Raw genomic sequence first — 72089 nt, 5'->3', positions numbered from 1 at the left:
TTGTTGTCCCTTTTGCAAGTATAGTTGGGCTCTAGTACCAAGAAGGGTATTCAGACCTCCCAGGATACCATAATATTCTTTCCTGCTTTGTTCTGAGTTCCGTTGAATCATAATGTCCTTCGCCTGTTTAAGCAAGCCCTCTAGATGGAGGATCCCTTTTGTCAGCTGTTTATTACGGAAGTGGGTATATGCGATGATTTCCCCTCGTATTACGGCTTTCCCCGCCTCCCAAAAAAGGTGTGGGGTGTTCATATGCTGTTTGTTATTAGCAGCATAAGATGCCCATTTCTCTCTTAAAAAAGATTGAAAATGAATGTCATCTTTAAGGTACCCGGGGAAGCGCCATAGCTTATCTTTATATGCTGAGATATGAGAATGGAAGAGTATAGAAATGGGAGCATGGTCAGATATAGCCTGGGGCTCAATATCCGCCGAAGCGATTTCAAAGAAATGGTCATGAGATAATAATATATAATCGATACGGGACAGTGTCCCGTGGGAGCGTGATATGTGGGTGTAGTCTTTTTCGGTTGGATGGAGTGCGCGCCAAACATCAAGGAGTCCCAGTTGAAGACACAAGAACTCGATCCCTTTTTTCTGTTGCCTCTTAGTGGGGGTCTGAGGAGGTTGTTTATCCACCAGGGTATCATGTACACAATTGAAATCTCCCACCAAATAAAGGGTTCCCTGGGCATGGACATGGAGCAGGGTACTAAGCTGCACAAAGAACTCATGGCTGTATTCGTTTGGGGCATAAGTATTACAAATGGTAATAGGATGCTGGTTCCACACACCAATAAGAATAATATAGCGTCCCCCTGGGTCAGGTATGGTTTTCGTGACCTGGAGGTTAGCATTTTTATGAATCAGGATTGCTACTCCTGCTTTTCGCTGAACCGCCGCAGCGTGCACACAAGAACCCACCCACTCCCGGCGTAACTTAAGGTTTTCCGGATCTGTAAGGTGTGTCTCCTGAATGCACGCCACGTCAGCCCGCAAATGCTTAAGGTGCGATAATACTTTCTTCCGCTTTACTGGTGACCCCAGACCATTGACATTCCAGGATATAAGTTTAGCCATAGCCCATTAATAGTAGAAGATCATAAACACAGTTATAGAATCGTCTATAGATAGAGGCAGGGCCCCCAGCTAGCCCTCCCCCCTCTGTCTCTCCGGACACAAACTGCATAGAGTACCAAAAGTCAACAATTTCACACACACACCCTATCACATACAAACATTGCATGAGCTGAAGTTGAAAAAACAATATGAAAGATTCTTGCTCCCTACCCACCGCATGATCCCCAGTTCTTCGCGATGCCTCCCTCCCCCCCACCCTCCACCCCCCCTTCCCTGTAACCCGTCCCCCAACTTCCTCCAACCTCCCCTGCATTGTCTGTAAAGAAAAACTCCTCTCGGGAGTTATGGAGGCACGTGTCCTGTGCTCGAGCACCATGCCCGACAGATACATAAAGTACGCTCACAAATGTAAATACCATCGATGGTAGATGTGCGTGGTCGGGCTGGGTCCGGGTAAATAGATATCCCATTGTAGGGTAGGGATACAGACTCCATGAGTATATAAAAAAAAAAATAAAAAATCATAATATAAGCCCAGTAGCGCCGCACCATGGCGTCTTATCCGCTGTCGAAAAAGAGCCGGATCCCTATTACCACTATATAGAACATCAAGTGGTAGGAGGTTAGGCCCTTGTAAAGCCAGAATCGCTGGATAATAACCAACACAAGCAGTAACGCAGTCAGGCTCCCTTTAAAGCTTTAGAGCTGATGTCCCCTTCTTAGTCCGGTATGGCCACCAGATATGCTTGAGCCGCTTCCGGGGTTGTAAATGTATGTTGGGTCTCTTTGTGCCAGACCTTCAATGTGGCCGGGTATAGTAAGGAGAATTTGATTTGTTTGTTGTAGTATTGCGTGCAGATTGGCGAAAATCTGCGCCGTTGTTCCAAAACCCTCACGGAGTAGTCTTGGAAAATCCTGATTTTCTGATTATTATAGGTAAGATCAGGGTGGCTCCGATATGCCCGCCAAATATCACTTTTCTGGGCATAATTTAGCAGTTTTGCGATAACCAGCCGTGGCCGAGTATCCGAGGTTCGTTTGGCCCCCAGGCGGTGTGCGCGTTCTACAATAAGTTTCCCTTGTAGAGTCGGGAGGGCTAATGCTTCAGGTAGCCATGTTTCAAGCAGGCCCGCAAGATCTTTATCGTCGATTGATTCAGGGAACCCCAAGAATCTCAGATTTGAGCGCCGTGCCCGGTTTTCGATATCATCAAGTTTCTCCGTCAGGTCAGCTATGAGTTTTCCTTGCTTCTCCACAGTCTGTAGCGAGGCTGTAACATCATCTTCCAAAGAGCTGATCCGACTTTCTGCTTGATCGAGACGCGGGGTAATTTCTCCGATTGCGGTACTTACTTCAGTAAGTTGAGCATGAATGCCTGCTAATTTATCATCGAGTGCTGTACGGATCACCCCCTCGATTGCTGCAAGGGTGAGCCCTGTATCTTGCTGATCTCCGCTAGTTTCGCTGCCGGCCGCCATTTTAGCATCTGTCCCGCGGGTCTTGTCTTTATCTTTTTTACTGCTCCTCGCAGCCATCGCGGGTGAGGAACGCTGCATATATTTAACAATGGACATAAGCGGCGTCTACCGTGCTGTGGGCGCCGAGTGGGAGCGTAAAAACCGGATAAGATGCGGGTAGATGGGCAGCGGGTGCACGGAGCCGTGGAAGTCGCGTCTTCCCCGGCTCACCACATCACGTGACTCCCATTTTGTCTTTAATTTAAAAGAAATATGAGAATTAATTATCTGATTGATGGGTTAAAGGTCAACTATTATTAAAACTCTGGTTATATTTTGACTTGACCTATAGTAAATAAGCACAATTAATCATAGGATGATTTTTCCCTGAAATAACCTTATCAGCTTCCCCTTTTAGTAAACTTATGTTGTGGCTAAGAGCAAGGGGTAATACACCCCTGGATTGTTTTGCGATCCGGGGATCAAATATCTCCAAAAATATGCTTTGTCTTATTGCAACTGTCATGGAAGGTGATACAAATGGTGTTCACAAACAGGCCGATACAGTAAAGTCCGCGGGAGAGCAGGCAAACTCCCGCTCTCCCGGTGCGCGCACCGGCCACTCGCCAGTGCGCACGATTCTGTATTTAAATTAGGTGGTGCAGTAGAAACGGGCAAAAGGAGGCGCTAGGGACACTAGCACGTCTCTAGCGCCTCCTTTTGACCCAGAGCGGCGGCTGTCAGTGGATTTGACAGCCGACGCTCAATTTTGCCGCCATCGGTTCTCGAGCCCACTGTCAGCCACGGGCTCGGAAACCAGACGCCGGCAAAATTGAGCATCCGGTTTTCGGCCTGACAGCCACCGGCCCATTTTACTTTTTTTTTTTACTTTTTTTACCCTTCGGGACCTCCGACTTAATATCGCCATGATATTAAGTCGGAGGGTGCATAGAAAAGCAGTTTTTACTGCTTTTCTGTGCACTTTCCCGGTGCCGGCAGAAACTAGCGCCTACCTTTGGGTACGCGCTAATTTCTGAAAGTAAAATGTGTGGCTTGGCTGCATATTTTACTTTCTGTATCACGCAGGCATACCTATTAGGGCCATCAACATGCATTTGTGCTATTAGGTGCCGCGGGTTGGACGCGCGTTTTCCGCCCCTTACTGAATAAGGGGTAAGGGAAAACGCACGTCCAAGGGCAGGTTAACAGGGCGCTCCATCGGAGTGTACTGTACTGTATCGGCCTGAAAGTTTTTTGGCATGGGCTGCAGGAAATAATTTTGGGGTCATGCAGAAAGCGGTGGCTTCATTAGCACTCTTTGGTTTGTCCATGGATCAGTCAACAAAGGGTTACTTATCAACACAATTAGCCCATTTTAATCTGGTACTCTAAATCCCAAAACACAAATATCTTTAATCCTCTCTGGAGCTGGAATAAAACTGGAAGATCCCGTGCTAGAAATGTGAAGCTGTTTTTCAAGCCTATGAAAGTGATTTTGTCACTTTGCTTATATTTTCATAGTAAAATTGACAAACGTAGCTCAAACAAGCCATGCTGCTTTATGCCAACATATGCCATGAGAGGAAAAGGTGATCACTACTTTGGGCTACATGCCACTGGCTGCATTTTCTTATGGCAAAATCCAGTTTTATTTTATTTTATTTTTATTAGAGTTTTAAACAAATAACATTGAAACAATGTTTTCAGAAAAACACAGAAAGAAATTAATTCCAATATAAATCATACTAAAGACTAACAAATTTTATCCGAATATTATAAGTATGATGGGAGAGCAATACATTAAAGCAGATTAAACAAGAAAAACAATTCTATTAATATGATTACAGCACAGTGAAAAAACTTGCACCTTTCTTTATATAACCAACTCTCTCTTGAAGTTATCCTTAGGAGTGAGAATCTAAATATAATCTTAATTGCTCTGGCTCCACAAAAATATATTTATTATTTTGAAATACTATAATACATCTACACGGGAATCTTAGATAGAACTTGGTTCCTCTTGAAATTATTTCACTCTTCATCTGCAAAAATGATTTTCTCTTCTCTTGCATTGTCCTTGTAATATCAGGTAATACTCTAATTTGTTTACCATAGAATTGCAAATGTTGATTACGAAAATACAGTTGGAGTATCAGATCTCTATCAGACACCAGTGTAAAGGTCACCAACAACGTTGCTCTAGTTTCAATATTTGTCTCATAAGATTTTTCTATATCTGACAGATTATCTACAGATTTAAGAGCCTGATCTTTTTCTTCCTCTTTTGATGGTAAGTATAATATTTTGGAAACCGCCGGAATTGATGTTTCAGAGAGTCCTAATATATTAATTAAATAACTTTTGAGTAAATCTTTGGAAGACATCCACTTCGTCTTTGCAGTAAAGGTTTCTGATTTTATCAAATTACATTGTATCTCTTTTACTTTTTTCATCTTTGAATCAATTACTTTTAACTTTGTTTCCACCTCCAAAATCTTATTTTCCACACACTGAACCTTCTTCGTATTTTCTTTCACTGTGGAGGTTAATTCATTTATTGCTCTATTCATTGTAATCAATGCTTTCCATATTTCCTCTAAAGTAATTTTTACTGGCATTTCCATAGTTGAAGCAAGCGTTACTTGTATTTCAGATTTCTTGACTCCTATCTCCAAAGGGCGTCTCTCCCCTTCCAAACGCCATTCCTCCTCGCACCGGCCCTTGGAGCCCTGAAGAACCGGGCTCTCCGAAGTAAGCGGCCACCCACCGCTACTTCTCGGAGGTGTTGGGGTCTTTGGAGTCGCTTTCCCATCAGCGTTTTCAGTTGTTCTTCCCCCTCTCCTTCTAGGTGTCCAAATGGCGGGGTTGGCATTATTGGTGCACCGGGACTGAGGAATGTTTCTTCTGCCATGGCGTCCACCGGCTGCTCTCCACTAGGCTCGCCTGTGGCTCCTCCTTCTGGCCCTGGGTGCAAGGATCTCTCAAAGGCTTCCTCAATCCATGGTTGTCTCATAGCTGCATTCGGAGTAGAGGTAAAGTTTTCTCTAATTTTGGTCTTTCTCTTCGTGTGCGGCATTTTGAAAGGAAAATTGCAATAGTAGGAAAAAGATCTTTCAGAGTTTTCCACGGAGCTAAGCTGCCTACATGTTCACTGTGCGGTAGCCATCTTGCTCTCATTCTCAAAATCCAGTTTTAAAGAGATATTGATAATTTCTTGGGGCACAATGGTATTCACCCTAGAGTTCTGAAGGAATTCAAACAGGAAATTGCAGGCCTGTTACTATTAATCTGTAGGCAATCATTTAAAACAGCCACAGTTCCTGTGGACTGGAGGGTGGACAATGTAAGACCAATTTTTAGAAAAGGTTTCAGAGTGATGCAGGAAACTATTAAGGGCAACTTTCAAACCGGCGCATGGGCACACATTTGTGCGTATACGTCGGCCCGCAACCAGGGATGCGTACATTTTATAACTTGCATGCATATAAGTGCGCATGTTATAAAATAGCCTGGCTGCAGGCACATGTGCACCGAATTTTAAGTTGGCGTGCAAATCCCACTTCTGCATAAGTCGGGGGATTTTAAAAAGGGGCACAGGCCGACACCATTCCCAGTTTTAACAGTTCACACCCAGTCCGCCCAGGTAAGAGATAGGTCCTCCAAACCTTTCTAGTTTAATAGCCTTTACTCTCGCCAGTTAGCCCTGACCCTTAAAATACTGCAGATCTGTCTAGTTTTCTTTATTTTAGAACTTACACCTCCTCCAGAGCAAAAGTAAATTTATGCAGCAGGGGACCTTGTATGTGTGCTCGGGTGCATAAGTGTTATGCGCACATCTCTGGTTCGTGCCCCGGAATGCCCAGGCTCTGCCCAGAACACACCCATTCCCTGCTCCTTTTTTAAATCTTTGGAGATGCGCGCACTGCGGGAGATAGGCACATATCTGGGCGGCTTTTAAAATCCACTTGGTGCACATGAGCCTGACTTATTTGTGCAGCGTCTAATTAATGTGTGTGCCAGGCTTTTAAAAATCACCTTATTGTGAGCATGATGCCGGCGTCAGCAAAATGATAGAAGCTATTCTTAAAAAACAAAGTTATTAGCTGCATTGATAGACATGGCTTAATGGGGAAGAGCCAAAGTAGTTTTAGCAAGGGGGAAGTCTTGCCTTATAAATCTATTAGATTTTTTTGAAGGTATAAATAAACGTTAATAAATGTGAGCCCATTGATGTAGTGTATTTGGATTTTCAGAAAGCATTTGACAAAGTTCCTCACAAGAAACTCCTCAGGAACTTAAAAAGTCATGAGATAGGAGGCAGTGTCCTTTTGTGGATTGGTAACTGGTTAAAAGTCAAGCAATAGAGAGAGCAGGTCTAAATGGTAAGTTTTCTCCAAAGATAAGCTGGAACCTGTGCTGTTTAGCATACTCATAACCGATCTGGAAAAGAGAGCATCACATGAGGTGATCAGATTTGCTCATGACACCAAATTATTCAAAGTTATTAAAACAGTGGGTTTTGAGGAACTGCAGAAGGATCTTGCTAGACTAGGGCACTGAACATCTGATTGGCAAATTAAATTAAGTGTGGAAAAGTGTAAAGTAGTGCACATAGGAAAAAATTATTCCCAACTATTGATACACAATAATGAGTTCTGCATTAGGAGTTACCAACCAGGAAAAGGACCTTGAAGTCCTTGTGGACAATACATTGAAATCCTCAGCTCAGTGTATAGCAGTGGTCAAAACTGCAAATAGGAATGACCTGCAAAAGAATGGAGAATTAAACTGAATATTATGGGGCCAATCTTCAGCCGCAGAGTGGCTAGTTAAGTTAGCCTGATAGACCTGTTTGGCTAACGTAACTGGGATATTCAGCAGCTAACTTTAGGGAAGCCCTACAGCATGACCAGAGTTAGCCACATAGGTTAAGTGGCTAACTCCGAATATCAGAGCTAGCTGCATAACTTATGTGACTAACCCCACTCCTCAAGGAAAGGCCTCCTGCCCTCCTCTGGCCCTCCCCTGATTTATGTTGCTTCTTTCTAGTCACATACGGTGATGAATATCACCATTTTTCAATTTAGACAGATAACTTTTCAGTTATTTCTCTAGATGGCTTTCGAATATCGACCTCTACATTGCCTCTGTATCAAGCCATGATGCAACCGCACCCTGAGTATTTTATGCAGTTCTGGTTGCCCCATCTCAAAAAAAGACACAGTGAAACTAGAAATGATGCAAAGAAGGGCATAGGGCAACAAAAATGATAAAGTGGATGAAATGACTGAAGAGTAGGGATATGCACACCAAAGATAATTGTTTCAGTTTGTTTCGGTGAGGATTTTCATTTGTTTTCGTTATATTTTATTTTTTGCTCATTCCATTTTGTTTTTAATAAGTTGAGGAATTTGTGTGCATAGTCCTATAACCGGGCACACAAAAAGCACTTTGTACTTTCATGTGGGAAGCTGCATATAACAACCGGCAATTTGTGTACACAACTTTTGATGTACATGCATGAAGTGCTTCTTTTGCATGCAACTACAAACCTGCACACAAACTTCCTTAAATGAATACAAATGAACATTTTCATTCTTCTTGGAGGCACTGCTGATTCAATTCACTCCATTCGGCTTAAACTGAAAATCAGCTTGCTCATTCCCCAGTCACAATGCATGTATTTTTAGTTAGGTTAAAACAATTCTTCTCAGGTATCAAGTGTTGAAAGCTCTGGAACAAAATCTCCCACATTGCTCTGACCAGTTGCTTCTGTACATTAGGAGTCTCTCACACAATGATCCTTGAATTCAAAATATGAAGCTCAAAAGTCTCTCAGACCGAAAAAAAAACATAGGAGAAAACAGTTTAAACATAATCTGCCCAGATCCTTGAGACTAACTGCAAAATGGATAACTGAGATTTTTACTCCCTTCAGTCAAACACAGTTACCACAGTTCAAATATAATCAGCTCAGCTACTCCTGGTCAGGATGACCTGGAGCCTTGAACTCCTTCCAAGGAAACACAATTGAAAACACTTACTTCATAAATACTCAGCTTAGCCATTCCTGGGCACACAATAGAAAAGATGTGAACCTGGTGTTTCTCCTTCCTGACTGAATTGCCTTCTTGTTTAACCTTCAGAGGGATAGCCGTTTTAGTCTGGTGTAGCAAAATATGACAGGAGTCAGGTGGCACCTTGTAGACTAACCAATTTATTGAAGCATGAGCTTTCGAGGACAGTGTCCACTTTGTCTATAAGGTGCCACCTGACACCTGTCATTTCTTGTTTAACCTCTCTTAATTGCAGGCATGTGTATATGGAGTCACTATCTATTCATCTTTTTAGAAACATCACATTCCAGCATCTCCTTTTTTTTCCCCATAGCATGCTGAACTCTGTCTTCTCTCTGTCTCTCTCTCTCTTTCTCTGTGGAAGGATTACCTGCTTTTTGCTGGCTCATTTCAATTCTCTTACTTTTGCACAAGTATCCATCCTGGCAGTGTAGGTGTGGTGATCCTTCGGGATCATCACTAAATGTCCTTAGTTCTCAGCCTTTCAGCTATGAGTAGGTTTTAGGTAGCAGAAAGAGGACTGCACCATTTTCAGAACTGCATCTCTACTGAGGCTGCTGGAGTGGTCAGTCCCGCTACCTGTATAAATGCAGGTTGCATTAGAGACAGGGCAGGTGTGCATTCTGTGCATTTGGGGGGCGCCCGTATGACATAGTGAGGGCAAAGGTAGCGCCGGCGCCATTTTGAAGATTGGCAATACGGCCCGCGTGCAGGAGGTCGCTCCCGGACCCCCGCTGGACTTTTGGCAAGTCTTGTGGGGGTCAGGAGGCCCCCCCCAAGCTGGCCAAAAGTCCCTGGGGGTCCGGGGGCGATCTCCTGCACGCGTGACGTCGGGAGCCAGGAATCAAAATGGCGCCGGCGCTACCTTTGCCCTGTCACATGATAAGGGCAAAGGGCCACCGGCGCCATTTCTCAACGCAGCCGTGGCCAGAGAGAGAGGGAGATCGCGCCGGGAGCCCCCCACTGGACCCCAGGTAATTTAAAACATTTTGGGGGGGTTCGGGAGGGTGGGGGATTTGTTTTAAAGGTTCGGGGTGGGTTTTAGGGTTTTTTTGGTTTGCCGGTTTTCCCGCCCTCCCCCGATTTACGATTTTTAACGATTTTTTTAAAATAAAAAACACGACGATCAGATTTCCCTCCCCCCCCAGCCAAAATCGATCGTTAAGACGATCGATCACACGATTAACACCCCTACTAAACAGTCAGTGCCCGCTTTCTTAATGTGTTCCCAGGCGCCCCCCATAGGGGCACCATGCAATATTTAAATTAGGGGGTCACATTAGCAAGGAGGCACTAGGGTTGCTTGCGCACCCCTAGCACCTCCTTGCTAACGAGAGCCTGATCCGTGTCAGCCATCCGCTGGTTAGGAGAACCAATGTTGAGTTTATCGGCGGCTGTTGAGTTTATCCCCTGGCTGTGCGGTGTTTTCCTAAACACCGCACAGCCAGGGGATTCAGGAAATGGATGCTTCTCTATTGAACGTCCGTTTCCTGCACCCGACTGCTGACAATTTTTTTAAACTTTTCTTTTTGGTTAAATTTGTTTACTTTTTCCTCCTACTTAATATTGCAATGATATTAAGTAGGAGGCAGTACAGAAAAGCATTTTATTCTGTTTTTCTGTACTGGTTTAAGGATAACTCAGCAATTAATGCCTGCTCCAGGCAGGCGTTAATTTCTGATCGCTAAATGTGCGTCCTAGATGCACATTTTTTTTTTTTTTTTGCATCGGGAGTGAATGCCTAATAGCCTCATTCACATGCATTTGCATGTGATTAGCGCTTTTAGATTCACTCTGCATTGAACATGCATTGTAGAGGTGCTAGTCCCCTTATTGCATAAGGGGATTAATTAGTGCCTATACATCCCGCGTCCCACTGCGGATCATACAGTGCGCTCAGCTGTATGGCCCCATTGTGAAGTAACACAAATCCCTGCAAAAAAAAAAAAGGCGCCTAGAACCTTGCCATACCATATCATAGCAGCATTGACTCTCAGGACTCAACCTTATAAAAAAGAAACAATGCAAATACTACACCAGGCCCTAGAACATTAATACACCACCTACTGGGATAACAGAACAAGCCAGATTGCTCAAACTTCCTACAGTCATATTACACACTAGCAGGCACTGCACCTCAGTCACACACAGATAGAACACAGATCAACTCTTACCTAATACAGAAATTTGGATTTATAATTTAGAAACAGAAAAATGTGCACCAGTTTGAAAGTTGCCATCCCTATGTTTTGATGCAACTTTATGTCTACTTCTGCTAATACAACTTATTATGGAATTCTTGTTGAACTGGAAAAATATTGTAATATAAGACTAATTCAATGGGATATAGCAGTTTTGGATACACATAAATCATGTAAAGTAAAGTATTCTCCATGCCCGTGATAATTCTTCTGCAAATGTACTCAGCAATGCGTCTTCCTGGGCTTAGACTTTTGCAAAATATTACTATTTTGCATCTTTTAGTGCCAACTTTCCAGGCATTGACAAGTCCACAATGATGCTCTTTGGATTCTTACAGCGAAAAGTATGATCACAGAAAGCCCCACGGACTCCAAATGTCTTTTTTAAATCCAGTAAAATAATGTTTTTCGTGCTTAGAAAAGCCTACATGGAGTCACTTTGTACTGTTCTGCATGGATCTTAAAAAGTCCCCTTGCCTATCCCTGCCACTTATAGAATTCTTGCTTCTTCTCACTCCCCCATCCCCCAACCTTGGCACTGTTGAAGGCAGAGTATTATTTGACTCTTCATAAGAAATGTGAAATATCTTCTATCTGATCAACTTTTTTGAAATGCCAGTTGAAAGCTCATCTTCTTTCTGTGCCTTTGATTTTTGCTTTAATCTCTCCAGCATTCCTTCATCTGATCCAATGTTTCTTTTTTAGAGCTTGGTAGTTACCTTCTCTGTTATCTCTGTTGTACTTACTCTCATTATCTTTTTCTCTCTCTCTGAACTATATCACACATTTTGTTATTGTTACTGGAAGGTGTTTTGTGATACATCAGAATGGAAAACTAATCATATAATGTTGCTTTTTATTATATACAGATGTGAGTCAAAGTGCTTCCTCATTTATCAGAGAATATAAGAATTGCCCTTCATCCTGTCTCTGTCAGTGACTAATCCAGGTCACAAGTACCTGGAAGATCCTATACAGTGGATCTAACTCCTGTTACTCACTCCCAGGGATATCAATAACTATCTTTAGTCTACTTTTTCTCCAGGAGCTTGTCCAAACCTCTTTTAAACCCTGCTATGCTGGTCATCTTGATCACGTCCTCTGGCAACAGATTCCACAGCTTGACAGTGCACTGAGTGACAAAAATACTTTCCTTGATTTGTTAATCCACTGGTTTTTAATTTCATAGGGTGTCACCTTGTTTTAGATTTATTTGAAGGAGTAAATAAGTAACTATCCATTATTTATTTACCCATTCCACTCCACTCATGATTTCTTACTTTTCTATCATGTCCCCTCTCAGTCGTTATTTTTCCAAGCCTGCGTAGCCTCTCATCATAGGGGAGCCCTTCCATCCCCTTTTATCATTTTTGTTGCCCTCCTCTGCACCCTTTCTAGCTCCATTATATCTTTCGTGAGATGTGGCGCCCAGAACTGCACAAAGGGCCAGATTTTCAAAGGGGTACGTGCGTACCCCCCGAAAACCTGGCCCAAACACCCCCTGCACGCGCCGAGCCTATGTTGCATAGGCTTCCGGCACGTGCAAAGCCCCGGGACGCGTGTAAGTCCAGGGGCTTTCCTGGGGGGGGGCGTGACAGGGGGGACGTGTTGCGATCCGTGCGTCATCGGGGGGGCGTTTCGGGGGCGTGATGTGGCCGGAGCATCATCCGGGGGCGGCGCCGTGGGCATGGTTTCGGCCCGGGGGCATTCCGGGGGCGTGGCCGCGGCCTCCAGACCAGCCCCCAGACTCGGAGGGAACGGAGGCAGGCTACGCGGCTTGGCACACGCAGACTGCCGATTTTAGGCAGCCTTGCATGCGTCGATCCCGGATTTTAACGGATACGCGTGGCTACGCGCGTATCTATTGAAATCCCGCGTACTCTTGTTCGCACCTGGTGCGCGAACAAAAGTACGCGTTTGCGCAAGTTTATGAAATCTACCCCAAAATACTCAAGGTGCGGTTGCCCCATGGCGCGACACAGAAGCAATAAGATATTTTCCGTTTTATTCTCCATTCCTTTTTGGATGACTCCTAACATTCTGTTTGGTTTTTTGACCATTCACTCATTGAGCAGAGGATTTCATGTATTGTCCTTAAGAACTCCAAGGTGCTTTTCTTGGGTAGCGACTCCCAATACAGAACCCAGCATCATGTAGCTGTAGTTGGGATTATTTTTCCCTATGTGCATCATTTTGCATTTTTCCACATTAAATTTCGTCCGCCATTCAGTTGCCTGGTATCCTAGTCTCACAAGGTCAATCTACAGTTCCTCATAATCCGCTGCTGTTTTTTTTTTTTATTATATTTTTAAAGTTTCAAAACAATATGACATGATAAACTTGCTACAGAAAAGGAAAGATCACATCCAAATTTGTAAATAGGCAATAATACAAAGATACTGAAATGTATATCTCCTTGATCTCCCCTCTATAAAGGAAAACTGGGGGAGGAATCCTTGGTAATGTGAGCGAATAACAATGAAATAATAAAGAATAAAGGAAAATAAGGAGCTTTCTACACTCTTAATCTATGCCAAATCATTGAATGAACTTAGTTGTGCGCATCTACAAATTATCTTAATTGCATTGGTTCCAAATAAACATACTTCACATTTTTAAATTTTAGGATATATTTACAAGGATATTGTGATATGGATTGTGCTCCAATTACTGCAACTTCTGGTCTCATCGCAAGACATTTTTTCCTGCACTCCTGTGTACTCTTAATGACATCTGGATATAACCATAGCTGCTGGCCATGAAATAATGAATTACCATATTTGAAGAAAAATTTCAAAACATTATTACGATCTTGTTCAAATGCAAATGATACTTTCAAAGTCCCCTTGCTGAATATCAGTCTCCTGAGTCATATCTAGTATTTCTGTTATATTTAGGGAATGTTGTTCTTCATTTCCATTTTCCATCTTCTGAAAAGCCCTTTGAGGCATAAGGAAAGCGTTCGTGATCAGGGGCATTGCCCCATTAGGAATTTTTAGATTATTTATCAGATAATTTTTAAAGAGGTCGACTAGAGGTACTGGGAAATGTATAACCCTTAAATTCAAGGACCTCAGTGCATTCTCAATATTCTCTAATTTCTTAGTTGCAATTTCTCTGAATGTGCCAAATTCTGCTGTACTTTCTCCACCTAAGTGATTATTTTTTCCATTTCCTCCAGTTTTACATCATGTAAAATAACCTTATTCTCAATAATCTTCCCACGTTTATTTGTCTGAAGGAGAACTTGGGTCAAGGAGGTAATCACAGTCTCTATTGATATCAATGCCGACCAAACAGTCTCCAAAGTCACTTTTTATGGTTTATCTAATGTAAATATAGTACCTGTGGTTAATGATGCAACACCTCCTTCATTCTCTGATGTTTTCTGTCCCACTGCATCATTTGAAGCCATGATTGAAGTAACTTCCAGTAGATGCAAATCCTCCCTCTGCAAACTTGGGGAGGCCTCCTCTAAAAGACCAATGGCCTCAAAAGCAATGCTTGGGTCCTTCGGCAGATTCCCTGTTGTTAATTTGTATCTTCTACTTACATCCAAAGAGGTTGAGGGAGGCAAAGAGATCTCCAACGAAGAACCATATGGTGGGGATGGCGTCTCCGGTACACCGGAGTTCAGCGAGATCTCATTGGCCATAGGGGGTGGCACTTGCTCCTCGCCTATCCCCTCAGCGGCCCTCGGTCCTGGAAGTTTTGCTGTTGAGAAAAACCCGTTGATTTTCTTTTGAAGCTGATCCGCAGATTCCATAGAAGGGACATTTTCACAAAGTTTTGCCTTCTGTTTAGAGTGTGGCATGATGTGCAGCAACAAGAGGTAAGTTTTGCAAAATGAGGAAAACAAACGACGGAGTGTCTCTCTCTTGCTCCTTAACGGTTGGCCATCTTGGATTCCTCCCATCTGCTGCTGTTTTAACAAATTTGAATAATTTTGTTTCATCTACTAATTTGATCACCTCCCTCGACATTCCCTTTCACAGATCATTTATGAATGTGCTAAACAACACATGTTAATTTACATCTTTTCTGTTTTGTGTTATTTACTGAAAAATGAGATGGAAACAAGTGACCCTCGTGTGCTGTGCTCCAGTGGTTGTAATACTCTTGTCTAAATCATTGATGTTCAACCCAGATTCACCCAGCCAGTCTGATTTTCAGTGAATCCACAATGAACATACATAAGATATAGCTGCCTTTACTGCCTCAGTTGTATACAGAAATCTTATGCATATTTATTGTAGATAATCTGAAAACCAGGTTGTTGGTGGTGGGGGGTCCTTAAGGTCCTGCTTGAGAATCACTGGACTCAGTGTACACCATTGCGTAAAGGATGCTTCAAGACCTAACTGAAGGTACAAGAAATAATTTTATAAACTAATTACAGTTTTTCTAGAAATGGAAAAAGAACTGTGAGATGAGGTTTATTGTGGTTATAACATAATGCACCTGGGACACAAGAATATGCAGATTCATTTTCATTTTGAAAATGTCAGGAAAAAGACCTGATAAATAAAGTTGATGATACATTGCAAAATCAAGCAGTAGCAGCCAAAGTTCAGGACAGGGATGGAAACAAATTCCATGTCCTCGATATTGTACTTTCAGTAACCTGTAACTTTACTATCATTATTATTTTATAATTTTTTTCTCTCTTTGCTTCCCCTTTTATTTTAATCATTCTGTGTATTACTTTGGCAACATGTAAAATTGCCAGGTCAATAAAGTTATCTGAATCCTTGACTACTACATGTATATACATTTTGTTTTATGAATTTGTGTTTAGTTATGTTGTATTTTTAGGAATTCAATTTGATTATGTATTGTTTTTCTGTTGAGTTATGTCTAGTAGTATTTTTATTTTGGCTATATCATTTGTTTTATGTTGTGTGATGTTTTGTGGACTTGTTTGCAATTGTGATTTTATAAACCTAAACTTGCATCCAATATATTAGGTACATTGGATGAAAGAAGCATTGAAATAAGTGTAACCCCTCTTCCAGTGGTTTTTATGAAGGTACTCAGTACCAGGACTTGGACCTTGCACATTTCCAGCACACCATATCATGGATTCTCTGAACTGGGGGGAGGATAGACCTCCAGTGCTCAAGATGTAGTGTAAATGTCTCTTGTTATGGGTGCAAGTTCTGTACTGAAGAGTACCAATAAACAGACTAGACTCTCAAGTAGGGAGTTCCAAAAATAAAATTACTGTTCATCTTCTTCAATGGTAATTAATTGGCACCAAATACATTTTCCTCTCGTTATACCCATAATCGTTGTATTGAAATACAAATCTAAATTAGTCTGTGCCTATGGTCTTTTAGTCTCTTCCCAGAGATCCTCTTTCTTCCAATGTAGAATATATCACTGACCAGGGTGCACTGTATGGGTTCTCCTTTTCCAAATACTTGTGGTCTACTGCTTGACTCTGAAATTTCCAAACCTCTCCTTTCCTATTTCTCCTTGGCAGAAATTCCTGTGGGGAGCCTCAGGTATTTCCTATCGCCTCCAGATGGTACTCTTTCACTCCCCCCACCTTCTCCTAGAAGTCACTCTGATCCCTCAGACTGAAAGATCCAAAATTAATACAAAAAGGGGGGGGGGAAATCCCCCCTATCCCACTTCTTCTCAGATAAAATCACCAAACACAAAAGTATTCAAAACACTGAAATCCATTATGTAATCACTGGGTGCGGGTCAGATAGGGGAACTAGAAAAAATCATATCCATCTTGTCCAGCTCCAAACCAAAAATGCCGCACTAAACCTAGGAATCACCTGCTGAGATGTAGACAGGAAACTACCATTGCAGCTTCTTCCAAAAGTAGATGTGCTGTGGTAAGATGGTACATTCCTCTGACCTATAGTGCTTGCTACTAACACTAGGCCAGAATCACCAGTGGAGATCAGATGGGATGTCTGCATAAGTAAAGAGATAAATAATAGAGCATGGTGTTTATTTTTGGCTAGTCATTAAAAATATGTTAGAAAAGTTCAAAAAAGGTTGACTCAATGAAAAAGGACGTCAAAGGCTTACACATGAAAAACTATTGTACAAACTGGGTCAAATTTCCTTACAGAAAAAGGAATGCATGGAAGTAGAGGTGAATAAAAATACAATGATGCCTTTTTAATGGACCAACAATGCATATTTTGATTAGATTTCATGAGCAAACACTCTCCTTTTTTAGGTCAAACGAGAATGAACAGAGATTTAATTACAAATATAAGCTCTAGAGGAGAACATATTTAAAGCTACATGGCAGATCACATAGAGTTTGTTCTCTGTGGCTACTGAACCATTAGATCTTATAACGGATGCCTACTGGACCCAGGATATTCCTCAAGAAAGCAGTATTTGTGACTTATTTTTTAGGATCAAAGATCCTAAGAACTCTTTTTTTTTAGACCACAAACTGTGGCTCAAAACCATAAATTACTAGGATCAAACTGGAATAGTTCCTAATAGATCCAAACAGCTTCTGGCTGTGCCAGTTTATTCCTGTCCAACAGCAAACTGCATTTCTCTTTGCCAAACAGCTATGGGACCTTTTTGGCAGGATTTTTAAAAAACTGGTCTAAGGATCCCATGGCATCTGCAGGCTACCAATTAACTATCACCACTCTGGGTTAATATGTTTTGCGCTGAGGGTGGACCCTTGACCTGGCGCAGGATTGGTACGGCCCTCTGAGGGATCCCAGAGGGCGCCTGCTGCCAGGAGGTGGAACACACAAGGAGACAGAGGCTGACAGGAGCTTCACCAATAACAGCCCGGGGGCTCCACGGGTTGAGCCCTTGGATTCCCGGGCTGCCTAGGCTTAGGTGGACCTCTGGGGTCTCCCGGAGAGATGATGGAGAGGTGTCCCCACCAAGAGAAGAGGTGCGCGGCTGTCAGTAAACAGGTGAGCTAGACCAGAACCGAGATTACTGGAGACCACTGGAATAAGACAGGAACTGAAGGTCCTCCGGGTAGGATAGGCAGCACCTAGTGGTCCAGCTCGAAAAAGGCCGAGGGTAATGTCAAAGCAGGCAGGCCTGGTGATCACGGGAGAAGTGAACAGAGTGTCTGAAAGGAGCGCAAGAGTCAAAGCCAGGGTATCCATCCGAGAATGGTCAGCCAAAGTGAGGGTCAGTTCCAGGTATCAGTTCAAGCGTGGTCAAAGGCAAGCAGAGGTCAGTTCCAGGTATCAGTCCAAGCGTGGTCAAAGGCAAGCAGAGGTCAGTTCTGGGTATCAGTCCGAGAAGGTACTACCTGGGTAGCAAGACGAGGAACAGAACTCAGGAACAGACACTGGAGCACAGGAAGGACCACGGGAACACAGGAGAAAGGCAGGAACACTGGAACAGGCACAGGAGCAAGGAACGCAGGAACACTGGAGCAAGCACAGGAATGAAAATGGCAAACTAGCTCACACAGAGGTGATGACCCGATTGTCAAGGCGAGGGACTGAGGAGCAGGCCCTCGCTTAAATACTAGAGCTAGGTGATGTCATCACTGCGCGCTGCGGAGCGGTTTCCCGCCCCTGGCCCTTTAAATGGCTGGGCGGTCCACGTGTCTAGGGACGGACCCAACGCTGAGGAGGACGCCGAGCCCCGACGTGAGGAGAGCTGGGAGGTAGAAGGCCCCAAAGGGCCTGGGGACGCCGCCACATGGCGGTGCGGACGCAGGGAATTGGCTGCGGCAGCAGGAGAGTTTGGATCGGGCCCCACTGGAGCGAGAGCGAGGTGAACAGGCCCAGGCGCGGGCCTAGCGCGGCCGGGATGCGCAGCAATATGTAAAGGCAGCTGTTACACAATGCATAAGAGGCTGAACTAGAAAAGGGAATGCGGGAGGTGATCACATTTACAGATGACACAAAATTATTCAAAATTGTTAAAAAAAAAAAAAGCAGCAGATTGTGGACGAACTGTAGAAGAACCTTCAGGCCGATACAGAAAGAAACGCAGGAGAGTGGGCGACCGCCCGCTCAGGCAAGTGTCCTGTGCGTGCGATACAGTAAGTAAAATTATGCTAATTAGGGCCTGCGGTAAAAGGAGGCGCTAGGGACACTAGCATGTCCCTAGCGCCTCCTTTTTGACAGGAGCAGCGGCTGTCAGCGGGTTTGACAGCCAGCGCTCAATTTTGCCGGCGTAGGTTCTCGGACCCGTTGACAGCCACGGGTTTGGAAACCGGACGCCAGCAAAATTGAGCGTCCGGTTTTCAACCCGCGAGCTGCGGGCAGATGTTTAATTTTTTAATTTTTAATTATTTTTTACTTTTGGGACCTCCGACTTAATATCGCCCAGGTTTGGGGGGGTTGGACTCGCATTTTCGACACGCTATTACCCCTTACTGAATAAGGGGTAAAGCTAGCGTGTCGAAAAAGCACGTCCAACCGCGGGTTAACAGTGCGCTCTGCCGGCGCGCACTGTACTGTATCGGCCTGCTTGTGAGATTGGGAGACCTGGCATCTGAATGGCAGATGAAACTTAATGTGGAAAAGTGCAACGTGATGTACATAGGGAGAAAAAATCCCAACTACAGGGAAACAATGCTGGGTTTCATATTAGGGGTTACCAGCCAGGAATATGGACAATACACTGAAATTCTCAAGTCAGTGGGCCAGAGCAGGACATCCAAATATTTGTCATTCAAGTAAAATGTACTTGTACTGTACTTACAAAGATTCACAACCACATGCGGATACTATGATTTTTTCTGAGTACAACTGTAAACACTACTCAGGCAATCCCTATGTTTACAAGGGTGAACATTTTTTAAATTTGGGAGAAGAGTCAACTGTAGAGGTGCTTGGAACATTAGGAGCACAATTTCTTCCATTCACTAATGTGAGTCAGAATACAGTAAAAATCTGGTTCTCTATAGATTTACAGTAAACCTGTTTCTGACCCTGTTTTAGCATGATAAAATCATGAAAGTTCAGAAATTGCATTGATTTCTTCTTCTTCTTTCTTTTAATAATTTCAGACCTGCTTGGACCTACTCCAAAGCCATTTTCTTCCCTTTAGATGCAGCTCCAGGGGTCTTCTGAAATGATGCTCCATCTCCACCAACCAAGAATCGGGGCCCACAGTGCATTTGACTTTTAGCTGCCTTTCTAGAAACTCTTTCATGGTGAGTCTGACTGGACAGCAAAATCATACAGGACTCTGAAACCTCCGAAATTTCTCAAGATTTCAGTCATCTTGTGAGAATCTCTTCTACAGTTATGCACGCAGATGAATACCTGGCATTAGCTTTACTGTCTCAAGTGACCTTCCTTGAGTTAGATTCTGGTCATCACCCATTAGGAATTTAAATAAGCAAATATTAAATTTGCTATAGATAATATCTGGTTATGAAAGCAACTTTGCATTCAGTCAGAATCTATTCAGTAAGATGGCCAGGGATCCTGCTGTAGCTTGGTACTTCCAGCTTCAAGTTGTCTGATGAGAATGTGCAGAAGCAACTCAAAAGCACCTCACTTAGCTGCCATTAAGCCTTTGATTCAACCTCTGTGTGTGGTCTTTTCCCCTAGAAAATCTTATTAGGTTCACTGTCATGGCAATTAATTATGATTCAGCTTGAGAAGTAGGAGGAGCCAGATATTAATATTCATACCTGAACCCAAGTTAGGCTCATTGAAATTGTACTAAACTCATCTCCTCTGCAGCAGACATATTTATTCATGGCAATTCACTGAACAACTGAAGTCATCTGTAAAAAAGAAACGTTCCTGGTACTGTCTAGGAGAGAGTCTTTAAACTTAATCTACAAACCAGATGCCTTTCAAAGTTTTAAACAAACCTATCTATAGGCCTCAAGCAAAATAAAGTCATTTTCTTTTGTAATTTTTTTTTTTTACTTTCCCATTCTCTTGGATTAGCTTGACAGCATAGCTAAAAGACTAAAGTTTGAAAAGTATCAAAAAACCATTATACAACAGTCTTTGCATTTTATGTGTGCATTCCATGTGGGAGTCTCGGGAAGGCAGTAAAGAAACTTTGGCCAGTGTTTCTTGGAATCAGGTTTACTTATGATGTATTAACATATTTTAAACATTACATAGCTTGAATCCACCAGACACCCTACATTTTAGTGCATAAAGTGGACTACAGTTACTGCATTTTTTTTTATCTTTCCTACATTCAGTTTCTAGTAATGGTTTACCAGGGGTTGGGATAATGAAAGCAATACCCTGTTTTGTGATGATTGCTGAAAAGTCATATGCCATTAAAGGCCTTTTGTTCACTGCAGGAAACTTAAATTAGCTCCATTACTTTCAGGTGAACTGTCCTCAGGTTTCACCAGACTGTTCATAACAAAATTGGCATCCACTATGGAGAAAACCAGTATATTTCATCAAGTGGCATGGTACAATTTTTGCACAAGAAAACAATAATTTCTAGACCCCATTTCCAGCCACAGCGCTTACCTCAGGCTAATGTTCTTTTACGTGGGTCTCCTCACTTTCACTTTGCTCTAATAATATGTAGCGATGTGTATTCATTTTTAATAAATTCAAAAAATGAAACAAAGGAATCCATTTTAGTTTTGTTCAGAACTAAATGAATCAAAACTAGTGTTCTATTACAATGCCCCCAAATCTGGGGTATTTCTGTATTTGTTGCATTTAAGAAAAAGAAAGTCTTCAGTGGAACTAGGCCTCCGACCAAGAATCTGGCAACAAGGCCTAGGCCCGAGCTCAGTCCAGTATTGAGGCTTGGTCCTGGTATTGAGAACTTGGCCTAGGTTAGGCCCTAACCCTGAGGCCTGGTCACAGTGCCTAGGCCTGGTCCCAGTACTGGGGCCTAGACTTGGTCCAAGCCTGATGCTGAGACCTGATCCCAGTGATGATACCTATGCCTGGGCTGGGATCGGTGCCTAGGCTCAGCATTGGGGCTTGGCCCAGAGGCCTGGTCCCAGGACCAATGGCCTAGGCCCAGTACTGATGCCTGGTCAAGGCCTAGGCTTGGGCCTGGCCTGGTCCTGAGGCCTGATTGTGGTGCCAAGCCTTAGGCCTGAACCTAGGCCTCAGCTCTGGGCCTAGACCTTGTTGCTGGGACCAGACATCTGGGCCAGACCCCAAAGCCAAGCCTAGGCACCGAGCACAGCCCAGGCATAGGTATCCACTGGGACCAGGCCTCAGCAATGGGTCTAGATCTCAGGTAGATTAGGATTTTGGCAATGGAGACAGACAGGAAAAGAGAGATCTTTCTAGCTTAGGTACATGATTTGGTAACAGCATGCATATAGTGGAGGAGATTTATAATGAAAACAAAGGAGCCAAAAGTGTGACTCCAAAATAATGAGCTTGGTAGAGACAGACAGTTGGCATCAGACACTGAAATACAAAAAGTAATTTGATGTAGAGTGAACAGGGAAGAAATAAGGAGCTCAACTATTGATGCATTGGATTTTAGACTGAAGAGGGGTGCAAATGAAGAGATGGTGGAGAGTGAATTAAAAACAACAAACTCGAGAGAGAGGAAGAGGTCAAGGATAGAGAAATAGATCTGTGTGCCATTGACTTAGAGGTGATAATTAAAATTGAATAACTTTTGTTTGATTCTGCAGTAAAGTGAGATTTTGCATAGTTGTATTTTGAGTTACCAGTATACTTTTTGCTGTGATCTGAATGGGAAAAGTAGTTGTCAGAGAAAGCATGATAATAGAAAATCATAAGAACATGCCATATTGGGTCAGACCAAGGGTCTATCAAGCCCAGCATCCTGTTTCCAACAGTGGCCAATCCAGGCCATATGAACCTGGCCATCTATGCAGATGAACAAATATCTCCAGAAAATGGGGGAAACAATTAGGATATATTTGAATCTACTGTAGCCCTAGGCTGGAAGTATGTCCCAAGTACAGTGGTATTACGTTTCTTAGTAGTCTTGGTTGGTGTAGTGAACTTTGGGGGTAAATTCTATAGATGGACCAGATCCCTCTATAGATGGAGTTATCTCTCCTGTGCTGTCCTGCTCAGTAAACTGACTCACAGCAACCTGTGTATGCTTATCATGTAAGAATTCCAGACATACATGTACAGTTGTGACTCCATACAGTGCAGTGTTTACAGAAGAGGAAAATATTTATAGATCCCATTCACAGCCATTGTCACAGCAAAGACTAGTAACTTCTAGGGATGTGAAAGACAAAACATTTTGTTTTGATTTATTTGGGGGATTTTATTTTTCATTTTTTTGGTTCATTTAAAGTTTATTTCATTTCAGTTGATTTCCTGAAATGAAATAAACATTATAAATTAAAAAAAAAATCCCAAAAAACACCTTACACAAATCTACCCAAGGCCAACTGTACAACCTACTAGCATCGCCCAGCCTCAGGGCTGCTGGTGCCATTTTTAAAGGACTGGCAATTTGGGCTGCAGGAGGTGGGTATCACTTCTGCCCTTTTCATCTAACAGGACCCCTATGGAAGGGATATGTGCAGGTCAGAGAAATCACTGGCCCCAGAAAACCTTTCAGGGGCGAGAGGGTGGTCAGAGGGGGCCTGGTATGCCCCTGGTTGGCCTTGGCTTAGTCTAGCAAGATAGGTCCAAGCCTTGTGGCTTTCTTGGGGGAGGGGTGCAGAAAGGAAGTCAAAAGGCCTTGGTGAAACCATTTTATTCTAAATACATTTAAAATACCTCAAAATTTGCAAGTATTTTCGTGCAAGGCCATTTTCACTTCATCTTATTTGGAACAAATCGAAAATGTTCTTTTTTTGGTTTGAATGTGCCATTCATTTAAAATAAATGTACATCTGTAGTAACTTCCATTATTAAACAGTCACAGCAGCTGCAATACATCCCAAAAGGCAGGCATTCAGATATAACAAACCCAAGAATCAATGCAGGCTCTCAGTCAGACAGGGAAGAATTTAGCAGTACTGTTTGAGACCCCCCTGCCTCCATGGGCTGATTTGCCTTTATCACTCTTACGCAGGGATTTCCTTAAATTCTTAGGCCTCTAATGCTTGAGGATCCTGACCCTCCTGCAGGAAAGACAGATAAAATAGTTATTCATAGTTCCTAGATGACAAACCAAGACATAGTTCTTGGATAGTTAGAGATTTTGCATTATTCTCCTGGGGATGGAAGCAAACCGAGACTAGGATTCTGGATACAATACCTCATGCTGGGTCAGAAACATAACAGAGGAGATGTTTACTTTGGAACTGCTCAGAGCTCCATGCAAACTCTACATTTTTCTACTCATGCACATAATTTAAAGGTACATGCACTCCATTTGCTACAGATTGCAGAAGAGATATCTGGAATGTTCTGGAGCATATATTTTAATGATGGTTCACACTGTTATATGGGTATGGTTCACACAGTATCAGGAAAGTATCAATGTACTTTTCCTATTATTGCCAGTTTACTTGACAGAGAGAAGCCAACAGCTCATGGAAGCCACTGCAAACAGATTATGGAATGAACATTTCCTGAAGCTGTTGGCATAATTTAGGAAGTGTTTGTTCATTGCCATTAATCTTCCTCTTTTGTAATCCTTAGTTCTAAAAGGCTAAGGTTCATTTCCAGGCTACCTAGAAGAGGAGTCATGTTCTTTGATTAAAGCTCAGGGATAAAGTTACCAAATTTCCTGGTGTTAACCAGTTTTGTAGCGTGACTCAGACTTTGAAAGTGCTTTGAACAAATTGACTGTGGGCATCCATTGCCTGGGGAAAGCAGTGGGGAGGAAGGATGAGGGGCAGATTGTTCAAGTGGAAGTACACTAGCTTGATCAAAGCTAATCATGGAGGTAAATGTAGTGATCAAACAACATCATTTCAGGTCATAATGGTTAAGTTCATCAAAGCGAATGTAAGATAAATATAGGCTTCCTCTCTATTCATGTACAAACCTAACAAAGTGAAATGTCATCTGGTGTTCCTGAGCAGAAAACCACAGAATACGTGGGATATGTTGGAGCAGATATTGTACTGTTTGTGCATCTGTGATCATTACATCTTCTTTTGTTATTTATTTTATTAGTAAAGCATGTTGGATAAAAGGGTAGTTTTCTAAAAAAAAAAATGGGAACAAAGATAAGCTATGATATATAATGAAGTAGATTTGTGTTTTTGCAATATACCCCCTCCACAGAAAGAAAAACTAGCTTTGTCATAACATTGAGAACAGCTGACTCGATAATGTAATTACAACAGCAAATAATATAGCAGTTCAACTACCCCAGCAAATGTTGGTTCATTCATCACAAACAAATTACAATAGCAGTGATAATCATCTTTCAAAATCCATCTCTCTCTCATCTCCATCTCATGAAACTTTCGGCAGCCCATCCGTGTCACCTATTTGCTCTTAATGGCCAGTGATTTCTCATTTCCCTACCAGTGTGTTACAACATTCACACTCACTGGTGTTTATCATGATATTATTACTGTTTAGCTTCCACTTCATTCACTGCACACTTTATTTCCAAAAGTTCCTCATTGATCCCCATCACCTCCCCTCCTCTGCTTTCTTAATTTTCTTCTTAAATGCTAGTGCACCCAATCTATACTTTTTATCAACATTTACTCTTTCTTTCCTTGTCGGTACAACCCTGTCCTACCTAGAGACTTGCCCTTTCATTATATGTTTCTTTGTTCAGCCTATAGATTACTTTGGTCTACTCTCTGACTCCTTTATGTTAGATCTCATCTCCACTATGTCTATTTGCTTCCACCTCTTATGTTCAATCAATTTTTCCCATCATCATCAAACATTTATCATACATTTATCATACATTTATCATTCATTTGTGTCATGTTTTCCAGCTACAGAGTTCAAAACATGTTACAACATTACAACAAATTACAGTCTGCCCCCCCTCCCCCTCCTTGGTCTGGACTATGAACTACCCCTATGTTTGGGGTGGGGGGGTACCACATGAGAAATTATATTTACTAATATGATTTATCTTCGGGTTCGTAGCCTGAACAGGGGAAGAGACAGGGTCCCGGTCATCCCGAAATCACAGTTCTATGCCTTTCTTAAACAACCTCTCACTTGTGGCACTACAGACCAGATAAAACCATCACACCGGAATAAAACAGTAATTAACCCTTTTACTAGTATTGTGTAAGTAGACAGTAAATCCAACCAGAACATTAAATGGGAAAAGTACAGTAGTGAAGTATAATATAAACTTGCAGTTTTTTTATTAGAACATAAGAACAAAGGCCATACTGGGTCAGACCAAGGGTCAATGAAGCCCAGTATTCTGCTTCCAACAGTGGCCAATCCAAGTCATAAGTATCTGGCAAATACCAAACATTAGATAGATCCCAAGGTACTAATGCTGGTAACAAGCAGTGGCTATTCCTTATTGATTAATAGCAGATGATAGACCTTTCCTTCAGGAGCTTATGCAAATTGTTTTTAAACCTAGCTATAACAACTGCCTTAACCATATCCTCTGGCAATGAATTCCAGAGCTTAATTGTGTGTTGAGTGAAAGATAATTTTCTCCGATTTATTATTTGTATCAAGCAATATAAAAATAACATTGGGTATGGCCTGTTAGCCAGGGCAACCAACATACTCATATGGATAGTAAAAAAGATAGGGAATGCTGTGATTTTACATGGAACTTGGCTATGAAGTGAAGCAAGAATAGATGTCTGTCTCTTTCTTTCCTTGGAGCGCAAACTTCTGTCTCTCCCTCTCGATAATTAGTTTTTCATAAGAAGAATTGATTGTAGGGCTGCCAGATGCATACCTCTCTTCCTGGCTCCAAGCTCCAAATCCTGGACATCCCTGCCCTGTATACACATCATTCCTTTGGCTTCCTTCTCTGCTAGCTATGTAATGCTTTTCTCTGGGCATACTAAACAGTACAGCCCTTTTCCCTACTTGTTAACACTGTGAGTGCTAAGGGTGTGCATTAGTTCCCTACGAATTGGGAATCTGCAACGTATAGAGCCCTGGTGGTCCCGCGGCGGGTCGCATGGAATGGAGGCAGTGCATGCAAATTTTCTCTCATGCATATTCATTGTGGATATCTTGAAAACCTGACTGGCTGGTGGGCCCCCAGGACAGGGTTGGGGACCACTGCTATTGAAAACTGGTAGTAGTTGTACTCTGGTTCAACCTCTATGTTCCCATAGTTTACAGAGGCACTGTAGGCTACAAAGTCAACATAGGTTGATATCGTAGATTTGGATTTGAGTAGCATTTTTGTTATTTCTGAGAGCTCTTCAAGTTCCTTTGTCATCAGCTGAAGTGCATAAGTACAGTTAATAGCTTCTGGGTATTCACTAGTTGCCAACGGAACCACCACACTTTCGGGGCCAACCCATTCCAGGGAGCCCTTTCCTGCACAAAGGAAAGGGAACTCTCCCCGGGTGTAGCCGGCCTATCTCTTAACGCCCGCCGACCCATGTTGAAATGCTGTTCACATGGAAACCTCCTCCACGTCGACTCGCCACACTTTGAAGGCTCATGCTCCACTCTAGGGGCCAACCCATTTTAGGGAGCCCTTTCCTGCGCAAAGGAAAGGGAACTCTCCCTGGGTGTAGCCAGCCTTTCTCTTAACACCCGCTGACCCATGTTTTATGGTTTTGAGATGTTGGAGTGGATTCTTGGGTATTGTGATGACCACTACCATGGGGAGGAGCTCCGTGAGGAACCACAGGACTAGGCTAGACTCTAGACATGCAAACACAGAGATTTGTCTTTTATTATACAGCAGAATGATACCACCAGAGGTGGCAGTAGTGAGGTGATCCAGAGGTAGCAGTTCCGGGGCCCTCGGCAGAGGAGACCTGTCTCACAATGATAGTATAGGGAGTGCAGGATGCAGGTTCCCAGTGCTGATCTGTAGATGAGACAGACTGACAATGTTAGATTACCCACTAATGGGCCGATACAGTAAAAGTCATGGGACAGAGGGCGAACGCCCGCTCTCCTGGCGCGTGCACATGCCACTCTCCTGTGCACGTGATTCTGTATTCAAATGAGGGCCCGTGGCAAAAAGAGGTGCTAGGGACACTAGCACATCCCTAGATCCTCTTTTTGGACAGGAGCGGTGGCTGTCAGCGGGTTTGACAGCCGACGCTCAATTTTGCTGGTGTTGGTTCTCAAACCTGCTGACAGCTATGGGTTCGGAAACCAGACGCCGGCAAAATTGAGCATCCGGTTTTCAACCCACGAGCCGCGGGCCAATTTCAATATTTTTTTTAACTTTTTTTAAATTTGGGACCTCCGACTTAATATCGCCATGATATTATTATTTTTTTTTAAATTTTTTATTTATGCATTTTAAACATTTATTACAAGAAACTCTTGCATTGTAATTTGTTAAGTACATAAATGGTCAAATGTCAATATTCTTAAACAGAAACCAGATATAATGTTCTATTAGTAATTTACACATTTATGCACCCAAAATAATAAAGGAAATACGAGGAGAGCATGCAATTTCAGGAGCCATTAGGAAATAATAATAATCAGACCATCGTTTACATTTCTATCGCACATATTGGGGTTATCAAGGGGCACTATGTGAGTTTAGGAAGGACCTTAACTGTAAAGGTTCCATAAATACATACATCTGTTGCTGATAATACATACAACATTTACAAGGGAAACAAAGTTTAAACTTAGCTCCAATTTTAGTCACCTCCTCTCTCATATTTAGAAATTGTTTCCTTCTGAGCTGTGTTTGTTTAACAAGATCAGGGTAGCACCAAATCCTTTGCCCAAAGAATAACACATGGCTACTTCTGAAATAATTTTTAAATATATTATTTCTGTCCATTAATAGAGCAAAAGTAACTAGGAGAGGTCTTCTTAAAGTAATTGCCAGTTCTTGTGATGAATCCAATATTGAGGACAAATCAGGTAAATCTTGCTCTTCTTGCCCTTCAGCGCTTCCCTGTTTAGCATATAGGTAATAGGCCTTTGTTACCACTGGTTTTATTTCATCAGGTATTTTTAGAACCTGGGCAACATAAAGTCTGAATAAGTCAAGTGGTGTAACATTCTTTATCACTGGAAAATTTAGGAAGCGTAGGTTATGGACACGTATGTTATTTTCAAGTTTTTCTAGCCTTCTGTTCACATCATTATGTGTCAAAGCCACAGCTGAATGAACTTTTTCCATTTCACTCATTTGGTTCTCCATTTTGTTCAGATTTTGTTTCTGCTGATCAATTTCAATGGCATTTAAGTTCACTTGATGTTTTACCTCTTTAATTTCTCTAGTAAGCCCCAAAATAGCTCTTTCAAGCGACTGAAGTGCTCCCCATATCATTGTTAAGGATATTTCTTCTGGACGATTTATTAACTTTATCAGTTTCGGTTCCTCCTGCACTTGAGCAGCCCCTCCTCCACCCAGTGTGAGACCAGCGTTTCCCTCCAGTTCCACAGATCCCAGTCCTTCAGGAAGGTTTTGTCCCTTGGCTCTTTCTGCCTCCTGGGACCTTACCTTCCTCTGTGGCTCCTGAGTGGTAAACGTCCATTCATTTCAGGTTTCCCCGAACTCCCCGCTGTCCCTCCGGGCTCCTCTTTCGGTTCAGTGGCCATCTTCTCTTTTTCTCTCCCTTCCGCTTGTCCTGGTGGCGCTGGTCTCGCCGGCGATCCAGGACTCAACGATGTCTCGGTCAAAGAGAGTCGGTCCCGCTCCAAGGACTGCTCTCCAGCGACCTGGTCTCCCAGTAACAACGGCGGTATAGCGGGAAAAAAGCTTCCAATGTGGGGTTGTGTTGTTTGAAGAGGTGTAGATGTCGTTTCTACACCTCTGACCCGCGCCTTCCGCTTGGTATGAGGCATTATGGCTAGAATAGAATATAAACAAAGGAAATATAAGCGGAGGTTGGAGAGCTTCTTTCAGCGCGTCTGATCAGGGTGCCATCTTGGAAAGCTCTCTCCAGTATCGCCATGACATTAAGTTGGAGGGTGCACAGAAAAGCAGTTTTTACTGCTTTTCTGTGCACTTTCCCAGTGCCCGGAGAAATTAACACCTACCTTTCGGTAGGCGCTAATTTCTGAAAGTAAAATCTGCGGCTTGGCTACACATTTTGCTTTCTGAATCGTGCAGGAATACCTAATAGGGCCATCAACATGCATTTGCATGTTGCGGGTGCTATTAAGTTCAGGGGGGTTGGACGCATGTTTTCGATGTGCTATTACCCCTTACTGAATAACGGATAAAGCTAGCATGCCAAAAACGCGCGTCCAATCGCGGGTTAACAGTGTGCTCTGCCGGAGCGCACTGTACTGTATTGGCCTGTAAGTTGGTAGCTGTATAGATGGAGATCCCAACTGTGTAGATCTGTCATAAGTTACCCAATATAATTAATCATTGTTATTAAAAATGTATACTTTAATAATGAATTTTAACAAGATTTTATATTTTAAATTGGGTTCTGAAGAGCCTAATGGCCTCAATAGTAAGATCGAGTGGATCAGTTTGATACGCTAGTTGCCACATATGGTCAGATTTTATTTGTTGGATAAAAATTTAATATATCAAGTTGTAGATTCATTAATCAATTTAATTTTCTCGGTCAAATGGACATTTAATCATCACAGAAGTTTCACATAACGTTTTTTACGTCTAGACGTGATTTCTGATTGGTCACATTTCAAAGTCAGGGAGTGCTTTAAAAGATGTAGCCATGTTTGTTGGCAGTATCGAGCCTGAACATTCAAAGGTTGAGAGTGGAACGTGAGTACAGACCAACCACAAATTACTTCCAAAAAAAGTTGACAAACGAAAGTTATCGTATCTCATGTTATGTTGCGATCCCCCCTGTTGCTGCGCTACAGGAGGTCTCTTACCTTCCCCCAGAGGCCGCTCTGAAGCCTGGGCCTCGCCTGTGTTCCATCCGGGACTTGCTCCAGGGCCTGAGAGGCCTAGCTGTGCCTGTGGCTTACATGCCTCTGCGTTTGGACTTCCTGTCTGGCGACGCCCTTCTTCTAGGGGCTGGCCCGCAGCTCTCTACCCCAGTTATAGGACCAGCGGTGGGCGGTCCTGGCAAGCTCCTCCCAGGGAGTTGCCTTCTACCTACAGTATTTAAGGACTTTCTGTTCACTTGCAACTGGCCTTTGGATCAGGCCCTACAGTCGTCTGTATCCTTGCTGATCCAGGTCTTCCGTGATCAACATATGCTTTGATGGATCCCTGTCCAGTGTCTCTGCCTAGATGTTTGTTCCTGTGCCTGCCAGCCGTAAGGACTTCGGATGTGAGTATCCCAGCATCGGAGTTCCTGTTCGCCTGGAGTTTCCCTGCACCCTCCTTCTCAGTGTGGTCCGCGACCAGCCTTCCTGGGCTGTGTAGGGCGCGTCTGGGACAGGGTGGTCCGTGACTCAGTCCCACGGGTGGGCTGAGTAGGGCGCCCTGATGGACAGTGCCATGTTTCCGTCCAGCCTTGTCTACAGTGTCTGCTTCAGCCCTTGCCCGGATGTCTTCCTGTCTCTGCCTTGACCTACGTCCTCATCTGGTTCCTGAGCCTTCTGTCCTGTTGGGCCCTGGAGTGGCCAACAGGAGGGATTCGTCCCACGGGCTCTTGAGCTTCTGCCAGCCGAGGGGGCTTCGGATGTGAGTATCCCAGCATCGGAGTTCCTGCTTGCCTGGATCTTTCCTGTGTCTCGCTTCAGCCCTTGTCCTGATGTCTCCGTCTTGCTTCAGCCTGCTTCTGCCCCGTCTGATGTCTTCTGTTTAAGGACTCTGTCTGCCCTCGCCTCTGTCCGGCCTGCTGCCCATTGCCGTTCCCTGCGGCGGGTCCGAAAGAGCCGGGAACAGTCGGAGGACCGTTCATTAGTCAACTTCCTCGTGTTGGCTACCATGGGCATGCAGGTCCGGCTGAGGGTCGGACTCCCTGCTTCTGTTCCTGCCTGCCTGGCTCACCATGCCTGCTCAGCTCACCTCCCACGGTGTGGCTTGGGGCCCCTCCTTGAGTCCTGCCGTGGCCCAAGGGCTCACCACCACCCGCTTACGACGACCGCGCCCGCGCGCGCTCGTAACATGTTAATCACCTTATTTTACAGAACCCACCCTGAGGAAGCGTTAGGCGAAATGCTAACGTTGGCAGTGATGTGCAGCACAGACTTGTTGAAAAAAAGAAAAAATCAGCAACAAGTTTAAAGATAAGTGCTTTCTTTCATGATGTCGGGTAGGTTTCAGTAACTTTCTCTGAAACTTCTACACATTAATATATTTCCATCTCGAAGCCAAGAGATATAAAGCTTACGGGTTTACATTGAAGATATAAGTTACCGTGGTAGTAAAGCTGTGATATAACTCTAACGCCATTGTAGTTGGCTGACAAGCAGCAGTTTTAAGTTTCTATCTACTGCCATGACAACGGCTGAGTTATCATTGTCAAGAAGTGATTCTTCACAACGAAAAATTGGACATTGATTGTTTGAAAGAAATGAGAAATGAAAAATGAGAAATAATCAAGTTTTTATAAAAAAAAAGACAGAAAAGGAGACAATAAAGTCCAGTGATTGAACTTACTGGCTACACAAATTGTGGTCATCTAGACCTCCTTTTGCCAGTTCTGAGGTCTTTGTCTCTTGATTATAAAATCTTGTTAAAATTCATTAATAAAGTATAAATATTTAATAACAAAGATTAATTATATTGGGTAATTTATGACAGATCTACACAGTTAGTTTTTGTTTGGCAATAATTGGATACTAGCTGTCCCCTTTTTTTGCGTTTACATATAGATGGAGATCCCAGCAGGCAGAAGTAGTTTATTAAAGGCACCGAGGTAGGGAGAGCAGGCCCTCGAGCAATAAGTACCTGATCCCTGATAGGCACCTGAAAGAAAGCAAAAGCCCCCGAGGAGCGAGTACCCAGTTTAGAGAAATACCCCGAAGGGCAGAGAGAGCTTCCAGTGGCAGCAGGGAAGCGGCAGAGTAACTCAGACCGGACAAGTCCAATCCTTGCTAACTCGATTTGTTAGCAAACGAAGGGCAGGCTAAATACCCGTATGGCGTGATGTCACTCAAGGGGGCCGCCCCCGAGGTTTCCACCATGACGTGGATAAAGACGTGAGTGGTGTGCGCATGTGCACCCTAGGAGGCCCTCAGGAGAAACATGGCAGATTGCCTTGCCATTGCCGTTCCGGGGACACCGGAGAGAGTGGCATGCAGATGCAGAGGTAGCCATCTTCCCAAGGCTAGTGGGGAGAGCAGAGAGAAAGGTGAGGCACAGAGGTCGAAGCCGTCTGACACCGACGGATGCAACACCATGTTGAACTGCTGTTCACATGGAAACCTCCTCTGCCTCAGCCTTCAAAATTCTCATTTGTATATCTGCTACGTCCACCAGAATTTAAAAGACCAACGAGAGCTCACTAGACGCCAACGGAAACACCCCACTCTAGGGGCAAAACCATTCTATGGAGCCCTTTCCTGCACAATGGAATGGGAACTCTCCCCGTGGCCAGCCTGTCTTGCCCCTGTCGAAATCACAGGGACCTGACTACCTTAGCTCTGCCAGCCTGTCTTGCCCCTATCAACTTTCTGCCACTCTGCCTTGCTGCCATACACCAGACGACTCACTCTCCTCCTTGTGGTGTTCTTGCCACTATCATGGTTCCTCAGTGTGTTGGTGCTAGTCTTTCTGCTGCTTTGTCCCTTTATCAGCACCTTGTGGTTTTTTCTGACACTCTTTCTGCTTGCTGTGTTCCCCCTTCATTGTGCTGTAGGATGTTGATGCCACTTGTCTTGCCACTTTGCCTGTCGTGCTGCTTTCGAGGGTTCATGCAACTGTTATCGGTGCTCTCTTTTGAAGCTGTGGTGTGTTTTTGACACTCTTGCTGTTGCTTTACACCTCTGTTAAAGCACTCTTGCCACTCCTGGTAACCCTTTGCCCCTTTACAGTGCCTTAGGCTATTCATGCCACTTTGGTGCCACTTTGCCACAGTCTAATTACCTTGGAGCTCTTTTCTAATTCTGATGATTTCTCCACAGAGGTTTCATCCGAATTGATAAGAAAACCCCAATTCTGCAGGCAAAACCCCAATTCTGCTGCATTGACTTTAATGGCAAATGGAAACGAATGAAACCAATAAATGAATTGGGTTTTTTCCCTATGAAACTAATGAAATGAATTGGGGTCCCTATGAAATGAAAATACGAACCGAAACAAATTTTTTCATTCTGCACATCCCTATTCAGTAGGCTTTAAAATATTTCCTCTCTACCACCCCACAAGGAACTAATATGTATGAAATCTAAATATCAACCTCTGTATCTAACCCTACTTCTTCGAGAGATTTGTAAAACTGAATAAACAATTTATTGTTATATTTATGTGATTTCATGTTCACAGAGATTTGTAAAACTGAATAAACAATTTATTGTTATATTTATGTGATTTCATGTTCACAGTGTATTGTTATAAAATTGATGGTGAAGTGTATTAGGGGTCACTATGTTTATCAGACATATGTTTTAAGTGTTTTTAGTATGGTATGAATGTGTATGAATGTGTGATATAGATAGTTTTTATTGTCTAGATAGAGTGAGGATTGTGATATGATTCAATCTTCTAGTCTCGCATGGTCCTCCTTGTGATTTAACTACTCTGAATAATTTTGTATCATCTGCAAATTTGATAACCTCATTCGTCGTATTAATTTCTAGATCATTTATAAATATATTAAAATCCACCAGTCCAAGTACAGATCCCTGAGGCACTCCACTGTTTACCTTTTTCTACTGAGAAAATTGACCATTTAAGCCTACTCTCTGTTTCCTGTCTTTTAAACAGTTTGTAATCCATGAAAGGACATTGCCTCCTATTCCATGACTTTTTAGTTTTCTTAGAAGCCTCTCATGAGGGACTTTGTCAAACACCTTCTGAAAATCCAAATACACTACATCAACCAGTTCACCTTTATCCACATGTTTATTAACCCCTTCAAAAAAAATGAAGCAGTTTTGTGAGGCAAGACTTCCCTTGTGTAAATCCATGTTGACTGTGTTCCATTAAACCATGGGAATGGAACAGCTCCCCTATGAGGAAAGACTAGAGAGGTTAGGACTTTTCAGCTTGGAGAAGAGACGGCTGAGGGGGGGTATGATAGAGGTGCTTAAAATCATGAGAGGTCTAGAACGGGTAGATGTGAATTGGTTATTTACTCTTTCGGATAATAGAAAGACTAGGGGGCACTCCATGAAGTTAGCATGTGGCAAATTTAAAACTAATCGGAGAAAGTTCTTTTTTACTCAACGCACAATTAAGCTCTGGAATTTGTTGCCAGAGGATGTGGTTAGTGCAGATAGTATGGCTCTGTTTAAAAAAGGATTGGATAAGTTCTTGGAGGAGAAGTCCATTACCTGCTATTAATTAAGTTGACTTAGAAAATAGCCACTGCTATTATTAGCAATGGTAACATGGAATAGACTTAGTTTTGGGGTACTTGCCAGGTTCTTATGGCCTGGATTGGCCACTGTTGGAAACAGGATGCTGGGCTTGATGGACTCTTGGTCTGACCCAGTATGGCATATTCCTATGTTCTTATGTCTTTCTATATGCTCTGTGATTTTGATCTTTAGAACAGTTTCCATTATTTTTCCCGGCACTGAAGTAAGTCTTACTGATTTATAGTTTCCAGGATTGCCCGTGGAGCCCTTTTTAAATATTGGGGTTACATTGGCCATCCTCCAGTCTTCAGGTACAAAGGATGATTTTAATGATAGGCTACAAATTTTAACTAATAGATCTGAAATTTCATTTTGGAGTTCCTTCAGAACCCTGGGATGCATACCATCTAGTCCAGGTGATTTTCTACTCTTTAGTTTGTCAGTATGGCCTACTACATCTTCCAGGTTCACAGTGTTTTGGTTCAGTTCATCTGACTCATTACCCATGAAAACCATCTCCGGAACAGGTATCTCCCCAACATCCTCGTTAGTAAACACAGAAGCAAAGAATTCATGTAGACTCTCTGCAATGGCCTTATCTTTCCTAAGAGCCCCTTTAACCCCTAGGTCATCTAACGGTTTTACACTTAACTTGACAATGCTTATGCTTTTCCCCATTTTCTCCATATTGATCCTTCTTTCAATTTTGGAAGGAATTTATTTTGGCTAAAATAGCCTCTTTTACCTCACCTTTTAACCATGCTGTTTTTGCCTTCCTTCCATCTTTCTTAATGGTGAAATATATCTGGTTTGCGCTTCTAAGATTGTATTTTCAAATAGTGTCCATGCCTGTTGATCACTTTTAACCTTTGCAGCTGCACCTTTCAGTTTTTTCTAACTATTTTCCTTATTTTATCAAAGTTTCCCTTTTGAAAATTTAGTGTTAGAGTTGTAGATTTACTTATTGTCCCCCTTCCAGTCATTAGTTCAAATTTGATCATGTTATGATCACTATTGCCAAGTGGCTCCACCACTGTTACTTCTCTCACCAAATCCTGTGTTCCACTGAGAATTAAATGTAAAATAGTTTCCTCTGTTATTAGTTCCTGAAGCAATTGCTCCATGAAGCAGTCATTTATTCCAGTGGTCCCCAACTCTGTCCTGGGGGCCCACCAGCCTTTCGGGGTTTCAGGATACCCACAATGAATATGCATGAGAGAAAATTTGCATGCACTACCTATCTAGGTGACATGTATGGTCTGCTACCTTTGCACCAGGTAGTCTAGTTACTTGTTGGTCTTCATATCCACCAGCCACCCAGCTATCTACATTTCTAATAATCAAATCACCAACTATGATGGCTGACCTAACCCCTCCTGGGCAGTAGCCCTTGGAGACTTGTTTTTAGTGCGAGAGGACAACACATCACTTGGAGAGCAGGTTCTTGCTATGGGATCACTTCCTGCCACACCAGAGTGATGTCCTCCAACCAGGAGACCTTTCTGATCCAAGGCAGCATTGGGGTTGCCAGACTGGATTTTGGACTTGACTACTGTGGTCCCTTAAAGTCTCATCAATGTACCCTTCTATCTGCCTCAGCTCCTTAAAATCTGCCACTCTAGCCTCCAGAGATTGGACTCATTCTCTGAGAGCCAGGAGCTCCGCACCAGGTACGCATATACAATCTCTTACCAATGGGTAAAAAATCATACATGTGACACTCAATGCAAAAGACTGGAAAATCCCCCTCTTGCTGTTGGACTACTCCCTTCATCTTAATTTAATTGAGTTCCTATTAAAGTTTAGGTTACTATGGGAGTTGGAGTTCCTAGTTAAGTTTATGTTGCTAAGTTGCAATTAGAGTACTTTAAATGTACAGGTGTATTTACTAAGTAATCTGCTAGTGTTCTACAAGGGGATGACTAAACTCTCAATCAGGCCTGGTGCAATAGTATGATTTAGAGAAGAACCTGATTGATTTTAATGAGAAAGTATCTCTTGCTTAAAAATCAAGGGTTGAGATTGGATGGGTGGGTGAGAAAGAGACACTAGAATTAACTCCCTCTAGCTTGCTTATTATCTCAGACACACACAAACTCTAAAGAATATATCCCACTATTTCACCTCTCTTCAAACCTTTTTAAGTCCTAAGATTTCCCAAAGCTATATTTACGAATCCTCTTCAACCACCATTAAGTTGATCTTCACGCAAAGGATTGAAATATTTGAGATTCGCATACCTAAGGGCACACACTTCCAGGCCTCTTCTACTGCAAAGGGTGCGGGGCCTCTGGAAGCTGGGGCTATGGATTTGAAAGCATGTATCGCTCGCTGTGACCTATGGAGTCCTCTCCCGGGGGATGCTGGAAGCAGTACGCAGATGAGCCTTCAGGTCCTCTCTTGCCCTTCCAGTCTTCTTCTTCTAACACCGAGTCTCTCATCATTTCCATCATTTTTATTAATGATTTAAATGACGCTCTGGTTGGTTTTCAACAAAAATTTACTTCAATGAAAAATACTTCAAGTTCAATTCTCCAATTGATCTTCTCACAAAACTAAACAGTCCAATGTTACCTCTCTCCTCAGTCTGAATCAGTGACCCTTAGGATGGTAGGCAGTAGTGAAAGGCCATCCTCTCCCTGGTGATAGAGAGTGGAGTCCTAGTGGGGACTTGGATCTCCTATCTCAGCCTCTGATGTTAGCTCTGGACCTCTGGTGTTAGAATTCACAATCAATGTCCTAAAATCCAATGTATCTATTCTCTTGGTGGGCAGGGACTGGTGGCCAAAAAGATCCCTCAAATGTTCTCAAAAACTCCTCTCCCACTCTCACAAAACCCATCCCTTCCAGACATGGGGGATACTGGCCAGGGATAAGTCTCTTCCCCTGGATCAGGCTATATGGCCTGAATTGGGATTCACTATAATCTCTTTCCTGCTTCTCAAACTCCAACTCAAAATACCTCACTGCTCCACATGCACAGCCTACATTTAAGGGGGCTGCTAACCAATCCAGGAAAACCTCTGTAGAAGAACCTGCAGGGAATGGTCTACAAACCACTGAATGCTAGCCTAAGGCTTAAGCTAGGGACAGTTTAGTTAGTGAGGGACTCTTCATAGACATCCATAATTCTTCCCAACATCAGGATGCACAGTGCCAAAGTGCATATTGTTCAGCTGCAGTAACCTTCCCCAGACAGCTTAAGATTTGATTTTACTTACCAGGTCTTTCCAAAATGGTCCTGCATTGTACTCAAAGTGAGGATGTTCAACTGTAAATGCCCATCCAGAAAGCTTACACTTTGATCTTGCCCCAGTCTACAACAATCCTAAAGCCCCACTGATGGGACCTCTAATAGCAGAATGCGCCTTCTAACAGCAGGATTAAGCATTTATCAGTCCTGGTTCAGAAGAAAGAGTTCTCAATGTTTAAAGTGAACACAAAGCTGTTATGGTTTTATAAGAATGTGAACCCTGGGCCGAGATGAGAGATGTCTCTGCCCACAGGGAGGATCCCTGTGAGCCTCACTGTCGGTGGGCATGGTCTTAGTGACGTAGGACACAGCTGTGATAGAGACTTCATTAAGAAGAAAGACAAGGCATAGCCCTAGGAGTGGGAGATGCCAATAAACACAGTTCTTGAGCAATAGGGTATACCCAGGATGGTACTGCTGATGTGAAGATCCGGTAGTGGCCCGCAGCGTGGGGTACACCAGGAGATTTCTTCAGACGGCTGGAGATTACCTCAGAAGTGCAGATCTGGTAGTGGCCCACAGTGCGGGGTATGCAGAGGATGACTGTACTGAAGATGAAGATGTAGCTATAGTCTGAGATGCAGGAACCCTGATGTGGATCTAGTAGCAGATGCAGCAATACCCTGCAGCCCAGGATATGCTGGAACAGTAACTATGGTGTACCTTGTGCAGATCGGGTAGTGGCCCAAGGCACAGGGTACACCATAGGGAACTTCAGTAAGGCTGGTATCATAGAAGATTGTAGCAGGTACTCACAAGAGGAAGTTCCAGGAGAGTCCTGAGAAGCGGGTCAGGAGAAGTCCAAGGCAGAAAGGCCCTCTGAGGAGCGGATAGCCAGGAACACGGAAGGGCCCCCGAGGATCAGGTACCCAGAGTGTCCGAACACCAAGGGAAGACACTGGAACTGAAGATCCAAGAATGGAGCGGATTCAGCAATGAGAGAACTCCTTGCTAACTCGTAGAAGCACAGGGCCAGTCAGCTTAAGTACAGCAGCGAGTTGATGTCATACGGAGGGGATTCCCCCGAGGTTCCCGCCATGACGTGTACAAAGGAGGCCCTTGCGCGCGTGCGCCTTAGGTGATTCCGGAAACAAGATGGTGGTTGGCATCGCCCACGCCGTCCCGGGAACGCCGAGGAGGTCGGCGGTGGTTGGCAGAGCCCACCATTCGTCCTAGGATTGCTGGTGCGGGGAAAAAAGAGGTGAGAATGAGAGGTCGCAGTCGTCTGCGACCGAAGGGCGTAACAAAAGCACTAGATATCAGCAGACTGACAATTTTCACTGCTTTCTTAAAGTTTGTCAAGTTGTTAGTCCTGGGTTTTAGGAAAAGCAAGAAATCTAGAGACGGTAGATATCCTCCCCAGAGAACTTACACTTTGATTTCACTTACAGCTTCCAGTTATAATATGTCTGGGTGGGTCGAGAGCAACATGGGTACAATCAATTATACCCATTATGTTTGGCATGCTAGTTAAATCATCTCCCACCACTGTGTATACTGTTCGGGATATTTAATGTAGTCCCTAACCTGTTTCATCATGGCCTGCAGCACTTAACTGAAAACGATGACGGATCCATTTGACCTATTACAACCACTGTATTTTAGAATGCGCCAGTAGCCAGAAAATGCAAGGCACTGGAGCTTGACTAAGCCTGGTATAGCATGTCCATGAGCAGAGGATCAATAACATTTATAATTACTTTGTAAAGAAACAGAATTGCCCTGGATTTCAGTCTGGACCTCATCTGTCTCTGGTAACTCCAGCAATATTTTCTTCAGGTGAAATATACACTGTCTGCATGCCCTTCTGCAAGCCAGGGCAGCCTGATCCTCTTGCCTTCTCTCTTCTTCAATGTTTCTTTGTCTCTCTCTTTGTCCTTTGGCTTGTGCTGCTTGAATTCTTATGTTTACCAGCATGTGGTATGCAAGCAGCATTAAATGTGCATGTAAGTCATTCTGACACACAGAGAAGCAACTAGAATGTCGGGGCATGCATGGCGAAATATTTCATTTCATTTTAATTTCATTTTGCTTTTATGCTAGTGCTCACTAATTCATATTAGTATGTACTAACTTGAAATGGTGCACACTATTTTGAGTTAGTGTGTACTATTTCATTTAGTGCTTTCTATTTGAATGTGTGCACTAATTTAATTTATAAGGAGGAAGCTTTAAGACAACTTTGAGACACTAAGTTTTATAAGTGTCTTGAAGTAGACTCAACAGTTCTTTTAAAACTGAGGGTTGATGGTTTGTTGTCTGCAGCAATGGACAATGGCTGAAATACTCAAAAGGAACATCAGTTTTTATCAGTAGAATTTCAGAAAGTACAGTGTTTTATCATCTTCCGAAAATTCACAAATCTTTAGAGCGCCCACCCGGTCACCTAATTATATCAGCTAAGGGTTCTTTATTTGAACCATTATCTCAATTTGTTGATGTATTTTTGCGACCCCTGGTTCCAAAATTACCATCATATATTCATGATTCCGGAGATATAATCAAAGTGCTACAAGGCTTTGATGACTCGTTGAAAGAAGTATCTTTGGTTACTATGGACATAGTCTCTCTTTATATAAACATACCACAAAATGTATGAGAGGCTTCATACATAATAAACTGCACTCCAGTTCAGTTTATTGTTGATCTAGCCATTCTGGCATTAAAAGAAAATTATTTTCTTTTTGATCAAAATTTTTAACAGCAAGTTGGTGGAATGACCATTAGAGATGTGAATCGTGTCCTCGATCGCGCCGGCAGGAGATCGACTGCAGGAGGTCGTTCAGCGGCGGTCCGGAACCCCCGCTGAACGACCTCCTGCAGTCGATCTCCTGCCGGCGCCATTTTCCGTACGGAAAACGATTCGCGGCAGGAGATCGTTTTCCGGACCCCCGCTGGACCCCCAGGGACTTTTGGCCAGCTTGGGGGGGCCTCCTGACTCTCACAAGACTTGCCAAAAGTCCAGCGGGGGTCCGGAACGACCTCCTGCAGTTGAATCGTGTTGGTCTATGGCCGCCGCCATTTTGCGCAGCCATTTTGAAAAATGGCGCCGGCTGAAGACAACACAATTCAATTGCAGGAGGCCGTTCCGGACCGCTGCCGTTCTGGACCGCCGCTGGACCCCCAGGTAATTTAAGGCATTTGGGGGGGGGTTTGGGAGGGTGGGGGATTTAATTTAAAGGGTCGGGGGTGGGTTTTAGGGGGTTTTAGTGTGCCGGTTTTCCTTCTCTCCCCCTTCCCCCGATTTACGATTTTTTGACGATAAATCGGGGGAATTGGTATTGTATCGTGGCCCTAAAGATTTTTGACGATTTAAAATATATCGGAAGATATTTTAAATCGTCAAAAAACGATTCACATCCCTAATGACCATGGGTGCCACAATGGCCCCAAGTGTGGCCAGCCTTTATGTAGGAGACTTTGAAGACAAATGGTTACAACAGTCTCCCTTTGCCGAGTTCATCTTGTGTTGGCAGAGATTTATTGATGATGTCATCATTTTTGGACAGGAGGTCGAGAATTATTTGGGCATGAAATGGTTGAATTGATGTGACCCTTGTTTACAGTTTGTTGCACTATGGGGATACAAAGGTGTCCTTTTTAGATATTTCTATTTCTAAAAATGATGATATCTTCTTTTTTTACCATATATCAAAAACCCACAGATCGCAATACACTGTTGAATTATGCAAGTTGCCATCTGCAGCATTTAAGGGATAGGATCCTTTTTGGACAATTTTTACGCTTGAGGCAGTTATGCTCGACAGTGCAAGAGCATAAATGTCAAGCATTAGAAATGCACACTAGAATTGTGCAGAGAGGATATCCATTTACAGTGGTTAATCAGGCTATGAAATGGGCACAGTGGAACAATTGGGACCCGTTGTTAAACACTCCATGTAAGAAAAACACAAATTGTTTGTGACTTGCCATTCTCCCCTTTCATTCATAAAATAGTTAAAAGTATTAGGCATCATTGGCATGTTTTGCAATTATTCTCGTTTTTTAAAGAGAAGACTATGATAGTTTATCAGAGAGGTAAAAACATAAAAGATCAGGTGGTGCATTCCTTTTTTTGTTGATAAGAAATGTGATTTGTCAGAAGAGGCAGGCCACTTTGTTTGTAATTCTTGTTTAGTATGTGCCCAATCCCATTCAAATGTTAACTTAACCTTTAAAAAGTTATATTGGTTAAACCAAGGGCTAGAACCTCTTGTGTTTCTAGTAAATTAATTAAAGTAATTTGGTGCCCCTGCCAATTACTATAGGTGGGAAGACTTCACATCAACTTAAAATCTGCATTATTGGGGAGGCCAAAATGGCCGCTCTATAGAGAAGATGTGAGCAGACTCTCTCTGTGTTTTCTCTTGAAATTTGCCTTTCTTATAGACTATTACTTCAAATCTCACTATGCCTCACACTAAAAGAAAGGCGAAGCTGAAGTTTTCTGTTACCTCGACTCCGAACCCGGATTTAAGGCAGCCACAAATCGAGGTGCTGTTCACTGGTTCTCTGAGAAATTTGCTGGCAGAAGGAAATGCGGGAACACCTGATGCTGAGCAGGCATTGGGACCCCAGGTGGAGGAAACATCCCTCAGTCCTGGCGCACCGGTAACCCCGGAACCACCATCCGAAATCTTCAGCTTTCTGGAGACGCTACAGCTGAATGGCTGGAAGGAAAAGTGGCATCAGAGAAGACACCAGCCCCGAGAAAGGACACGAGTGAAGCGTTACTTTCGGTGAGCCGAATATCTCAAAGTTCCGGGGGCATGGAGGCCACGAAAGATCAGAAGGACAGTAAGCCTGGGGAACCTGAGGCTACAGGGAGGAGTGAGCCAGAAATTCACATTGAAATGGGTACTTTGCCTCTGGTTAAACCTCAGGAAATAACAATTGATATCATTTGGAATATGTTTCTATGGACTCTTCTATAAAATCATTGTCAAGTCTATTAAGAGAAAATCTACAACATATTAAGAATGTTGATGAAAAAATCCTAAACCTGGAAAAAAGAGTGGAGGTGGATGAGCAAAAAATTAAAGATATAAAAGAAATTCAAAATAATTTAGTAAAGTCTGAGAATATGTGTTTCAATAGACTTGAGAGAATGGAAAATGAATCTAGACGGGTAAATTTAAGGATACTTAATTTTCCGAAGATAAAGGGACATTCTCCACGAGATTTATTCAGAAGTTATCGTAAAGATATTTTGAAGTTTCCTGAGGAGGGAATACCAGCCATATCCAAAATGTATTACTTACCAAGGTCTAAAGAAAAGAAACATGGAAACCATCAGCAACAGCAAGTAAAGAAAGAGAGAGAAGAATCTATAAACATTACTGCACTGCTTGAAATGACTTTGGAGACTGTAATTGAAACTAGGGAAACTTTGTTAGTTTCTTTTGTATTCATCTCGGAAAGGGATTCGGTCTTAAGAAATCTCCTTAGAAATCAAGATCTCTTATTTTATGGTTATAGAATCTGAATTTTTCCAGATGTAACAAAAATTACTCAGGAAAAGAGAAGGAGATTTCCACAAATGGGGTCTGAAGCCATTAACAGGGGTACAAAATTTATACTCAGATTTCCCTGCAAATGTATTTTAATATATCGAGAATCCAGGTATATCTTCTTAGAACCATTACAGTTATGTGCATATTTGGATTCACATTCCTGAAATGAGTCTTAGAGGTTCAGTAATATGGTTAAGCTCAGAAACCTAATACTATAGAGTGTGATATTTAATCAAAAAAGAATTTCCTCTTTTTATTGCTCAGTTTATATTGGACTCCCCATTTACTTATGATTAGTACAAATATGAAAATATTATATCCTGAAAGCATTATTTTGATTGTTAAAAAGTTACTAATTATCTGTTATCTGAGAACAATTGTTCTGTATATTTGATTAAAATTCAATAATAATAAAATTTAAAAAAAAAATCTGCATTATTGAACATTGAAGCACACTTAACTGTAAAAAAATGGATGCACCTTTAGTACAACATTGGATTTTAACCATCGGTTTAAGGATCTATTTTTTATAGTTCTTGATGTGCTTAATTGAGATCTGAGGGGTAGTGATATCAATTTGCTTCTGCTACAAAGTGAACAGAATTGGATATTCAATTTGAGAACAATTCAACCTGAAGAATTGAATAAAGAAGTTGATTGGTCAGTTTTTTTGTGAAGAGGAGGGTCTTCCATGATGATAGGTAATCCAGCATTGGGTTGTCCATTTAAATATCTATGCTTGAAGAGCAGTGGTGAGCGTTTTCCGCCATTTTGGAAGCTGCATTGTAGAGCTGTTATAGCCGCAAGAGAGGGTATGTTTTCCAGTCGTTAACTGGTCTTCTTTTGATTAAGAAGGTTTTTTAAAAATTGAGAATTTCATTTGTGTGTTCCTTCTCTCTAGAGTTGTGTTGTTCCCCTGATGAAGGCATTTTCAAATGCCAAAACATTGGCAATGTCGGGTTTTCAGAACTGAAGTAAAAGTACCGCAGCAGGTTTCTGAAGAGTTTTGCAGATATTGAATTGTTTAAATGACTACAGATAAGTAATACACAGATAAGTAATGACAAGTTAAGAGAATTTATTAGTTAATATCATATAATTAGTTTTTGGTTTTAATAATTAAAAAAGAGCAATTAAAATAAAAAATATGGGAAGAAGTAAGTGACACAAATTAAGTGCTCCTATATGATACCTGTTGCAGCCCATTGCGGGTAAGAGCCTGTGGATTATATTAGAAAGAGCACATCTTTTCTGATACTGACTCCCATTTCTTAGTATATGTTTATAATCATGGTTTGGTGGTAGTTTTGTGTACAATACGAGGTTGTTTTGCCATTAGATTTTCTAATTTAATTTAGTGCATGCTATTTCAATTTAGTGTGTGCTATTTTAAATTTGTGCATATTAAAATGAATAAAATGAAATTTCATGGGTTTCATGTCGTTTCTTATTAAAAGAGACATGAAATGATATTGACAATGTCGTTGTCTATGTCATTTTGAACAAAAGTAAATCTCTATTGCTCTGGGCAAAGCAACAGAATAACATGGCTCCAGAAATATGAGTTAACTTTTATTCCACCTTAGACCCAGGAGTTACATTTCCAGCATTAAGAAAATGTACACTAAGCAGACTGAGCATTAATATACCTCCCCACATTGCAGAGTTATAGCTAACATCTTCATTAGCATGGGATTTGCATGGAGTGTGGATTTAAACTCCTGCTGAAGTGCAGATTTTTTTCAGTGCTAAAAGCCCTATTAAATAGAGTTAGGTTAGTGCTGAAAAAGAAGCACTAAAACTTTGGTTAAAATTCACGCTAAGGTCAGAGCACTTTATTAAATTGACATCCAAGTCTGGCAATCCTTAGTCCACTTAACCAGAAATCCACTCTACAAACCTTAAGGCAAATCTTCAGCGAAATCCAAGGTGCATGGGGACTAACTCTTTTTTACTATGTATTTTTTAAATCTTTTTTTTTTTTGGTTTTTTCCATCTCTGGAGTTCCCTTGCACCCAAAGAAAATCTCCCAAGTGCTAGGGCCAGGAAACCCCACTTGGGTACCAACCCCTTCTCAGGACAGGAGATGGGGGAAAAAGAACATGAGCCAAAGTGGGCTCATGAGTTTAGTAAAATAACCCTCCTCCCACTGGGGAGTGTCAGGGAGCACTAATCACTCTCTCTGATATCACTCATTCAGCATCTGTGAGGATGCTGATGTCTTTAGTAAAGGGCACTTTGGTGACACCCTTAGACTATGCATAATACGTAGCACTATACTTCCCACAGGCAATCAGCAAGCACCTGCCTGTTCATACCTAAACAGTAGTGCTATTTATTTGCCTCAAGCAACTCACAGCTCTGAATGGATGTACTGTTGCATGAGGTGGGAGTAAGTCTGGGTCAGAATAACTTCAAGCCACATTTACTGTATTTTACCAATTTATAGCCTGTGTTTCCTTTTCCACTTAAGACAGATAACAAGATAGCTCTCACTACTTCCGTTTAGAACTATTTTGGCACATTTAAAACTTGTTTGCCCTTTGGTAAAAATGTTTAAAAAATTAGCAGAAAAGAAACCTTCTCTTTCACTCTGTTACAGAACACCACCAAAAATGTTTACCAACCATCCTCTATTTTTAGGCTACATATAGAGTAACAGAGAAAGACAGCAGATAAAGACTAATACGGTCCATCTAGTACATAAGAACATAAGAAATTTATTTTATTTATTTATTTGGGGCTTTTATATACCGACATTAGTAAACAAACATCATACCGGTTTACATTGCAACTGAAAGCTAGGAAAACAGAGTACATAAAACAGGGCCGAGGAAAGGGAACAAAAAAGAAAACGTGAAACTGTAACTAGAAAATGAAGAGCAGGAGGAAATAGAGCGTAATTCGTAATGGAACAAGAGGAGAAACAAGTGGGGTAGGTAGAAACTTATGTACAAAGGTGTGGATTTATATACACAGGGGGTGTGCTAGGGAAGGTGAAATGCCATACTGGGTCCAACCAAGGGTCCATCAAGCACAGTATCCTGTTTCCAACAGTGTCCAATCCAAGTCACAAGTACCTGGCAAGCACCCAAACATTAGATAGATCACAAGCTACTATTGCTTATTAATTACCATCATAGCAGTTGCTAGTTTATAGATTTATCCTCTAGGAACTTATTCAAACCTTTTTAAAATTCAGTTACACTAACTGCTGTAACCACATCCTCTGACAATGAATTCTAGAGCTCAACTATGTGCTGAGTGAAAAAGAATTTTCTTCGATTTGTTTTAAGTGAGGTACTTGATAACTTCATGGATTCCCCCTGGTCCTTATATTATCTGAGAGAGTAAATAACCGATTTTACATTAACTTGTTCAAGTCCTTTCATGATTTTGTAGACTTCTATCATATCCCCCCCTCAGTCATTTCTTCTTCAAACAAACAGCCTTAACTTCTTTAGCTTTTCCTCATAGGGGAGCTGTTCCATGTCCCTTATCATTTTGGTTGCCCTTCTCTGCACTGTCTCCAGTGCTGCTATATCCTTTTTGAGATGCGATGACCAGAATTGCACACGGTATTCAAGGTGTGGTCTCACCATGGAGTAATACAGAGGCATTATGACATCCTCTGTTTTATTTTCCATTCCCTTCCTAATAATTCCTAACATTCTGTTTGCTTTTTTGATTACCACAGTACGCAGGGAGGATGATTTCAATGTATTATCCACTATGATGCTTAGATCCCTTTCCTGGGTGGTGACTCCTAAGATTGAACCTAACATTGAGTAACTACAGCAAGGATTATTTTTCCCTATACACATTACTTTGCACTTGTCCACGTTAAACTTCATCTGCCATTTGTAAACCCAATCTTCTAGTCTCAAAAGGTCCTCCTACAATTCATCACAATGTACTTGAAACTTAACTACTCTGCATAATTTTGTGTCATCTGCAAATTTGATCACCTCACTCGTCATACACCTTTCCAGATCATTTATAAATATATTAAAAAACACTGGTCCAAGCACAGATCCCTGAGGCACTTCACTGTTTACCTTTTTCCACTGTGAAAACCCGCCATTTAATCCTATTCTCTGTTTCCCTTCTTTTAACCAGTTTGTATGTGGGATTTTGTCAAAAGCCTTCTGACAATTCAAATACACCACATCTACTGGTCCACCTTTGTCCACATGTTTATTCACCCCTTCAAAAAAATGTAGGAGATTTGTTAGGCAAGACTTCCCTTGGGTAAATCTATATTGGCTGTGTCCCATAAAACCATGTCTATCTAAATGTTTTGTGAGTTTATTCTTTGTAACATTTTCCATGATTTTTTCCAGCACTGAAGTCAAGCTCACTGGGCTATAGTTTCCCGCATCACCCCCGGATCCCTTTTTTAAATATAGGGGTTACATTGGCCATCTTCCAATCTTCAGGAACATCAGATGATTTTAATGATAGGTTACAAATTTTTACTAGTAATTCTGAAATTTGATATTTTAGTTCTTTCAGAACCATGGGGTATATGCCATCCAGTCTAGGTGATTTACTACTCTTCAGTTTGTCAATCATACCTACCACATCTTCCAGATTCACCGTGATTTGGTTCAGTCGATCTGAATCATCACCCATGAAAACCTTCTCCGGTACGGGTATCTCTCCAGCATCCTCTTCAGTAAACACTGAAACAAAGAAATCATTTAATAAGAACATAAGAACATGCCATACTGGGTCAGACCAAGGGTCCATCAAGCCAACAGTGGCCAATCCAGGCCATAAGAACCTGGCAAGTAACCAAAAACTAAGTCTATTCCATGTTACCGTTGCTAGTAATAGCAGTGGCTATTTTCTAAGTCAACTTAATTGGCCTTATCTTCTCTAAGTGCCCCCTTAATCCTTAAACATCTAATGGTCCAACCAACTCTCTTGCAGGCTTTCTGCTTTGGATATATTTTAAAAAGTTTTTATAATGAGTTTTTGCCTCTATGGCTAACTTATTTTCAAATTTTCTCTTAGCCTGTCTTATCAATGTCTTACATTTAACTTGCCAATGCTTATGCTTTAACCTATTTTCTTCTGATGGATTCTTCTTCCAATTTTTTAATTAAAATATTTTGGCTAAAATAGCTTCTTTCACCTCACCTTTTAACCATGCCGGTAATCATTTTCCCTTCCTTCCATCTTTCTTAATGCATGGAATACACCTGGTCTGTGCTTCTAAGATGGTATTTTTTTTTAATCGATTTCCATGCCCATTGCATACTTTTTACCTTTGTAGCTATACCTTTCAGGTTTTTTCAAACTATTTTTCTCATTTTATCAAAGTTTTCCTTTTGAAAGTTTAGTGCTTGAGCGGTAGATTTTCATACTGTCCCCCTTCCAGTCATTAATTCAAATTTGATCACCTTTGCCAAGCGGCCCCATCACCCTTTCCTCTTTCACTAAATCATGTGCTTCACTGAGAATTAGATCTAAAAGTGGCAGTTGCAGCTACCCAATACACTGCCCAATCAGATTTGTTTGACACCACCTTCCTCTGATAAAATCATGTCTCAGATCCTGCAATCCATTGAACAGAAAATAGTTCATTATACTTTCCTTTAGCCATATCTCCATTAATTCTCCCATCATCTAAGTAAGGTTAACTATCATGTAATTTCCAGAAGGGGTAAGCAGGGAAAAAAATCTAGTTTTGATTTTTTAGTTTGTTTTCGGGAGGTTTGTTCCCCACGAATTTTGGTTCATGGAATGTTTGATTAATTTCACTTGCATGAAAAAAATGAATCAAACATTAACAAAATAAAACCCCTAAAACAGACAAAATACTGATAAAAAGGCCTCCCACCCAACTTGAAAAATTCCAGGCAAGGATCTCCCCAGCCCCCACATACCCAGTCTGGTGGGGGAGGGGGGGATCCGCCACTGGTGAGGCCTAGGCTTTGGCCTGGGTTGGAGTCCAGGCCTGTCGCTGCAGCCCAGGCCGAAGCCGAAGCCTTGTGTAAGCCAAGGTTGAGGTGGGTCACCATGACCTCAGCCTCAGCCTACCTAAGGCTTTGGCCTTGGCTGGAGCCTGGACCTAGGTCCAGACCTGAAGCCGCAGCCCAGAGGCCGTCTCCTGATGCCATGGCCTAGTCCCAGACCCAGGCTTGACACCAGTGCCCCGGCCTAGAGACAGGCCCAGGCCTGGAGTCCAGGCCTCAGATTTCCAATGAAGCATTCCTCTTCTGTCTTCTTTCTTTGTCAACTGACACCACGCATAAGAACATAAGAACATGCCATACTGGGTCATCCCAAGGGTCCATCAAGCCCAGCATCCAGTTTCCAACAGTGGCCAATCCAGGTTACAAGTACCTGGAAGTACCCAAAACATTATGTAGATCCCCTGCTTCTAATTCCAGTAAAAACAGTGGCTATTCCTTAAATCAACTTAATTAATAGCAGTTAATGGACTTCTCCGAGAACTTTTCCAAACCTTTTTTAAACCCAGCTACACTAATTGCACTAACCATATCCTCTGGTAACAAATTCCAGAGCTTAATTGTGCATTGAGTGAAAACGAATTTTCTCTGATTAGTTTTAAATGTGCTACTTGCTAATTCTTGGAATGTCCCCTAGTGCTTCTATTATCCAAAAGAGTGCACTGGGCATGCCGGAGTTAATTAATTTAACATCCAGGATACCCCAGGTCTCATCCACCCAAGGTTCCCTGAAATCCCAATTTTTGGATGGGGACTCAATTTGGTGATCCAGTCACAGGTATTACATCGCTACAACATCGCTACAACATCGCTACAACATCGTTACAACATTTATAGAAAACTAGAACTAGAGCTATGTATTGGCTGGTGTACACTTGAAGTTCCTAGTATCTGGTCAATCAGACACGTGAAGTTACATAAAAGTATATTAGCAGTAGCTGGTCCAGTAAAAATAATTTCTTAAAGATTAAAAAAAAAAAATCAAAAGGCACTCTTCTTTAAAGAAGCCCTTGAATTACACTGGCCATTTCTGTTTGGTCTTAACTACTATCATAAGACTTGCATTCTGTATTCCTCGAATATAGCAGTTTGTCAATAAATGTGATCTGCCCTAAATCAAATAACAGTCTTCAGCAGGTTTGTCGTTGTATTATGTTTTGTTTTTATTATACATTTGCATATTTTATTGTAAGCTGCCTAGGACTATGGATTGCGTGGCCTATACATTTTAAAATAAAAATACATTGCTTTTTCCTTTTAATCTATTTAATGGGAGTTGCCCATCCCTGGTGCAGAGGGTGAGGGTGTACTTCTTCACTTTGCCATAGGTGCCAAATTGTATTTATTTTATTTGTATTTATTTATGAACTTTTAATATACCGACATTCATAGAACACAGCACGCCGGTTTACAATTAACTCAAAGAAAGGAAAATTACATTTAACGTGGGGGGGGGGGGGGGGGGGGGGAGCAGGCAAGAAAAGGGGAGAAGAGAAGGGCTGGGAACGGGAGGGACTAAGAGTAGAGGACTGAAACGAAGTAAAGAAGAGAGAGTGGAGAGGAACCAAAATAGCTATAGAAACTTACTATATTTACATCATTGGGAGAGTACATAAAGTAACTGGGCTAGCTATATACATAAATATATTGTAGGTCGAGTTCTGCGAGGCAGGGTGGGCCTTGTCTGGGTTTGGTTAGTATCTGGGTAGGCCTGTTTGAAAAGCCATGTCTTGATGCCTTATTTTAAAGTTGCGTAAGGATGGTTCTAGAAATTGCCTGGTTATAACCTCTGCATAACCTTCACTTTTTATGTGCTTACAAACCCTTTAATCTATATTCAGCTCTCATCTGCCTACATATCGGTGACCTTGTGGATCCCAAGGATACTAGAAAAATCACTAAAGGATCTCCAGGACTGTAGAAAATACTGATTTTTTTTTTTTTTTGCATACAGCAAAGCTAGTATACTGAGTACTTAAAATGCTACATAGTAATACTTGATAGAGTCACATTTTTATCATACAAACTAGTATAAGCTATTGTCTCTGAAGATTAATTTTAAAAAAAAAGTATACTTTCCTTAATGGGGGAGTGGCTCTTTTAAGAGTTGGGCCACATGGATTACTCATCAATGCAGTGGGAGAAGCACTATGAGGGCCATAGGGATGGCCCTCACAAGGCTGCTTGTGTCACAATGGCAGCACTAGCAGGGGAAACACAATACAGGTGACATCAGCAAGGGCCAAAGAATTGTGCCAGGATAAGCCTCAGGGGAGTCATCAAAGGCATTGATCGCAGCATCCCTGGTAACTTTTGATTTTGGGTTATCCTGAGAATGTCGGGGATTATTTGTGGTAGGGGTGGGAGGGAGAGGGGGGAGCAGGTTGTGTGCACGTGTGTGTGGAGAGCAGGTCACTAACTTTCTTCTTGCTCATAAGCACACAGTCACTCTTTCCCACGCCCACTAACCATTATGCCTCTCATTCTTCTGCATATGCACTGACTCTCTCAGTGTTAATTCTCGCTCCTGCAACCCCCCTCACACACACACACACACATACACTTCCACCTACACTCATACTCATGCTTACACATGCTCCCTCAGTGACACCAACTCCCACACATGGCCTCTCACAAACACACACAATCACGCACTCACACTCACATGCCCACGCTCACATCCATTCTCACACATGCCCTCCCACAGACACCCACACTCACATACCCATGCTCACATCCATTCTCACACATGCCTTCTCACAGACACCCATTCTTACACACACACATACACTTCCACATACACCCATACTCACATCCACATGTGCTCCCACACACACTCCCACACATGCCCTCCCACAGACACCCATGCTCACATCCATTCCTACACAAACCCTCTCACAAATACCTACTCTTACACACACATAAGCCCACTGACAGACAGTCACATCCACTCCCACATATGTCCTCTCACAGACACCCATACTCACGCAAACAAGCCCACTCATGCTCTCTCTCCCAGCCCCCTAATCCACCAGCCGCAGCTGCCTCCATCCTTGGACCCACACAGCTGACAGGACTCCTCTTTCTGCCAGCCACATGGGCCTATGCTTTCTGGGCTTTCTCCTGTTCCTTCCTTCTGGCCCATGCAACCACTGCTACTACTTCCAACTATGGGGGCCGATGCTATTTGTGGCTGACAAATCTCTTTCTCCCCTTTCAGCTGCTCACTGGTGATCCTCATTCTGCAGGCCCTGATGACTTCTAATGGGAACGTCAAGTCCTGAAGGTGTAAAAGGGAGAGAAGGTTCTTATGTGTGTCAGTGTGTGGTGAACTAATGCACAGTTATGGAAAATAAGATAATGTTAAAATGTTTCCCTCTTTCTCTGTTTAGCACTTACTGCTTATGACTGGAGAAGGGGGGTTGAGCTGATGTCGTAAGACACACTTTGTTTCTCACTCTCTCCCTGTTTTCTGCTTTCAGGTTTCTTCTGATCTGCCCTGCAGCTGTGCTGCAGCTACTAATGAGACAAGGCATTCTTGTTTTGCATAGATGTTGTTTGTTTCTCCAAATAAATATGAAACAGTTTTTTGTTTTTTTTTTTTAACTTACCACTAAGTGGTGTGTGTATTCTTTCTGCTGGAGTACTTCAACCTTTGAACGCAAAGTTTGAAGCACAGCCTCCAGCAACTTCCTTTTTCGGCTCCCACACAGACCATCTTGGCTATGTAACCAGAGTTTTCCTGGGCTTACCCAGAGACCTGGCAATTCCTTTGGAATTCTGGAGTCTCTGGGTCAAATCTGGGAGGATTCCCAAGTATGATCAGCAGCACCGGGTGGTGCAGTAGAGAGGAAAGTCACAGAGACTGAAGCAGCAGAGAAAGCCACAAGAGTGGTGGTAAAGTGGTGGTTGAGTGTGCTGCTGTAGTGGAAAAGAGCTCAATCAGTGGGCAGTGGGAGGTGAGGCCTTGTGGTGGCTTCAGTACGCTTAGGAGGTGTTTTGCTGGGCCAGCGGGCAGGTGTTGCTGGCGGCATTGGGCCACTTTAGAAATGACTGGTTGTGGTGGCATTGGCCACAGAGTTGCTCCAAGTCTGAGATACAGGCAGCAGTCTGTGAGTGGGGTGGGGATGTGCCAATTCAGTCAGACTGTGTGTGGGTAAAGTACCCTAAGAGCCGCATGACTTGATGCTGTGGCCTGCTGAGTACACTGATGATACCGGGATGTGCATCATTGCATACAGCCAGCCACCAGCAGACTAGTCATATTTATAGTCCTAATGAACTACAGAAAGTTGAATTAGCCACAGCGTGCCTGTAACCGCACTTCAGGAGCAAGTGAGGTGGTATTATTGGAGAAGATGAGAAAAATCTATTTCGGTAATATTCTTTTTGTAAAGTTAGGAAACTTTGTTTTTATGTCAGAGCTCCTACCGTCTCTTGCGGCAGTCATTGTTTGCACATGTACGGATTCCTTACTAAATAAATATGTCCCTTTAATAAAGGATATCTTGTGGAGTAGAGAGTAAAAGGTATGATCCATTTGTAAGAGTGTCGCAATGGATTGTGTCTGTAAAGGTACAGAGAGATCCCTAGAGCTTCTAGAAGAATCACGGAGACAGTGATGAAGGGAACATGCAGAAACTTTCCAGGCCAGGGTATGTGTTGTATATACTTAGAAGGTACCAACAGTTTGCAAGACAGATGTTGCAGTGGATAAGTCAGGATAATGCACTGTATCCTCAGACAAGACATAGTCTGTTTTTCATTCAGCAGTGAATTTTAGGAGCTGTTTGCGTTAAAAGGCCCATATACACAAGTATATGGGCTGAGCACGAGCAACTCTTTGTTTAAAACTGGCAAATTTATGGGGTCATTTTCAAAAGGATTTACCCATGCAAATGTAACATACTATTGTAGCAATTTTCAAAAGCCATTTACCCACGTAAAGTGCACTTACGTGAGTATATCCTATGGTCAATTCAATGGCACATATTGTAGCAATTTTCAGAAGCCCACAATGGAGATAATTTTCAAAGGAGTTAACGTGTATAAATCTAACATACTATCTTAGCAATTTTCAAAAGCTATTTGTTCTAGTAAAGTGGACTTAAGTGAGTAAATCCTATGGACAATTCAATAGTATATATTGTATCAATTTTCAAAAGCCCACTTACTCGAGTAAAGTGCATTTACACATGTAAAACCCAATTTTACTCATGTAAATGCTTTTTTAAATCAGGCCCTTTGTGCATATATATGTATGTACGAGCAACAGAATGTGTGAAAAAAAAGGGTGAGTTGGGAGTGGGTTGGGACATTCTGGGGCATGGCCAACATTTACATATATAAATCCCGTTTTTAAAACCAGCAAACGCAGCCTGCATCGTGCTTTTACCTGTGCTTATTGACTTCAGCTCTTTTTCTGATGTAAATCAGAATAAAACTCGTTATAGCCAAATATTGACTGGGCTAGAGGTCTGGCTAAACTTGGGGGAAGGCTGATGAACCAGAGGAGCCTTGATGACCAAGAGATTAGCTGTCCAAACTGGTTATTTTCTTCATGTGCGCATGTTTTTAAAATGTGCTCACTTGCACGTGTAAAAGCCGACAAGTCCTAAGGAAAGATGCGCGAATAATGTTTCCTTGTATAACTGCTTAAAATTAGGCATGCACGCACACACACATGATAGGCATATTTTATGTTATACGCACACATGATTTAAAATTGCAGCATATGTGTGCTTGCACCCACATATATGGCATGTATGTGCTCATTTTAAAGTTACCATCCAATTGTGTAAATTCATGTTCAAGGTCCTTTAGGGGCATTTTTCAGGGATTTATCAGCACGTTCACATTTCTGAAATCGCTGTGTTTAGTAGGAAAGGCCCTAAGGAGCATAATGCAATGTCTGGTGTGGGATAAAACACTCTGCGGCCTATTTACTAAGCTGTGTTAAAAGCACTTGATAACATGCATAATTTGCAGGCATTATTGCCTTCCATTTAACGTGCTAGTCACAGTTAGGGTATTTTTTCAGCCGTCCACGGAAGGCTGAAGACTGCATGAACAAAATATACACAGATTTTAGCCTGAATTTTCAAAGCAGAATTATATGAATAAGTCCGCATTGAAAATGAGCAAATATGAATCAAGTGCAGTGTGGCATATGCACGCACATTTACACCTGCTCCTTAGCAGGTATGCGTGTGTGAGAGTAGATATTTGTATATTCATACTTTTGAAACTTGAAAGTATGCATGCACATGCTGTCCCTGCCCCAAGTCCACCCCATAATACCTCCTGCACATAAAAGTAGCACCTGGAATCGCTTTCCTATGTACTTTTACAATGCAACCTCTAGACAATTTTCAAAAGCCCATTTATATGCCTAAAACTGTATTTTGTGCACGTAAAAGCTTTTGAAAATTCAGCTCTAGAGGTTTTATGTCTTTTAATGAATAGTACATTAAAGCACTGCCATGCGGTGTGTTTAAATTTCATGTTGCCTTGTGTTTTAAGTGCAATATAATAGTTACAATTTCACAGTCAGTGATGGTGGCATTAATGTGGATTTTTGACTTAACCCAAGCCACATGACATTGTTGAGCCGATTACCTTAGGTTTACAGTTTGATTAGGTCATTTGATGTAAGAGAAGTAAGTAATATTTACTAGATCCCTTTCTCTATCTCAGCTAATTCAATGTTTCTTTCCGTGTTTCTTTTTATGGAGTGCAGCTGTGTCCTCACAAGCCTTCCTCTACTGAGTCCTTCAAGTGCATTCTGCGATGACAGGTAAGTATTTCCTACTTTTGCCAAATAAAATATGTGCTTTTGTAGTGAAATTACTCAAAGGCCTCTACTGGAAACAGTTCAGAGGGTTGGATACACTGCTCCGAGGTTAGCTTTCCTCATGTCCTGTTTAGGGTTGCCAACTTTTCCACAGACCAGGACTGGACACTCAAAGACTAAAGGGGGCAGGGCCCTCCCCTCAGTTGCATTAATTTGCATAAAATAAAATCAAGAAATATAAAAACAATATAGTAAAGTCGTAATAGTAATAAATATTTCACAACAACTGATGAGTAGAATAAAAACCAATAAATGAATGCCAAACTCCTCCTGCCTTTTTGGGCTTCCAGCTCATTGAAAACCTGCCCTAAGTGCACTACAGCGCTTGAGCCTTCATTGTGTGAAACGTATTTTCCCCATCATGGTTATTCCTTCATCATATCCTGTCTGAGACTCCCACTCGCACACGCGTCTGCTTGCTCCGGATGGGGAGGGTGAGAGAGAGGTTGTGTTCTGAGAAGGGGTGGGAATTGCTCTAGTGAGGAGTGTGCGCCTATAACGTGAAGCCTGGGGAGAGAGGGAGATGGGAGGAGGGGAGGAGGGGCGTCAGTTACTCAAGGGATGCGTGTTGCTTGAGGCGGGGAATCTTTCTAGAATAACTGGGATATTGTAGTACTTGCCCTTGGCAAAATGAGGAGGGCAAAGTAAATGCTGCTAGAAGGGGGGTGTATGGCAGAGAGGAGACCAGAGGGATGCTGGGAAGGAAGGGGTGGAAAGAGGAGCCAGGGAAGTCAACCATCCAGAATGCACCGTGCCAGGCCTGGGGTGGTACCACCAAGGTGCCTCATCTGGGCAAAAGTAAGGGGGTAGTGGAAAGAGGGGAGGGGGAGAAAGGGCTGAAAGGTGAAAAGGGGGGATAGGCAAGAGAGGTGAGAGCTGGTAGGAGGGGAAAATCAAATGTCAGGTGAGAAGAGGGCTGAGGGGAAAAAGAAAGAGAGGGGGTCGAGAGCAACAGACAGTGGGAATAGGAAGAGATGGAAGAGGATGGGGAGAGTGGAGGAGGCTGGGGGGGGAGGGGGAAGAATAGTCCCTCCCCCAACAGATTCTTTCTCCTTCAGCAAAATCCTCTTCTCCCTTCAGCCCCCTCCCCACCCCATACCCCTGCTGTGCTCCCCATTTAGTCCTCCATTCTCTCTGTCTTCTGTCTCTTCCCCCTCTTCTCTTCAGCCTTCCTTCTACTTTTCCCTATTTTATCTTCACCTCTTTCCCTCTCCAGTCCTCTTACTCTCTCTAACGCCCCCTCCCCTACTCATTGCTCCTGCTTTGCTCCCCAGACACCAGCTCTCCTAGTCTTCCCGTCCATCCATTTTCCATACCTGTGGTCCCTGTCCTGATGGTTGCAAGTCAGGCTTGGATTGAAGACAGTAGTGCTGAGCCAGACAGAAGCAGACCCCCCACGTGATGATGGCAGGCAGCAGGTCCTGCCGAGTCCCACACGCAGCACGGCAAAACTAAGGCAGCAGTTCCCGTGCTGCACAGTGTGCACTCAGGGACACAACACAGCTGCCACGGCAAGAATCAGGGAAGGCTGACACTTACCAGCAGCAACAGCACCAGCAAAAAGGGTAAAAGCGTAAACTACTATTTTTTAAACTTGTTTGCAGCGGAAATTATAGCTTGATTTAACTTCCATTCAGGCCGATACAGTAAAGTGCGGCCGCAGTTACCCTGCTTCTAACCCGCTTTCTACTCACAATTTGGCCGCGTTAGTCCAACCCGCGATTCATTATCCCTTTTAACCCATCCTTACTGCTTCTTTAAATCAACGGGTACCCCTTTCCGCCCACGGCATGTATATGAGATGTAAACGATCGGATTAGCTATTCCCTGCCATTCAGTAACGTGCGCCCCAATTATCACCTTTTTAACCTGTAGTTTTGCCGCCATTTAACCTGCTAATTTACCGCCTACCCTTACCCCTGTGTTAGTGTGGAGCGTCAGGCAAGCCCCAGCAGAGAGAGACAGCAATAGGCAGGCTCCGGTCAAAATCGACTCGACATGTTATTAAAGCAAATGTGAATAAAGTGCCACAAAAGTAAACTTACTGCATGTGAGTGACAAACAGTCCTCTCTCCCCTCCTCCCGAGGCACGCACCGCAGCTCCCCTGCCTCCCGGGGGCAGCCGGTGGCGAAAGCCGCTTCCAGCAGCCCCCGCCGGTGAAGGTGGATGAACACACGCCTGTATGTACAATTTGGGCACTCAAGGCAGTGAAGGCGCATGAGCGCACGCCGTGCGTGATGTCACGGCGCCTCGGGAGGAGGGGAGAGAGGACTGGCAATCCCCGATGCCCGAGCGTAGGAGAACCATCCACTTCCTGGTACCTGTCATATCAAATGACATTTGAAATGACAGGTACCAGTGCACCCAGGATACTGTATAGGCGCTGTATAGCGCTCTATACAGTAAAATGGATTGCTCAGGCCTACCGCTTCATGGACTTGCTTTGGACACGGCTTGCATTTGCGTCTAATTTAATACTGTATCGAGCGGTATGTGATCGAACTGTGTGTGCGGCAAACGAGGGTGCGCCCGGCACTGCCGCACACTTTCTAACGTGTCCTTACTGTATCGGCCTGTAAGCAAGTTGGAGGCAGGGGCAGGATGAAAGCTCACCTTGTCAATCATTCACTGGCAGCAGCTCTCTAATTGGTGGGATAGGTGGGACCATGGCTTCAGTGAATCACCCCTTTCTGATGCTCATGCCCTATAGGCTGTGAACCTGAGCATGTGCAGAAGCCTTTTTTGTTTCCTGCATATGTCCAGCAAGCTGATTGGTACAGCAGGCAGAAGGAAAATATAATCTGAGTGGTTCCTAACCTGGCCATCATTTTCTAACTCTGCTGCCTGCCTTGACCTTACACGGTTACACTGTGTAACTGGACACTGTACAACTGATGGAAAAACCAGACCATCTGGTCCAAACCTGGGCAGTTGGTCACCCTAGTCCTGTTGGAGTCCAATCCCCAGGGCTGTGATTACTATATTGGGGCTTTTTGGCGCACTCTGTCTTTTGATCCTAATCAGTAAGACCCTGGCCAAAGAAAATGTATAAGTCTGGCATTATTCGCTAAGCTTGAGGCCCGCCTTGTGTTTTCTCTGGTCTATAGCAAAACTTCTGAAAGCATTGACTGGAGGATGAGGTGGGACACTTTCAGACTTAGGGATAAAGACTGGCAGGGTAGAAGAGAGGAGAAGGAACTTACCTTTTCTTGTGGCAGTCATTGTTTGTACATGTAGGGATCCCTTACTAAATAAATGTGTCCCTAAAGGATATCTTGTGGAGTAGAGAGTAAAAGGTATGATCCATTTGTAAGAGTACCACAATGGATTGTGTCTGTAAGGATACAGAAAGATCCCTAGAGTTTCTAGAAGACTCACTGAGACAGTGATGAAATGGAGACTGGAGAAACTTTCCAGGGTATGTTTTCTATATCCTTAGAAGGTACCAACAGCTTGCAAGACATGTGTTGCAGTGGATAAGTCAGGATATTGGACTGTATCATCAGACAAGATTGCAGAACATAAGAACCTAAGAACATAAGAAAATGCCATACTGGGTCAGACCAAGGGTCCATCAAGCCCAGCATCCTGTTTCCAACAGTGGCCAATCCAGGCCACAAGAACCTGGCAATTACCCAATTACCCTAAGAAGACATTGGGTAATTGCCAGGTTCTTGTGGCCTGGATTGGCCACTGTTGGAAACAGGATGCTGGGCTTGATGGACCCTTGGTCTGACCCAGTATGGCATTTTATTATGTTCTTAGGTTCTTATGTTCTGCAATCTTGTCTGATGATACAGTCCAATATCCTGACTTATCCACTGCAACACATGTCTTGCAAGCTGTTGGTACCTTCTAAGGTACCAACAGCTTGTTATAAAAAGCTAGCCAAAGGTAAGAAAAGGCTTAGAGCTAGTATATTTGTTATAAAAAGCTAGCCAAAGTGTAGGAAAAAGTTTAGAGCTTGTGTGTATCTACAAAGGATACGAATGAAGCAGGGGAATTAGGGCATCCCAACAAAGAAGTTCCAATAAAAGTAAAAGTAGTCCATGTGCCTATACGTAAAGAATTTAAAAAGGGCTCCAGGGGCGATCCGGGAAACTACAGACCGGTTAGCCTGACTTCAGTGCCAGGAAAAATAGTGGAAAGTGTTCTAAACATCAAAATCACAGAACATATAGAAAGACATGGTTTAATGGAACAAAGTCAGCATGGCTTTACCCAGGGCAAGTCTTGCCTCACAAATCTGCTTCACTTTTTTGAAGGAGTTAATAAACATGTGGATAAAGGTGAACCGGTAGATATAGTATACTTGGATTTTCAGAAGGCGTTTGACAAAGTTCCTCATGAGAGGCTTCTAGGAAAAGTAAAAAGTCATGGGATAGGTGGCGATGTCCTTTCATGGATTGCAAACTGGCTAAAAGACAGGAAACAGAGAGTAGGATTAAATGGGCAATTTTCTCATTGGAAGGGAGTGGACAGTGGAGTGCCTCAGGGATCTGTATTGGGACCCTTACTGTTCAATATATTTATAAATGATCTGGAAAGAAATACGACGAGTGAGATAATCAAATTTGCAGATGACACAAAATTGTTCAGAGTAGTTAAAACACAAGCAGATTGTGATAAATTGCAGGAAGACCTTGTGAGACTGGAAAATTGGGCATCCAAATGGCAGATGAAATTTAATGTGGATAAGTGCAAGGTGATGCATATAGGGAAAAATAACCCATGCTATAGTTATACAATGTTAGGTTCCATATTAGGTGCTACAGCCCAAGAAAGAGATCTAGGTGTCATAGTGGATAACACATTGATAACACATCGTCAGTTCAGTGTGCTGCGGCAGTCAAAAAAGCAAACAGAAAGTTGGGAATTGTTAGAAAAGGAATGGTGAATAAAACGGAAAATGTCATAATGCCTCTGTATCGCTCCATGGTGAGACCGCACCTTGAATACTGTGTACAATTCTGGTCGCCGCATCTCAAAAAATATATAATTGCGATGGAGAAGGTACAGAGAAGGGCTACCAAAATGATAAGGGGAATGGAACAACTCCCCTATGAGGAAAGACTAAAGAGGTTAGGACTTTTCAGCTTGGAGAAGAGACGACTGAGGGGGGATATGATAGAGGTGTTTAAAATCATGAGAGGTCTAGAACGGGTAGATGTGAATCGGTTATTTACTCTTTCGGATAGTAGAAAGACTAGGGGGCACTCCATGAAGTTAGCATGGGGAACATTTAAAACTAATCGGAGAAAGTTCTTTTTTACTCAACGCACAATTAAACTCTGGAATTTGTTGCCAGAGAATGTGGTTAGTGCAGTTAGTAGTATAGCTGTGTTTAAAAAAGGATTGGATAAGTTCTTGGAGGAGAAGTCCATTACCTGCTATTAAGTTCACTTAGAGAATAGCCACTGCCATTAGCAATGGTTACATGGAATAGACTTCGTTTTTGGGTACTTGCCAGGTTCTTATGGCCTGGATTGGCCACTGTTGGAAACAGGATGCTGGGCTTGATGGACCCTTGGTCTGACCCAGTATGGCATTTTCTTATGTTCTTATGTTCTTAATCACTTAACTTAAAAGATTCCTAATTATCCCTGTCATCTGAAAAGCAGATTACTAGTACAAACAAAATACAAATTTTAAAATGTCTGCATACCAATGCCAGACATCTAAGAAGTAAGATGGGAGGGTTAGAGTGTATAGCAATGAATGATGACACACTTAATTGGCATCTCAGAGACATGGTGGAGGGCTGATAACCAATGGGATAGTGCTATACCAGAGTACAAAAATATCTCAATGATAGGGAGGAACACATTGGTGGGGGTAGGGTGGCTCTTTATGACTGGGATGGCAAAGAGTCCAACAGGATAAGGATGCTGCAAGAGGCTAAGGGGTAGATTTTCAAAAGTACATGCGGGCGTACATGTGCGTGTGCTACCCGGCGCCCACACATGTACGCCCAATTTTATAACATGCGCATGCAGGCACGCGCATGTTATAAAATTGGGGGTCAGCATGTGCAAGGGGGTGCATAATAGTGCACTTTGTGCGCGCTGATGCCCGCGGGCTTCCCCCGTTCCTTCCCCCTAACCTTCCCACCCCTTCCCCTAACCTGTTCCCCCAGCCCTACTCTAATCCCCCCCCCCCAATTCTTATTATACCTTTTGCGCGCACCGGCAGCCTGCTGACAAGTGATCCTCCGACACAGCGGTCTAGAGGTCTAGAACTGGTAGATGTGAATCGGTTATTTAGTCTTTCAGATAGTAGAAAACTAGGGGGCACTCCATGAAGTTAGCATGGGGCACATTTAAAACTAATCGGAGAAAGTTCTTTTTTACTCAACGCACAATTAAACTCTGGAATTTGTTACCAGAGGACGTGGTTAGTTCAGTTAGTGTATCTGTGTTTAAAAAAGGATTGGATAAGTTCTAGGAGGAGAAGTTCATTACTTGCTATTAAGTTGACTTAGAAAATAGCCACTGCTATTACTAGCAGTGGTAACATGAAATAGACTTAGTTTTTGGGTACTTGCCAGGTTCTTGTGGCCTGGATTGGCCACTGTTGGAAACAGGATCCTGGGCTTGATGGACCCTTGGTCTGACCCAGTATGGCATGTTCTTATGTGCCGGACGCCTCTGGCCCCGCCCCGCTCCTGGACCACCCCTTTAGTAAAGCCCTGGGACTTAGATGCGTCCCAGGGCTTTACGCGCGTCGCCGGGCCTTTATAAAATAGGTCCGGCACGCATAAGCCATTTTACGCGTGTAAATCAACTGGATTTACGTGCGTAGAGCTTTTAAAATCTGGCCCTAAATGCACGATAAAATCTTTAAGGGTAGAAATCCCATGTATGTCGGGCAAGAGAATAGCGATAGAAGTATGCCACCATCCACCTGGCCAAAACAGTGTGATGGACGACGAAATGCTAAGAGAAAATTGGGGAAGCTAAACAAATTGGTAGTAGAGTAATAATGTGAAATTTAAATTACCCCAATATTACCTGCATAAATGTAACATCAGGACCTGCTAGAGAGATAAAGTTCCTGGATTGAATAAATGATAGCTTTATGGAGCAATTGGATAAGAAACCGACATGAGAGGGAGCTATTTCAGATCTAATTCTTATTGGAGCGCAGGATTTGGTGAGTGAAGTAATGGTTGTGGGGCTGCTGGCAATAGTGTTCATAACATGATAAAATTTGAATTAATGACTGGAAGGAGGACAATAAGAAAATCCAGGGCTCTAGCACTAAACTTTCAGAAAGGAACCTTTGATAAAATGAGAAAAATAGTTAGAAGAAAACTGAAAGGTGCAGCTACAAAGTTGTGGACATTGTTAAAAAATAACATTTTAAAAGTGCAGTCCAGGATAGTCAAACAAATGCCAGTATGGTGAAAAGATGAGGTGGAAGAAGCTATTTTAGCCAAAAGATCTTCCTTCAAAAATTGGAAGAAGGCTCCATCTAATGAAAATAGGTTAAAGCATAAGCATTGGCAAGTTAAATGTGAGTGAAAAAGGATTTTATCTGATTAATCTTAAATGTGCTACTTGCTAACTTCATGGAGTGCCCCATAGTCCTTCTGTTATCCAAAAGAGTAAACAACTGATTCGCATATTCTCGGTCAAGACCTCTCATTATTTTAAAGACCTCTATCAAATCCCCCCTTCAAGACCTTCACTGACAGAGAAGACTGTTGGACAGATATGCACACTAACTCTGTCATTCTCTCTCCTAAAGACCTGAGACAATGGACAAATAAAGGAAAGGTGGTACACAAAAGGAGCATAATCCAACACAAGGCATGTAGTCATCTGTTTTTTTTTCCTCTCCTGGAACTCCCTGCTCACTTTTTACCTCCTCTCTTGAGGTTCAGTTGCTCTCCCACTTTTCACCTCTGCATTGACAACCATGGACTGGACTATCTTTTGTTCAGATTTAAAGCAACATAGTGGAGCCATTGAGAAATGAGTGCTGATCTTACTCCACTTAGCAGGTATGTGATGTTTTGTATAGCAGCCTGGAGGCAATAATCAGTCTTTGCACTGTTTTGCAAACTCCGGGGTATTTTAACCTGCAAATGTTTGCTGCAACACGGAAAGCAAAATTATCTGCACAGATGTGTGTCTGCTATCTCTGTGGATTATTTTTCCTTTGGAAACAATGCGGGCAGTTTTGTTTAATAAAAACCAACCACGTATGTTATTCTGATCTCTGCCCTCAGTGCAGCTCCGGGACTGCCTCTTCATTCCATGGATAAAAGTAGGCATGTGTTGAACAATGCATGACAGATTGGGCAACAATCAAAGCCCTGATTTTTTTTGGGGGGTAGAATGCTATTTCTCTCTTTTTCTGCGTTAGTGTACATGCTAATTATATGTGAGTGTTATGGATGCTAAGGTTTTACCAGGTACACTAAAAAATGTTTGCTGCTTTAGCATGCATGCCAATTATTTTCGCTCATGCATGATAAAAAAGATTTAGCATGGTTTTTCGTGCATAGATCCCTATGTTCTGTTCTAATAATAAACTGGTAATGAAAACAAATCATTGTGTATCTGTAATGTCCAAAAGAACTGTAAATCACATTGAGGCATTTCTGATTACCTCATACAGGTGCTTACTTGGTTGCCCTTTATTGCTCTAGCTTTTCATCTTTCCATCCATTCGCTCCTGGGTGCGGTTATGAACTGAATGTAGATTTCTGCAGCAGAATCTAGTAGTAAAGTTTAACTCCTCAAAGGAAAAGGACAGAATGAATACACAAGGTGATCTCCTACTTTCACTTCCCTAGAGCACAAGTAAAAGGAAGTTATTAATTAGGTTCAAAATGCTAGGATATGTGCAGATTTTGAAGTGTCATAAATTGTGGACTTTCAAATTTTAGTAAGTAAATAACTAAATTAAATATGTGGAAGATTTGAAAAGGGATGTGAGTAACCCTTTGCCAACTCTACATATACCAGCATTTTCTTCTTGCCATATTAGGACTCATTAATTAAACAATTATTATTATTAATATTTTGTACAGCCATTACCAGATTGGCATATTCTAGCTTTGGCAAATCTCAACCTAAATTTACTTGTCCTTATTCTTATATATTTATTTGTTTATCTCTATATATTTGGCTCACCCCTTTTCCTCACTAGCTTATGGCAAATTACATCCAGGTACAGAAGGCTTTTCCCTGTCTGCACAGGGCTTACAATCTAAGAGGCCTGTTTAGTAACGGTTTTCTCCTATTTTGTGTCTAAGAGAAAACTGCCTAGTAAATAGGGCGTAAGTTCGTACCTGAGGTACGTACCTGAGGTGAAATGATTAGCCAAGGTCACAAGTAAATGAACTCGTGCAACATCCCCTGTCATAAAGAATCTTTCTGCTTATTCAGTAGATGGAAATTATTATATGACTGTAACTGTTGATGCATTTATGAAATTAATATTGGATCCAAAAGCATTTGAGCAGATTTTTTTTATATATATAGTTCAGAGGCAACTTTGAGATTGTAAAATATAATATATACTGCAAGAAATTGAGGCTCCCTTTAAAGTGTTTTCATTTGACGATGAATCTCATTTTAAATCTGCTAAAAGTTGTGGTTGCTATTATGATGATTGTTTCCTGGCCAGGGTACCAAAATGTCATCAGTGGGAAAGAGAGGTGCCCAGTCAGCCCCGTTAAGAATCCTATAATGTAAATAAAGTCACAAGTTAGTATATAAAAGCAAATGTAAACAGCTGTTGCCTTGGAGAACAGGCAAACTCAGATAAACTTCCCTGAATAGTAGCATTAAGTAAACATTTGTAGTGTTAAGCTGTACATTCCCACTGACACCACAAGACACCAGCTTTTGTCCTGGGGCTATTAAGAACTCGACTGGCTTTTCTGCAAAGGGGTCATTGCAGAGTCAAAATGGGAATCCGTTCAGGCATTTGTGCACCCAGACATTGCTCAAAGAAGTTATTGCAAACAGCAATTACACAAGTACAAGGGCCTTTTCTAGAGCATGTAGAAAAGGTCTGCAATGAGTGGAGTGCATTCCTCCTGCACACTCACAGTTCATGGTCAGGTACATCTGCCAATTCAAACAGCACATTTTTTTGTGTGTGCCTCAGTTAGAGGAGGAGGAGTGTACTTGCAAAGAATATTTGGCAAGATGATAAGAGGGGGTGGGGGAGGAAGGTTATACTTAAGAGCATTTTGCTATTATTGAAATATACCGTAAAGGATGTTAATGAGGCCCTGTGAAATGAACACCGAAACCATAGCCTGAACTATCAAACAAGCACTATCCTCTCTATAAGGCTGGTCATGGCAAACAACATGTTGTGCACTTTACCACTTTATGGTATGGCAGATTAGTTTATATTAAGGAGCACATTTCCAAAGACATAGGCACCTTTCCTAAGGAGTAGCTTAATGGTTAAAGCAGAAGCTGCAAACTAGAGAAACCAGGGTTCATAGTCCCAAGTCAGTTTACCCTCTAATGCCTCAGGTACAAATTTGGGCCTAGATTTACTAAGCCATGATAAGGGTTAAAGCAGGTTAAAAAGTATTTATCATGTGATAAATAAGGTTTATGTAATATTGTGTGTGATTTTTTTTTCTAATGATATTAGCTGCTTGGAACGCATTTACATCCATAAAATTGCATATTACATGCAAAGTGGCACATGCTTAGGCAATACAGTGCAAATAAAATAAACACGATTGATTTAGAACAAAATCAGCCCTGTTATTTTATTGCATTTGAAAGAACTGTAGCTATCTTTTTCTGGAGACATTGAGATTCTAACACACATTTCATTGTTCCTCTTAAAGTGGCATGAGGCCGAAAAATAAATACCCCTCCTGCCACTAAAGAATCTCCCCTGGGAGTTTATTAAGACCTCCACCCACCCCCCTGCTGCCTATTGAGACAGTGCAGGTCCAAAAAGTAAAAAGGAAAAAAAGAAAGAAATGGTGCATGATGACACCCCATGCCCCTTCTCCCCCCTTTGAAGAACCCCCCCCTGTCCCAAACACATAACCCTCATATTAAATCCCACCTGCTCCCTGTTCCCCCTTTCTGAATACATCATACTTGGAGTTTACTGGGCCTCCTCATCTCCTCCCACCTCCCCTCCCTTACATCAAAACCAGACGTTTGTGGTCTGGGCGACTGCCTGACCTCCCTATACCTTTAGAAGATGCAGAGGTGGTACAGGGGGTGCCCAGAGCACCTCTTTGCTCTGAATCAAATGATACCATTTTCCAAAACGATGCTGGCTGGCCATTGCCCCATCACATAATAGAAGAAATGGCCGGCCAGCACCATTTTAAAAGATGGCATTGACTGGACTGGAGCTAGTAAATGCTCCGGGTCACCACTCTATCACCAATGAGTCTTCTAAAGGTTGTGGGAGGGGGAGCTATGAGCCTCTCTAAACCACCAAGGTCTAATTTTTATGTAAGGGGGTAGGGGAACCCACTAGACCCCCATAGATGATGATGTATTTTAGGAAGAGGAGAACCCAAGGGAGGCTCAGTGGGATGACTGCTGTTGGGGGCATTAATAGGGGGTATTTGTTTGAGGTGGGGGCTATTTTCTACAAATGGGAGGGATTTGGGATGGGAAATCGGGTGTCTCTATGCGACCTGTATTTATTTATTTATTTTTAAAAGGTTTGGGCCTGCACTGCCTTGTTACAGTCATATGGTTGGTAGGGATCTTGATAGATCCTGGGCGGCGGGGGCTTATAATTTTAGGAGGAATATTTTTCGGGCCCTTTAAAACAATGGCTGTCCAAGGTAACGTGTTCACTGCACCATTTTTTCTTGTGGAGTTTTTCAGTGACAAAATATAATGTTGTGATACTGCCACAATATTTTCTTGGGGAGGGATGAAATATCATGGGTACGCCCCCCTCGATATTCCACCTCTCCTGTGGTACAATTTTGTGGCTTCATAAATCTACCTCTTAGATTGTAAAGAAAATATCTCTAGTACTTGAATGTAATCAGCTTTGAAGAGCCAAAAAGTGGACTATAAAAATAAAATCAATAAGTAAAAATAGACTTAGTCACTCATATCTAGGTAAGTGAATGGCTGCGTGATAGCATGTGCATTCATACTTTCATGACATGTGCACTTTTGGCCGCATAAAATAGAGGCATTTCAGGAGTGGCAGGGGGTGGGGGGAAGGCCTATTTTGGAAAGATTTTTGTAGTCTATGTGTATACATTTAAGAGGCAAATTTGAAACCCCAGGGTGGGAGGGTGGGGCGTTGTTTACATTGTACCCATGGAATTGCAAAGTCATTTTCAAAGGGAAACCCCATGCAATTCAAAATAAAAGCCCCGTGCATACTCTCTCTCCCCTGACTTTACCATGTTCTGTTCTTTTACCTGCATTGTGGGCAATTTTCAATCAGTCATTTTTCCCTGTGTTTACCCACTTTGAAAATTGCCCTCTCCACTATCCAAAAATGACACGCATTGAAGGCATACTTCTAACTCGCCTTACTTACTCCATCCAAGTAGGCGCATACTATTTTCCACATACCAGCCTGATATTCAAAGACAATGTACACAGATACCTTGTGATTGAAAATTGACTCGGTTTGTGGGGGCTTAGAAGTATACATATACTTTTGTAATTAGGCATCTTATTGGAAATTTATCCATTAGCAACGGAAGGTGCAGGTGGTGTCCTGCATGGAGTGGCAGTTACCACTCAAGCGACTTGCTGGGCAGACTGGATGGACCATTTGGGTCTTTATCTGCCATCATTCACTATATTACTATATTCGCAGAATGTACTGTTTTTGTTCTTCTGTGACTAGACAAGAAGAGGACTAGGACTAGTCAGAACAAACAACAATAAACAGGAAGGCCCAAACAGACACAAGACTAGCTAGGCAACCTAGAAGTCCCAAAGGCTGCAAGGCAGGACAGTAAGGTCCAAAAGGCCACAAAGCACGGCAAGAAGGTCTGGAAGGCAACAGGGAAAGGCAGGAAGGCCTGAAAGGCCAGAAGGCAAGACAGGAGGCCAAAATAAGCCACAAAGCAAAGATGGCCAGGTCAAGTGGCAAAGATGACTTGATGAATAAGCAAGGAGAGACTGGACAGGCTAGGTTACGTAGGGCTGGAGTTGCCACCTCAGGGAATCAAAAAGAAGGTGGCTGAAGCTGTGAGTGAGGCAAGCTGCAGGGGAGCTACGTAGGCAGAATTGTGATATATTATTTGTTTACACTTGTACATCACTTTGAGTTGCTGGAATTTTCTTGCTTAAATTTGTGTGAATTATGAATTCCCTTTAAATGAAGTCCAGGACTAACATGCAGTCTGGCATTTTTGATGAGGGCTGCTAGATCCTCCCATACAGTGGGAACTGTATGGGAGCTGTGCTAATGCAATGGCTGTTTGTCATGAATAATTAAAAGTCAAGACTCTATGGACAGTTCTGACTCAGGAAGAGGAAGTATGTGACCATAGAAGTACAATTTTTGGGGGTGTTTTGTAGCCAATTCTGGGTTATGTGGTGAAAGCCCTCACTCTTCCGCCCTCCCTGACCTTTCCTCTCCTTTTGCTTTCCCTGTCCTTGTTACTTGGATCAGATCGGGGCTAGCTGAACTTTCTGGTTTTTTTATCAGGTAATTTCATAGATATCTATAGATATCTCTGTTTTTTTTAAATATTAAAACCCATCACTTGAAATGGAATTTTCCTCATTCCTGTTTAAGTCTTTTTGTCGATTGCATTTAATTTTGGCTAATTCATTGCATGGAGAATGAACCAGAGAGCTTGAGTTGCAGCAGGATTTGGCAGAGCACATGGCTGTATTTCTGTGGCCTGGAATAGCATTGAAAATGTCAGGTGAGCTCTCTCCAACAGTAAGGCAGCTATGGGTTTCCAAGGTGATGAACAATCAATGCGACATTATCTTCATGCACTGCTGGAAAGTGTATGAAGGGCTTGTATTGCAATCGGTGGAGTTTCTCTGGTTATTGCAACCAGAGTAAAGCGCAGCCTTGTAAGTTTGTTGGAACCAGGATTTCCCTTATTTATTATGATTTGAAATCTTACAGTATATGTTAAAGAAAAAGGAAGAAATCTATTGACGGGTAGGACAATTTTGAAAGCTATACACGTAAGTAAGTAGCGATTTAGACATGTAAATTGGCAGTTTGAAAATTGCCTTCTCCCAAAACACCTAAAAGTACATGCTGCGTTCCACAATGGGTGTATGATAGAGGTCTATAAAATAATGAGAGGAGTGGAATGAGTAAAGGTTAATAGATTGTTTCTCTTTCAAAGAGTTCAAAGACTAGGGGACACTCAATGAAGGAACTAGGTGACACATTTAAAACTAATAAGAGAAAATATTTTTTTACTCAATGCTTAATTAAGCTCTGGAATTCATTGCCAGAGGATATGGTGAAAGCTATTTGTGTAGCTGTGTTTAAAAAAGAGTTTGGACAAGATCCTGGAGGAAAAGGCCATAAACCATTATTAATGTGGAGCTGTGCAGAAATCCACTTCTCATCCCTAGGATAAGCAGCATGGAATCTATCTACCCTTTGGGATCCTGCCAGGTTCATATGGCCTGGATTGGCCACTGTTGGAAACAGGATTCTGGGCTTGATGGACCTTTGATCTGACCCAGTATGGCATATCTTATATGTACTTATTTACTTTTAGTGCATTTTAGGGGAGGCATTCCAGCTTCCTGGGGGAAAGATTGGGATGGGATTGGAAAATAATGCATATACTGTAGATTGTATTTTCAAGTCAACATGAGTTATTTTCTCTAGAAAACCTGCCAACAGGAAAATCAGGTGCAAATGTTGATGGGCACTTTACACTTTCTCTTTGAAAATTGGTGCTGGTATTTCTAAAGGTTTAAAGTTATTTTTGCTTTATTTGGGCATTCTATTTTTGACTTGGTTGGTTTGAGTGGATTGCTAATTTTGGTTTTGTTTTGGGTGGCCTGGGTTTGTATCTGTTCATTAATTGGTACAGCAAAGGCTGGTCAGTGGTATTTTGGAAAATGATGTCACTGGACCCTGAGCTAAGGAGGGTTCTGGGCCCCCACTAGCCAATCAGAGATCACTTTTAAGGTATGGGAGGGTCTGGGGAAGGGGGGGGGGTCAGATTGCTCCCCCATACTACCATGGTATATTTTTGATGGAAGGTGTGGGGGGAGGAGGGACTCTCGTTCCCAGGAATTAATGCTTTATGTTGGGTGAGGAGCTGAGGGGATGGGGCAGGGGGCAGGGGGGGCCTCACATATGGATAAGAGGTTTTGCTTTTGCCAGGGGGGTTCTGCCACTAAGAGGAGGGGTTT

General features: G+C 42.5%; 1 long non-coding RNA gene across 1 annotated transcript; it reads left to right on the top strand.

Moving 5' to 3' along the window:
* Positions 1 to 52138: 52138 nt before the first annotated feature.
* Positions 52139 to 53456, top strand: LOC115081087. The gene is made up of 3 exons (XR_003853727.1): positions 52139 to 52203; positions 53118 to 53201; positions 53380 to 53456. It is a non-coding gene; the product is annotated as an uncharacterized LOC115081087 (long non-coding RNA).
* The last annotated feature ends 18633 nt before the right edge of the window (positions 53457 to 72089 follow it).

The sequence above is a fragment of the Rhinatrema bivittatum genome, chromosome 1 (genome assembly GCF_901001135.1).
Source record: "Rhinatrema bivittatum chromosome 1, aRhiBiv1.1, whole genome shotgun sequence".
In the NCBI taxonomy this organism is placed as follows: Eukaryota; Metazoa; Chordata; class Amphibia; order Gymnophiona; family Rhinatrematidae; genus Rhinatrema; species Rhinatrema bivittatum.
The sequence above is the reverse complement of the archived record's forward strand: the minus strand, read 5'-3'. Positions and strand labels throughout refer to the sequence as shown.